This window comes from Ruditapes philippinarum, unplaced genomic scaffold, assembly GCF_026571515.1.
Source record: "Ruditapes philippinarum isolate M1 unplaced genomic scaffold, ASM2657151v2 ctg635_1_1_1_1, whole genome shotgun sequence".
In the NCBI taxonomy this organism is placed as follows: Eukaryota; Metazoa; Mollusca; class Bivalvia; order Venerida; family Veneridae; genus Ruditapes; species Ruditapes philippinarum.
The window spans coordinates 623191-685105 of NW_026852468.1; the positions used below are offsets into that span (position 1 = coordinate 623191).

The following is a 61915-nucleotide window of genomic DNA, read 5'->3' on the forward strand; positions in this document are numbered from 1 at the left end:
ACATTTATAGTTGACATTAAACATGTGGTACATCATACTTGTCATTTTTGCTTGCTATTGTCATTATTATAACGTATCTTAGCAACGCATTGAAAATTTCTTGTACGAACATACGCAATCGTTTGGTGAATTGCGTAATTTTGTGAATATTTATTTAAACTGCATGTTTACACATAGATGGAATTAATTTTCTTCTTTGCAATTACTATTTTCAAACTTCAAACGCAGAGTTGTAACCTGTAATTTACGGCTAAAGCTATATTTACATACTAAAATTATAACCCCCCATTCAAACCAAAACTTTGACATACTTTACAACAGATGATTATGTAAACCTATGCTGGAGTATCAAAATATATTTATTGGTGATGGTTTGAAAAGAATTGTTTATTTTGACAAGATATATGCATTGAATGAGATATATATATTCATACATTTTTCCCTTCCGTGAGAACTGTTGTATCACAATATATTTGGCTATTTTAGTATTTATTCTTTAAAATTTACTATATCTCTAACAAAATTAACTAGATTAAATTAATTTCGGTATAGATATGCCTATATTTGAATCTTATTTCTCTATATTTTTGTTTTAATTCTACTGCTTTATGAACGGTAGATGAGTTACCATTTTCATTATTGTTACGGATGCCTTTTTCAATTCTTCTTTAATTCCGTAGTTGGCAAAGAAGTTCTTAAAAGACTTAATTTGTAAATAGTATCTATTATAATGTCTTTCATTATTTCGTGTAGTTTTCAAGAAACAACCAATGATAAAAATTTGCACAGCATGCAAACTAGGAGATATAAATTTAAGAAGCATTTTTTATGTTAACATGAACGAACGCTAGGGTCAAATGGGAATGATCAAGTACCATATTACAAATCAATATTGTCTTTTTTCTTAAAGTTTAGAAATCGAAAGATTTATAGTTACTGTTATAATTGTATTATATCAAAATCTTTATAAAAAAACGTTATAAATTAATAATTGTTTATATGTAATTTATAACAAGGAAACACCAACAATTGTCAAAAAAAGAGATTAATTGTGGGTTCGCTGCTTACGAGGGATTACCCTTTTTCTATTTTTTGTATTACCTAAATGGACGTTACAAGTTATTTAATCCATTTATTGTGGGGGGAAATACCTGCTGTTTTTATTATTATTTATCTTGCAACTTCTTGATATAAAACGGATTGTTATCATTTTACTAACAATTGAAAGAGAAGGTGAAATATTTAGTTATGTAATACGAATAAGAGGCTATTTGTGAATGTGTAATATTCTTTTTAAATGCAACTTTTCCTGTACTTTTCGTTTGTACACCAAAGACAGTAACTGTACATGTACCCGTTTTATTTGTCGTCCTTCCATACGTACATCATAGACAGTAACAGTATTCGTAATTGTTATAATTATGCTTTTCTCATGATCAAATTATGTATTGTTTGTCTTGCGTCACCATAATACTATATACATGTTTTGGCGATAGACATTGTATATATAATAAAGCCAAATAAACATTGAATTTGTTAGTGTAATTTCATAAATGATATATTGAAATATATATCCACAAGGTTAATTGGTACTCTGATGGTACCCTGAGCTATATTCTCACCAAGTTCAAAGGAGAGACGCCTAATTATTATGCATGCATATGTATAAATGGATGTAGCGCATTCATATGTCCGTTCTAATGTAAGGCAGGGTGCGATTTTGTAGTTATCCCTCCGGATAATGGCAGAAAGCCACTTTAAATTTACCAGAGCACAGTTTAGCCACTGCATCATTGCAAGTTTTCAAGTAGTTTACCAGTTCTAGATGCTTTTTCGCAAAAATCTGCTAGTGACTTCTGTCAAGCCTGTTGGCGATGATTGTATTATATACTACATACACACGTCCAGCAAATAGCAAATAGCATTCAGGAGGACTTGTGGGAAACTGTGACGTGAGAAGAGAGGTGGAAATGGTGTCCTTTAATGCATAACTCTAAATCAAGATATACAATTAAATCTAACTACACTTTGCACAATCATCATTTACTTATTTTTCCTTGAATTTTTTGTCTTTTTGTCAATTTAGACATACTTCTATTGGACCATAGTCCTCAGTTTGGGATTCTATTCATATAAATGACATTAAAGGATTACCTCTGATCAGTTGCCAGTGTTAGCCGGTCTCCCTCTGTGCATTTTTTTGCTGCTCTTCCTGTTTCTGGCATATATTATGACTTGCCAGAAATGTCAAAGTAAAAAGCCAGACTACAAAAAACGTCCTAATATTGAAATTATTAAGATACTGTATTCCTCAATTATATGGCATCGATCCTTGTCAGAAACATCTTACCAACGTATACAAAGCGGAAAATATACACAGATCTGCAGTTAGATATGTTTCGCTTTGAGGTAATTATGACTTTTAAAGTAATGTGGCACGAAAAACTCCAAATTGAATCTAGTCCCAGTCTAAATATTTTCAAGCTTAATGTTTATGCATTGAGGCTTGATGGTAAAAGGTATAGTTTCAGATGTGTAAAAAAATGTTTGAAAAACAGCTTTATCGTTGTAGCAGATATCCAATTCGTGTTTAAATATTAAAATATTTTTGATAATAGTGTCTACGATTTACCGGGGCTTATCACGTTGGGGACAGGATCTGACCCAGCAGCTAAGCATTTGTGCACACGGACACGGCCTACTGAATTTTCGACCCATATATCCTATAGTAAATCCATCACATTTAAGGCTAAATTCTGGACAAAACAAATCCGGTACCGAAACTTCATGACCATTATATTATAATTGAGGAATACCATATCTTAATAATTTACTTAATTAGATCTACTTTCAATGTGTTAAATATTTATTTATTAAACCGACACGCACGTGAAAAAGATGTGCAGAAAAAAGTAGAAAGAAGCGATTGGTCCAAATTACTTTCGTTGGGTTTCTTTAATTATAAACAAAAAGGGAGGTAACTATCGAATATGGCGGTTTTAATTTCCCCGTGAATATCAATCGTCTTCATTAGTTATTACCAGCAATTCATGAATATTAATTTTCCATTGTATTTTTATTTTGTTTAGCTTTTCAATATGTAAATCATAAATGTTATTTCCATTGGTGTGCAGTATCACTCCAGTGCCATTAGATTTCGCGACAAAGTTGAGAGATTCTCAATCTCATTTTGGTCACAGGTGTTTGGCGCGTATCCTCGTCCCCCTTTATAACCCAGAATCTTTTAACATTATCTAAACATCGCAAGTATTGACAGAGATCAATTATAAAAAGACTAAAAGACTAAAATAAGATATATATTTGGAATATTTCTGTTTCTCGTATGACATACACCTAGTCCAACTAATTGTACTGCGCGACGAGATATTGTGCTATTTTCGTGTCTGGGCAATATCTCGCCTCTACCTCTAAAGCTAGTCCAATAGATTAGACGTTACAGGCTTGTTATAGTTTTATGTTGGTCAAGCCTGACGTCTAATAGTTATTGGTCAAAAACGCGTAGCATTTTGAAAAATTAAAAAAATGTCTGTTGACTTGCCTTTCAAGCTTTATTCAAAAGCTTATCTTCTGTTCTTTCAATTGCATGGTCTATCAGTAACAAAAAGTTTCAAACAATGTACTTATTAATTAAAAATAAAATATAAATATCAATCTATTTCGCTCATCGGCCATACTGGTTAAGTAAAGCGTTTGACAGATTGATTCAATTTTTTGAAAACGGAAAAATATTTTCGAGCACACTGACGGTGCATGGGCAATTATTTCGTTGAAAAAATATTTCGTTAGAAAACTTCTGGAGTCATTTAAACGCTTGCATTTGAATTAGCCAATCAGATTTCGCGCACTGTATGGCGGCCATTTGTATATCTGCTGTACATGGAATTTAATTAAATGAGAGGATTTAATCATGACTTTTCGGGTGTGACAGTTCAATTATTTTGTTGAAAGGTATTTAATTTTTAGTTTTGTTCATAAATAGTTCAAAATTTATGTAAATACACGCTGTTTTAATTGTTAAAATGCATTAGATCTAAATCGATGTCTAATGTCAATTTTTTTGCTACACGATTTTGCAAAGATCTGTTAAGACCTAACATAACATGGAAAATGAAAAATGTAAAATATCAGATTAATGAATGATAAATATGAAATAGGTTACGTATAGGTCTTATAGTTAGGACTACCTCTAAAGCGAGATTCTGCCCCAGAACGAAAATATCTCAGAATCAAGCTTTGGCATGTCAATATATTTTGACTAGACATACACCTATTGACAGTTTGCAAACTAGCAGACAACAGGCTATTCAACTTGTATATAATACACTAAAGAAAACTGAATGAACCTTATATATACTCCTGGTTTAGACCCCAGGGTCTAATCCAGGATATAGCCGGCTATTCTTATAGAATTTTTACCACAGGCACGAGTATTGGACCTGGGATGAAAATATGACCACATTGATAAAAAAACCTCTGTGTTCATCTTAAATGTGTCCAAAAGAAAACGAAATATGAGCCCCCTTAAAAATATACTATATGTTTAGAGAAGGCCAGAAACTCCGATTTATTCGAGTCTATGAGCAAGAGGTTCATTTCCCGGGACGTTGTGAAAACAATTGTCCAGATAATTAAAAAAACAACTTTTATCACTATTTCACTTTTGTATTAAGCTTCCAAATGAGACTGAACCCAAGTCTAGCCCTTCTCGTACATGAAATATCTCATTCTGTCAGCAAACAAGCGCAAAAACTCCCAGGTAGACAAAAAAGTGGCACAACAATTCTGTACATAAACATTATACTTATTCATGTTTGTCAGCTGAGTACAGGTCAAAATCACTTGAATTTACTAAATAATATTACTAAATACATTAAATGGGACCACTCACAATCGTCAGTAGCATCTGAATCTGAGACACGCGAAATTCGAGTTTCAAACCAATTCAAGGTCTTTCAATTGCTTTCTACGCCATTGCGGTTTTGTTGCTATTGGCCAATCAGACGACTCCTTACAAAATATCGAACAGCTGATTTACAATGGCGTAGAAAGGAATTGGAAGACCGTAAAAAGGTTTGAAACTCGAATTTTGCGTGTATCAGATGCTACTGATGGTTGTTATATCTCGGATCAATTGCTACTGACGGTTGTTATATGAAGCAAAATTTCCCAATCTGGGCTAGGAAAAGGTGACTGATTGTATGCTACACCATTTGATGTATTTTATATGCATTTCACCCATTTAAAAAAATTTATTGCCCTCCCCAGCTAATTACCCTTTTTTGTTAAAAAAAAATAATCCACTTACAAAAAAATATTTAAAAAAAAAATTGTTTTCTAGTTTTTTTTATTTTACATATCTTAATCAGAAGACATCTAAAAATAGTATCATCTATAAATAGTGCAGGTGCTGGACTTCACACCTATCTAAAATCTTCAATATATTGCATGGTAGATTCACCAATACACAAATGGTGTATAAAACACCACTCAGGATATATATTACACCTAGAGAGATCTGTGGATGAACTAAATTGAGTTTGGTGTATTTAGTAAAAAAAGTTTTAAACACAAAGTGTCAGCAAAAAGAAATATAAAATTAAATGTGTTCTACCTAGTGAGTAATCATTATTAACTGATTAAATATTAATTGATTAATATCTTACAAACCTTGGGAATACTTATTCTATTCCATGCACAGAGTTCAGATAAGTATTGAAAAATGCCATGAAATAAGATGGTTAAGATTGAAAAGTTTACTGTTCATAATAAAATTTGTATTGTGAAGTTGTATTTCATAAATGCTTGTAGGTACACAGTTAATCTGTAAGTTGAAAATATAGAATGGAGAAGCATCCCCTGTATGGTAAGAAGAAGAAGAAGAAAGTTTCATGTCCGAATCCATTGTTTGTACAATGGCTAACAGAATGGAGAGATGATGCTGCTGAGAAAGGGATCAAGAGTCAGTATACCTATGGAAAGGTAAAATGTAATCAAAGTTTTTGTACCTATCTATTACTCTTCCTCCACCGGTAAATGCTAAAAAGTCGCCAAATTACTTTTTACATTATAATTGATACATAAAATACTAGAACATCAAAAACAAAAATTGTGCTGAAATGTTAATATTTCTACGAATCCTAGTACATGACTGTATAAATACATGTATACAAAAATGGGGCAGGTATTTTTAGTGAACATTTTGGTTATCAAAATGACCAGCATACATATCTGTTTTATACTTCTAAAGAGATTTTTTCGTCCAAGGACCTTTGTTACATGTACCTATAATCATTCTTTGAACATGTACCATATTTTCTATTATAAATAATTAAACATGTAGCTGACAAATAATATTTGAACTGTTACAGTCATTTATCATTCACATTGTAAGTGATTCGTATACTAAAGTTACTATAACTTCACCAGAATCTCTTGTTTTGTAATTGATTGATGACACTAACTGAAATTATGTGAAAAGGCTGATATCAATGTTAAATTTGTTTCATTATATCATTATTATGTCTGATTATATTTTATTTAATCAAAAAAGATGTTGTTCTATAAATATTTCATATTTTGATATATTCATGCATTATTCTTTCTCATTTCAGGCATTAAAGACCTTACAGAAGTTCCCTTTGAGATTGGAAACTGGAAAAGAATGTAAAATCTTAGAAAATTTTGGTAATTATGTATTCCTTAAGTTTTTATTCACTGCTCTTCATTTATTTTTTAGTTTGAAAAAAATCATAAATGGTATCTTTTTTGATGTTCTAGATTTTTTTGAAATACAATATAGTACCACAATGAATAAAGAACAACTTCATTCATGATCATTGGGAAGAACCCTAGATTATATTGGTATAACTTTTAACTTTTGTATGTACTTTTAAAATTTTGTTTAAGATAAAATTATGTTACCACATATATAAATGTGTTAACATTGACTTTTTTGTAGAATGGTTATTAAATATTTTCAGGTGACAAGATTTGTAAAATGTTGGATGATAAATTGTCAGAACATGTGTCTGTGTACGGCACCACAGCTCCTGTCAACATAACAGACACAGCGTCACATGTTCACCAGCAAACTAAATGTAAGGTTACAATATCATCAGGCTCTGGGTGTCAGGCAAAAAAGGAAAAGAGTAAGCTAACTTTGTTCTGTCATGACTCACAAATATTTAAAATAACTTAATTTTCAGCATATTGACATGAACTTTTTAAGGTTATTATAACTCCAAAACAGTTAGCTAAGTGTTTGATTGTCAGATTTTTCCTCTGTATTTATGCTTTACTAAGCTTGAATTTAAAGGCACATCATGCCTTAGAATCAAATACTGTTGTCCTCCTTTAGAAAGGATAAACATGAGTTTAATAACATTTATATAATGGTTTTTAGAGTATTTTCCATAATAATCACCTAAGAAAAGTAGCTCTGAATGTAAAATTATTTATCATAAAGTAGCAAAATTTATAAAAGTAGTATTTTGACTTCCACACAGAATAATAAATTATTATATCTGTACCAATTGCTTAAAAGCAACAGAAGCAAGAGATGGTTCAGGTTATTGGCCAATGAGTAACTATTGATTACGAAACTACAGAACACCAAAAATGAAAATAAAATATTCAAGGGAAAAAATAAGTGTTTCTGGGGCAACATGGGCCTTTAATGCAAAGCTCCAGATAAGCTTTCAGAGGTAAAAAGGGGAATCCCTATTATCAATACAACATTTGCTTTAATATATCTGTGAAGTTTCTGCATCAAATTTCTGCATCAGTCCGTGCTAGGGGTCTTAGAGAGTAGCCTGCAATTACCACTTCTGTAGTCAGGGATTGTCATGTAGGGCATGTACTTCTTATCTTGAGGTTTGGAATTTGAATCCCACCAGAGTTCACTTTTATTGATTTGTTACAGGTAAATCAGCAAACAATGGAACAGTATCTGCAGTGCGTGTACATGATATATCTGATAGCAGTGATGAAGAAGTTTGTGAACAACCAGCTAGAGTAAGATAAAATTTGCCCTTGTTATTTTTACATTGATAAGTTGTCTTTACTTGTCCTACTTGAATTGTTAGATTTTGCTGAGGCATTGTTTATTTAACCCTTTACATCATATATATGCGAAACAACGCACTTTTCACCACCACCCCCCCCTTTTTTTAGGCCTGAAATAGTGAAAAAATGTCCTATTTGGGCCCCAAACACATGTTTTCATTTGAGAAATGTTGCTAAAAAAAGTGAGCTTTTTTTTGGCGCCGACCCCCATCCAAAAGATACATCAGGGGGTTGCCAGAAGGGGGATGTGCCCCCTTCTGCTTGGGGGGTTTGAAGGGGGTCATCGCCAAGAAAATTTTGGACTTGTGAGGGGCTAAAAATGACCCCAGGTCGATCATAAGGTAATGTGTAACCAATGCTAAAAAGCCTTTGACTCTATCTCAATCCTTTGAGAAGTTGCAGCACTTTGAAATAAATTTTGATGGAAAAAATCGAGGCAAAATAGTGATTTTTGGCAATTTTGAGATGTCCCCTCTTTGCCATGGTAACAGGAAATTTAAGACTGAGCATGTCTTTACAAAGGCAATAGTCCAGTCAACATTTGTGCCAAGTTTGATTAGTATTGAAGCATTGTTCATAGTTTCATAGCAGTTTGAACTTGTAACAGGAGACTTTTCAGTGAAAACGACCATTTTTCACAATTTGCTCATAAGGGAAAGGGTTAAGAAATTTCAATTTCAAAATTTTGAATTATGCATTAGCTGAACTATAAAGTCTGTCCACGCTGCAGGGAAGTGCAATACGAGTATTATGGTGATATAGGCAATTTTAGTTCTCCAAGTTATATAATAAAAATGGAGTGTAATTGTGTATATTTGTAGAAAAGACAAAGATCAGGACGTAAAAGTGGTGACAGGGCATATATACCTGTTTACAGATCAGGACCATATGCACTACTGTTGACTTTATATAAAGATACACAGGTAATCAATTTGTCTCTTTTTATCCATTATTCCTACTTGTATATCTTTACCAAAAGCTTTTGTGACAGGCTTATTTTGTGACAATTACATTTGTGCTGGATTATAAAATTCTTTTATCTTCTTATGCTAAAGTTTGATTGAAATTTGTTATTGTACAGCATCTTTGTAAATATATGAAAAAAAATAAGTGTCTATGTAAACTTAACAAGATGATGTGTAGAACCAATATAACACAGAGCTCTTGAGGTTTCATATTTTTAGATAACACATGTTGCAGACCAATTTCATATTTTTAAAAAAAAGGCCTGCTCCAAGAAATGTTGAAATGTTATTTTTACTGGCAGCAACTAAATCTGCCCATGCAACCTGATCATGATCAGCACTATTGACTGTTCAGTGGGTACTTATTTTAAAGTCTTTTTAAAATGATGAATGATTATGACCACATTAAAACATGGACAAGTCAATTTAAGATAGGGTAAGAATGGTAAGGGTTAAAGATGCTCTTGGTTAACAAGATATGTTGTTGTCATCAGATATTTATAATATAATAATGTATTTATATATTAACAGTCACCAGAATCACAAGGATTTATGAGTAAAGCAGATTTGATCAGGAAAGCTCAACCATTAGCTGACAAATCTTTCACTATGGTAGGTAGCAGTTTTGCAGGCAAAGGTTGTTTTTTATTTTCATTTTCTTTGACCATTTTTGGATTCAGCATTAGTCATACTAGTAATGACAGTGAGTATAGATTGCATCATTTGAGTACTCAGTTATCTTCCTGATCAAAAACCTGGTTACTTGCAAGATTTATCAGGACTTTTTAAAGTATGTAACCATATTAATTTATCTTCAATTTCTTTAATAAGAGAGAATACATAATGTATAATAATGACACTGTTTACAATTCACTTTCATTTTAAATGTTGATCCACAGCATTGACTAGTATTATAAATACAAAGAATGTACCGTGAAAAATAAAAAAGGCATAGATGATTTGGGTCTAACTTCTTAGATTTGATATTATTTAAAGCAATTAACATGAGGGCAAATTTCAGGAAAAAAAACACTGGCAGTTTATGTTATATTGATGGCAAGCAATGGGCTTGTTTAATGCACCTTTTATACTGTTGATTTCTGTAGTCAGTGTGCAATAACATTTTCACACCACTGCACAATTATTTTGATTACATTTAACAAGTTTTAATGTTTCTATAGTGGGCATATATCTTCTACTTTATAACATTTTTATATTATTGTTTCTTCTAGTTAATTAGATATATATTTTTATAAAAATGCACCCTTATTATACAATCACTGTATACAAACCAGCCAGCAGTGTCTTGTTGTTTTTAGCAGCCATGTTTACCCCTCCTGTACTCTAGTATTTATCTCACTTGTATGTTATGATTTACCTGTGTTGTAGGCAGACCCAGGATGTCGCTATACTGCCTGGTCTTCTATGGGTACATTGATAAAGAAAGGTCTAGTTATAAAAGATAGTAGCCCAGCCAGGTAACAGGAATGATGATTTTTGGTCTTTTCATACTCTTTTTATTTGTTTATAGTAGATTATTATTGCTCCTTTGTCATTTATTCTTTCCTTCACATTGATTCTCATATAGCATTTTCATATTTTTAGCTCCACTTTTCGAAGAAGAAAAAAACAAGCTATTTTCATGATCCTCTTGTTGATGTCAGCATTGATTAACCTGTTCGTTAATGTTCATTTTCTCAGAAACTATAAAAGCTATCCACTTTAAATTTTGTTTACATGTTTCTTATCATAAAAAGTAGCAATTTCATTTAAAATTATTTTATGCAATGTAATGCCCCCTTTTAACTTTTTTTGCCCAGGTTAACGTTTTAATTTAAGTCCATTAAGGTCCATTTTCTTAAAAACTATGAAATTTATTCACTTCAATTTTCAAACTTGATATTATGATCACTATCAAAATATGACACCATATCAGTTGGGCAAATAATCCTTGAATTCATTTTTGCAAGTAATGCCCCCTTGTTGACTTAATTTTATAATTAATAATCACTTCAAACTTGAATTACTTTTTAAATTATATATGCATTTCTGAAGAGCAGGTTATTTTATAACTTATTTTTGACTTGAAATTTTGAAATGTAACCTATTTATAATGAATTCAGTACAAAAAACAATAAATTTAACTTGATACACTACTGCCATCTAACCAGAGATGATTCTTTTGACCTGAAGGTATTTATATTGAGTAATATCACATAATCAAGTACAGAGTTATGTTTAGCATAACATGCATACTCAAAGCTGTCCAGTTGCACTACTCTTTGGATAACATCTTGTAAATTCTTTACACACATGTAATTCTGTACTTGATTTATTTTAATAACTCAGTATAAATTAACCCTGAGAGAGGAAAATCCATCTTAGAATACTGTGAAAAAAATAATTACAGTAAACAGATAATACCTTTAACATTTAATAAACAAAATGTGATAAATTCAATACACAAATAAAACAAACTTCATGGAGTTGAGCCTTACTAATCCAAAAATCTGAATCAGAATTTATCTGAACTAAAACATAAATTTCAAGGTTCTGTGTACATGTCTTTCATTTCTAATTCAACAAATGCTTATGTAATGTTAACCATGAATTTGTTGTTTGTTATGTTCAGGTACAGTATAACTGATGCAGGTTGTGAGCTGGCCAATAGAATGGAGGCTTTTAAGGAAGAAACCAGTGTGTCAGGTGATGCTGATATTCCATTCAGGATACATGAACCTGATACAGCTCCTGAATTACCCAGCATGCCACATGATTCCTTACAAAATAGGTTACCCAGAATGCCACAGGAGTATGATAATAGCAGTGTGGAGGAGTATAGCTGGCCAGGACATGATGTTGTGCAACGGAACTCTTGGTATTTTTATGCCCCCGCCATGTAATGGCCGGGGCATATAGTGTTACCCTGTTCCGTCATTCCGTCCTTCCATCCTTCCGTCATTCTGTCATTCCGTCATCATCAGTTTCCGTTTATTATCTTAAGAAAGGTTGCACACATTCAACTCAAATTTGACATATGGATATGTCATGAGAAAATACAGGTCAAGTTCGAATTTAGTCATGGTTTGATGATTTTTGGCAGAGTTATGCCCCTTTTACTTTGAAAATAATATGAAATTATCAGTTTCCGTTCAATATCTCCCCAACGATACAACACATTCAACTCAAACTTGACATATGGATATGTCATAAAAAAATACAGGTCAAGTTCGAATTTGGTCATGGTTTGATGATTTTTGGCAGAGTTATGCCCCTTTAACTTTGAAAGTAATATGAAATTATCAGTTTCCGTTTATTATCTCCCCAATGGTACAACACATTCAACTCAAATTTGACATATGGATATGTGATGAGAAAATACAGGTCAAGTTTAAATTTGGTCATGGTTTGATGATTTTTGGCAGAGTTATGCCCCTTTAACTTTGAAAGTAATATGAAATTTTCAGTTTCCATTTATTATCTCCCCAATGGTACAACACATTCAACTCAAATTTGACATATGGATATGTTTTTTGAATGCCCAGGCAAGTTGGAATTTAGTCATGGTTCAATGATTTTTGGCAGAGTAATACCCCTTTCACTTTGAAAATAATATGAAATTTACAGTTTCTGTTCATTATCTACCCAACAGTGTTACATATTCAACTTAAATTTGACATATGGATATGTCAAAGGAATGGGCAGGTCAAGTTGGAATTTGGTCATGGTTTGATGATTTTTTGGCAAAGTTATGTCCCTTTCACTTTGAAAATAATATAGATACATCTTAGGAAGAAGCAGTTTAAGTTTGAATTTGGTCGTGGTTTAATGATTTTAGACAAACTTATCTTTCCTGAATGTTGGAAAAATTTTGAACTTTCAGTTTTAGCACTCATACTTTTAGCCATTATTTTGGCTACAAATATGCAATATGCTATTTTTAAAAGGTTAAGACTGAATAATTTCAGTGCCTTGAACATTGTATGAAAATGGTTTGCGTTAACATTGAAAAGTTTTAAGGGCTTTGAACTTAAAATGAAAAAAATTATTAATGCACCATCTGAAATTTTGGCTGCATGCGGGGGGCATCCGTGGCATGATGACACATTTCTAGTTTACTTTTCATTCGTTATGATCTTATGCCTGAATAAGGAATTTAAGATCATATGTGTGTCATGACATTACCCTTGGCATTACTTTAGATTTAACATAATTTTTAACTTTTCATATGTTATGATCTTATGTCGGAATAAGCAATTTAAGATTATATGTGTGTCATGACATTACCCTTGGCATTACTTTAGATTTAACATAATTTTTAACTTTTCATTTGTTATGATCTTATGTCGAAATAAGCAATTTAAGATTATATGTGTGTCATGACATTACCCTTGGCATTACTTTAGATTTAACATAATTATTTTTAGCTTAATTGTGATGGAAGCTTGTTGCTTTAATATTTGAACCACAGTTAAGTCTGCTCCGTAGAACTAACTATGACCTCAACTGGGCTCAAACCCATGACCCCTGGGTTTGGAGACAGACACTTTAACCAGTAGGCCACTGCTCCCCTAATAAGGCTTTGAAGTAAGGAAAGTTGGAATAAATACATACCAGCCAGTAAGTGGCTACTAATTTTAAGTATGTGATTGTAGTTTTGAAACCATCATGAATATTTTACTAACCCTAAGTTATAACAGTAGAATTATATTAGCATTTCTTAAAATATGATACATATTTACTTATATCATGGCTATCTATTAAATAAAAGATTTTACTAATATCATGGCTATCTATTAAATAAAAAAAAAGAGTCAAAAGAGCTCTGAGCGTTTAACTGACTTTGAAGCACTTGCCATTTTACTGTTATGAATGCAAGGCCAACAAAAGGCTTTTGACTTCATTCATGTGAGGGGACAACATCAAGGGAAGCATCCAGCTTGCTTACAGTAAGTTAGTGGTACTTTTATGGTGCTTGGTCTGCCCAAAGCTAAAAAGTCCTCATATGACATTTACTGTGTTGGTGTAAACAAGAATCAAAATAAAGCAAAAAGACTAAAAATATTTAGTTAGAAATTTGTACCAGGCCGGGAAGGTAATTTATGTATTAGAAAGAATATTTTCTTGACTTGATGAAAGTATATGATTGTACATGGTATTTTATTTCAGTTTGAAGTATTGGTATATAAATGAAGAGGGGGCTGAGACTCTAGTCAAAGATAAAGCTGTTGTTTCTATAGATGGTCAGTATTAAATAGTCTTTGGCAAACATTTCAGTGTAAAAGTTGTTATGTATAAACTTAATATAAATTTTAAGAAAGGCTTTGTGCTAAAAAAAAAACAATTTAAAAGTTTGTTTGTTGGGTGCTGTTTTGTAATGATGTAGCAAAAACCTGATTTATGTTTTGATTATGAAACTAATGTGGCAGTCAGAGCATGGCGTTCTAAGTCACACTTGTTCACATGATTTTATGTTACATAATGTATAAATACTAAAAAACCAGCAGATAAATTTCTGTAATACTTGTTCATCAAGTGTGTTTAATTTAATCACAGCTGATAATGATACATAAAATAGAGTTAGTTTTTGTATTTTCTTTATCTCCTCAGAATGTAGCATTGACCATTATTTGGGTCAACATAGCTCTATAGTCAGGAAAGGAACTTAACTATTGTGAAATAGTGACTTATATTTGTAAGTGATCGTTAGCAAAGTTTCACTGTAAATTATGTTATATTCATCAATAAAATTGTCTGCCTATATTTGCATATACCAATATCATGATCACCGTCACACTGTAAAGTGTATACAAACTTTTATGACCACTGCAGGAATGAGAGTGCCCAAAACACAATTTTTTCACCATAAGAATACATTTATTAAATTACATGTATAGCTTATATTTTCCAGATGAGATTGGTGTAGGATTTCTAGTCAAATGTAATTATACTGAGTTATTGAAGTCAGGGGTGAAATACAAGCTGAATACAACAAAGTAAGTCTGCTTCCTGTTTATAGAATGATTAAAGAAGCTAACCATGAATGTCTTGCTTTCTTTCCAATTGGTCAAGTAAATGTCGATGATTTTATGTGAGAAAGTTTCAAGTTGTGGCCAGCTGCAGAAGGCTGCAGGTTCTACCAACATATATCAATTATCTAGAATAAATTCTTCATTTACCAGCACAAGTCAAGAACTGCTGTATTGGTGTCACCTAACCATAAAACACAATCAGTGTAAAGCAAAACTAACTATTCATTTGTATGAAGAATGGCTTTATTTGCATTTAAATGATTGTTTTTTTTTTTTCTGATATGAAAAAACTGAGGACAAAGGAGTTGTCTTGCAAAGGAATGTTTTTTAAGCTCACCTGACAAAAAGTGCTCAAGGTGAGCTTTTATGATCACAAATTGTCCTGTGTCCATCGTCTGAAAGTTTACAGTATTACTTGTTCCTTGTCCTTATATGGTCAGTGTACACTTTGTTCATGATTCGTTCTATTTTAAGCACTCATTCTGTTACTGAATGTTTTCATCCTTATCTAAATAGCCATTTAAAAATATACCTTTTGTAAGGTAAGCAATTTGTATCACTTGAGATTGATACTCCCCAAACAATGAAGGACTGATTATTGATTTATTGTATTTTTAGAAGTTTGGTTTAAACAATTTTACTTTTTAGCTCGACTATACGAAGTATATGGAGAGCTGTCCTACTCGCCCCGGCGTCCGCGTCCAGATTTTAGATTAAAGTTTTGGTGCAGTAAAATATTTTTCATTATAACTTTGTCATTTCTTAAGGTATCAACTTCAAACTTCAAATATATGTTCCTTATCATCAGCCACATCTTATGTGACAAGGTTCATAACTCTAGCACCATTATTTTCAGATTTATCTCCCCTTGAACTTAGAATTTTCCTTAAAAAATACTATTTTTACTGTAACTTCTTTATTTCTTAAGGGATCAACCTCATACTTCAAATATATGTACTTTATCATCATCCCCATCTTATGTGACAAGGTTCATAACTCTAGCACCAATATTTTCAGATTTATCTCCCCTTGAACATAGAATTTTCCTCAAAAAATGCTATTTCTTACTGTTTCTTCTTAATTTCTTAAGGGATCAACCTCATACTTCAAATATATTTACGTTATCATCATACCCATCTTATGTGACAAGGTTCATAACTCTAGCACCAATATTTTCAGATTTATCTCCCTTTGAACTTAGAATTTTCCATAAAAAATATTATTTTTTACTGTCACTTATTTATTTCTAAAGGGATCAACTTCATACTTCATATATATTTACGTTATCATCATCCACATCTTATGTGACAAGGTTCATAACTCTAGCACCAATATTGCAAGAATTATCTCCCCATAAACTTAGATTTTTTTACTAGAAAAATGTTATTTTTTTTAATAATTTTTTTATTTTTAAAGGTATCTACCGCAAACTTCAAATACTTATTCATTATCATCAATTATATTTAATGTGACAATGTTCATAACTCTTGAAGCAATATTTACAGATTTATCTCTCTTTGAACTTAGGATTTTCTTTAAGAAATATAATAACTTCTTTACTTTTTAAGGTATCTACTTCAAACTTCAAATATATATTTCTTATCATTACACAAATGTTGTGTGACAAGGTCCATAACTCTAGCATGACTATTTCTAGAATTATTCCCCTTGATCTTGGAATTAATGTTAACAAATGTTATTTCTTTACTATAATTTAATACATAATTATACAAAATTGATTTAATCTTTCATAGTTTTGTCCTCCTTACTGCGTCCAGTATTTTATTAGTCGAGCTTCGCTGTCTCCTGTGACAGCTCTTGTTAGTTTGTGTTGGAAGCTATAAGCTTATTGAATCACTCTCAAATCCGTTCCTGGAACCAACCAGTACAAAGCAATAAATGTAAAGTTTCTTGCTCAAGGAAATAATGGCTTGCCCCTGACAGGGTTTGAACCCACATTGTCAGCAATCCTTAGATTACTAGTCTGGTGGGTTAACCACTCTGCCACGCTGCCACTATAACTTATATTACTAGTCCAACCATGATTTTTGGAAGTTGTTTGTTAGTTAGTGATATATTGATTTCATGGTAGAGTTATATAATTCATTTAAACAAATGGTATTTAGTTATTTTTTTTAAAAAATGCACACATCCAGGTAACAAATAAAGTTTGGAAAAAAATCAAATTGGAGAAAATTATATTAAGAGTTTAAGAAATTTATATAACTTCTACCCATATAACATTGTACATATTGCCTGCAAAACTAAAATTTAATTAATTTTATTTTTCCATCACAAATTACATGTATCTAGAGGTTACTTTTTAATCTTTTAACAAATTTAAAATAATTTATGTGTTATACTAACTGTATCTACTTGATTTCTTCGCTTGATGATATTTTAATTGTTTAAAACACTTCATGCCTATATGTTTTCATAACAATCTGTAGGCATGCTGCTTTAATTAGTTATCTGCAGGCAAGCTGCTTTAATTAGTTAAATATTTTCAGGCCAATAGGAGATGACTTTGTGTATGTGTACCTGGGCAATGACAGCACTGATGACACTGCTATCCCACCTTACAGAAAACAAAACACAGATACTAGTAATCTGTCAGGTAAATCATTTTGTACAAGATTATTCTGGTGCTGATACAGGGAATGTAAGAATGCTAGCCACTGTATTTAGCCAGTTTCCGAAAGATTAGTTGTTCAATAAAGCCTGTAGAGGTGTGGAATATATTGCAATATGTTGGATATTATTGCAATATTATATCTGGCAATATTTTATTGCAATATGTTTTTAGATATTGTAATATATCAAAGCTATGACTTAAAACTTGTAAAACTAAAATTTCTCAATTTTTAGCTCGACTATTCGATAAGAATAAGTAGAGCTATTGCAGTCACCCGAGCGTCAGTGTCGGCGTCTGCGTCGGCGTAACCACTTATGTTAAAGTTTTTGTAATAGTTCAAATATTTTCAAAGTCCATTGACATATGGCTTTGAAACTTTGCACACTTGTTCACCATCATGACCCCAACCTGTAGACAGGAGGAGGTAACTCTATCAAGCATTTTGACAGAATTATGCCCCCTTTTTCGACTTAGAATTTATGTTAAAGTTTTTGTAATAGTTCAAATATTTTCAAAGTCCATTGACATATGGCTTTGAAACTTTGCACACTTGTTCACCATCTTTACCCCAACCTGTAAACAGGAGGAGGTAACTGTATCAAGCATTTTTTTTTACTATCAAGCACTAAGAATAGTCGAGCGTTGCTGTCCTACCGACAGCTCTTGTTTAAATTTCTTTTTCACAGTTCTTAACATGTATAGCTTGATTTCAAATGACAGTTGCCTCAAGTTGTTTAAAATCCTTCATTTACAATGCTATTTTAGCACATTGTAAAATCTTTTATAAAAGAGGGTGTCATGTACAATTAATTGGGACATGATATTAGAAATAAACTCTTAAGTCAAGGTTCTGTAGATCTTACCTTTGATTTTGAAGTATTTTAGATAGTTCACAATATATTGAAATATGTCTGTAAATATTCCAATATATCACAATATAATTTTTCTTTGCAACCCCCACTCCTATATATAGTTGCCTTACCCTGCCTTTTTAGCTCGACTATTCGATAAGAATAAGTAGAGCTATTGTAGTCACCCGAGCGTCAGCGTCGGCGTAACCACTTATGTTAAAGTTTTTGTAATAGTTCAAATATTTTCAAAGTCCATTGCCATATGGCTTTGAAACTTTGCACACTTGTTCACCATCATTACCCCAACCTGTAAACAGGAGGCGGTAACTGTATCAAGCATTTTGACAGAATAATGCCCCTTTTTCGACTTTGAATTTACATTTAAGTTTTTGTAATAGTTCAAATATTTTCAAAATCCATTGACATATGGCTTTGAAACTTTGCCCACTTGTTCACCATCTTTACCCAAACCTGTAAACAGGAGGAGGTAACTGTATCAAGCATTTTGACAGAATTATGCCCCTTTTTCGACTTAGAATTTACGTTAAAGTTTTTGTAATAGTTCAAATATTTTCAAAGTCCATTGACATATGGCTTTGAAACTTTGCACACTTGTTCACCATTATTACTCCAACCTGTAAACAGGAGGAGGTAATTGTATCAAGCATTTTTTTTTTTACTATCAAGCACTAAGAATAGTCAAGCGTTGCTGTCCTACCGACAGCTCTTGTTATATGACTTGGAGCAGAATTAAGGGTTTTCCTCTACCAGTAAAATGGTAGGAATAACATTTATATGTTCTTAAAAGTATTAGTTTGACTAAAAAAATACAAAAAGAAATAACTATCATTTTTTTACACTTTCTTTGATGCAAATGTTAATTTATACCTTCAATACAACATTTCATACTGAACATTCTGTATGTTTTATCTAGTTATTTAATCAAGAAAATTGTTGTTTTACTAAGCATTTAATTACACTAGACATTATATGTATGAAAAGTAGTTTTCATTGAATTTTTATTTTGTGTTTCATAGTGAATCAAAAATTGAATACAGGAAAACGAAAAATTGAAAAACCAAGGGAGACAACAGTTATGGTGAAGAAGAAAGACACTCCTGAGTTACTTCCCTTTATTCAGCCATCTTTGGAAAATGAGACAGACGGCAATGAAAACAGCAACACTGGTAGTGAAAATGTTGTACTTATTGACTCAGAGGATAGTTCTAGAGATTCATTACCATCAATACCTGTGTCAGAGAAATGTTTTAATTTTAAGAGAGCCGTGTCTCAAGATACTAACTCTAACTCTTACATACCATCCACTAGGTCCCTTTCTGAAACTAACGAAAACCAAAGCTTGTTTGATAGGTTAAAAACTAAGGGAAACATACCTAAGTCATTAATATCAGAATCTCAAGACGCTGTTTCACAAAGTACAGTGTCCAGTTTGAGTAGTTCTCAAGGGTCCATTAAGAGTGTAAGTTCCGTTTGTTCAGGATCATCGATCCAGATATTACCAGTACCTGACTTTGTATTACATCCCGGGCAATTTGATATAGTGCTGTGTATTGACAACGCTGAATTCTATGGAGCGTAAGTATTTAGAAAAATATAGAAATAAAAAAGAAGTTTAGTAAATGTCTGTTTCAACAAATGAATAATGAAATAATTTTACAATTTCTTGTATCTGTAATATTTTTTAATTTTCTTATTTTTTATGAATCTACGTTTACTTAAATCTTCAATACTGTGAATTCACATAATATCAGTCATTTTGGTCATGAAATTGTGTAGTTTTGTCATGAAGAACCATTTTATAGGTTATTAAATTCTAGGACTGACTATTTTTTCAAAAGATAAAATGTAGAAAATGTGAAGCAAAATAATTTTACTGTAAAGGAAGTGAAATTTGGTTTGATCTTAAATGGGTGAATTGACCTATCCATGAAAACAATGCTAGTGCCCCACAAATAATACTGATTTTGCCGTAATGTGATGCTATTTAAAGCATTATATTTGATATGTCTGTTATAGGCCACCACTTATTGTTCTCACTTTTTGTGCCCCCACGTTAGTGGCGGGCATTTAGATTTACCCTTGTCCGTCCTTCCGTCCGTCCGTTCACTTTTGTGTCGCACGTAACTCAAAAAGTATTTGACCTAGAGTCATGAAACTTTACAGGAATGTTGATCAGCATGTGTAGTTGTGCACCTGGGTATTTTCATCTGGATATTTTTAGTATTTTCAGAGTTATTGCCCTTGACTTAGTAAAATTTTGCAATTTTCAACTTGTGTCACATGTAACTCAAAAAGGATTTTATCTAGAGTCATGAAACTTTACAGGAATGTTGATCAGCATGTGTTGTTGTGCACCTGGGTATTTTCATCTGGATATTTTTAGTATTTTCAGAGTTATTGCCCTTGACTTAGTAAAATTTTGCAATTTTCAACTTGTGTCGCACGTAACTCAAAAAGTATTTGACCTAGAGTAATGAAACTTAATAGGAATGTTGATCAGCATGTGTAGTTGTGCACCTGGGTATTTTCGTCTGGATTTATTTAGTATTTTCAGAGTTATTGCCCTTGACTTAGTAAAATTTTGCAATTTTCAACATGTGTCGCACGTAACTCAAAAAGGATTTGACCTAGAGTCATGAAACTTTACAGGAATGTTGATCATCATGTGTAGTTGTGCACCTGGGTATTTTCGTCTGGATTTATTCATTTTTTTCAGAGTTATTGCCCTTGACTTAGTAAAAATTTGCAATTTTCAACATGTGTCGCACGTAACTCAAAAAGTATTTGACCTAGAGTCATGTAACTTTACAGGAATATTGATCAGCATGTGCAGTTGTGCACCAGGTATTTTCGTCTGGATTTATTTAGTATTTTCAGAGTTATTGCCCTTGACTTAGTAAATTTTTGCAATTTTCAACTTGTGTCGCAAGTTACTTAAAAAGGATATGACATAGTCATTAAACCTTATGGGCAGTTTGCTTAGCATATTTAGATTTGCACCTGGGGTTTTGCTTGTGGATTTATCCAGTATTTGTAGAGTTATTTCCCTTGACTTTGTAAAAAGATTAACAGAACAGTGGCCTGGTGGGGGCACCCGTGTCCTATGGACACATTTCTAGTTTCAATCTTGTTAGAACTGATTCATTTAAAGGAAAACTGAAAAGTAAGAACGAATATATAAACTTTATATATAAACATTACGTTTGAAGTGAATGCTGTTAATGTGAGTGAGATTTTAACAACTTGTTTAGAAACACTACACAGTAAGTTTTATCATAGATTGAGAGACAACAGGGATAAAGAATTTTATAAGATAAGTAATCTTAAGTATATGGCTGCTATGGTTAACAATATTATATAAATCTAAACAGTCCATCTTTAGACCAACAGTACTAATTTATTAGTTTCAGACTTTTTGACAGGTTTTATAGTTATATATAAATGGTTATATGATTTTATGTAGAAGCTACTAGATGAGGGTTTATATAGCAAACAAGCAGATTTCGTAAATAGACTATAGGGGCTTCAATGTGAACCAAATAAAACTCAATATGTTGTAACTTTACTGATATGTTAGTAACTGCTGCTAAAATTTTCAAATGACAATTTCTATGAACTCTTGTAATGGGGAATAAATATATTGTTTTATTTGCATTTTAGGAGTAAAGGTGGCAGTAAAACATTACTTCCTGATCTTATCAAGAATGGAATAGACTGTGATCTTAGAAAATTACATGTTGGTGATTTACTGTGGATTGCTAAAGAGAAATGTAAAGCAGTCCAAGGTATTGCAATTTTACTTTGAAGTTTTTCCAATGACAAACTGTTACATTCTTTTATTGTGTTGTTCTGTATAATGATAGAAGTTTAATGTGATGATACAAACTACATTGTATGTACCAAATGGGGATATATAATTGGACGACTGTAGCCATGTAGAAATCTCTGTATGTATGTGATTGAATTGACAACATTGAATCTGAAAGTCAGAGGACAATAGTAATGATTTGATAGGAACTAAAAAGAAACACTTAATACCTTTGATATATTCATTTAATTTGTTAATAATTCAGTGTTTGGAAATTTTGTTAAACATTTAATAAGGTTCCAACAGTTTTGATTTGATATACTTTATCATAATTGCCACTATAAACACATTCAATCAACCCTAAAGGTTTGAGAAGTAAAACTCTTTCCTTTCTTTTTTCACTTTCTTTCACATATTTTTGTTGCATTATTGGTATATTGAACATTTTTAGGTCAGTTAAGTCGGCCACCTGGAAGGGAACTTGTATTAGATTATATAATAGAGAGGAAGAGAATGGATGACTTGGTTAGTAGCTGTATTGATGGAAGATTTAGGGAACAAAAGGTTAGTTTGTGCCTTGTTTCAGTGTAGTTATCTATACATATTTACTTTATGATAACTCTTTGTTTTAAAAGGAGATTACTCAAGATCTGACATACCTGAATTTATTTTATTGTCATTTGAGCTGTATGGGTGAAATGTTGAATATGATTTATATCAGTCTAATTAAAATCAGCTCCTAAATTACACTACTCATTAGTATCTAACATTTATTCTTAGGCAGTCACCTTCATGTGGTCTTTCAAACAACCAATCATTGGCAAGCTTTCATTATTTTGAAAGCAATGCAGTTTCTAATTATAACCCTTTGAAAACCAATACTGAGTAGGTAAATTTCACTATTTTGAGAACAAACATGACATTGTCCATATAGCCGACAGGTAAACTGGGAAAACAATCTTACCCATTAAAAATTGATGATAACGGTATTTTGATACTTCTTCTAATGCCTATCTGTAAAAATTCAGTTAAATTGCATGGCTTAAAATAGCTTTCTTGGGAAAATCCAGATTGTAACAAAGGTGAAACATATATGGTCGTCATCGGATCTACATGGAAGAAATAAGTAGATCTTAACTGTCAGATTGTGATTGATATCAAATGGTCTTATAACTCGGATGTAACACATAAGTAATGAAATGATAAAGAAAAGCAATATAGACTTGTTGGTTTTTAAAACTGTGCTATTAACATAAACACAGGAGATCAGGGTTTAATTTAGAGGGTTGTCCATGACCAATATCAGTTCACAAGTTAAATTAGAATTTCTCTATTAAAGTATAAGTTGTGTGCGCTAGACTGAAAAACAAGACTATGAAATTATTATACGATATTTCTAATTTGTTTACATTGCAGTTTCGTTTAAAGCAGTGTGGTTTAAATCATAAAATGTACCTGATAGAAGACTATGGATCAATGCAACATTTTAGCTTACCTGAATCTACACTAAAACAAACAATAGTCAATACACAGGTAAGAATTGTGGTTCTACCTTACTTCTTGTAAGGTTTATTAATAAACATTTTTAGATAAACATTTTGAACAAGACAGTCACAAACATGTGATGAGTTAAACATGGAATTGAGAAGTGGGGGGGGGGGGTGGGGGGCACCCAATATGGGGTAACCCTATTTATTTTCCCTGTCATTGGCATGATAGGGGTTGAGGAGCATCCTCCTATCAGCCTTACGATGATACATGTTTACATGAGTATTTGATTCTGACAAAATAATATTAATGAAATAAAGTTATTTTTTCATGTTTTCAAAGAATTCATAAGTTTAAACTGCATTATTACAAAATATTAATACATGTTTTAATTTAGCAAAGCCTCAACAAAATAGACATTGTTATAAATGAAATACTGTATATTAATGTTATATTTCCCAATAAAAATAATTTTAGTATGAATTAAAAGGAATAATTAGAAACAGTACATATAATGTGATAAATATAAGATTTTTGCAAGGTATCATTTGCTTGTCAGAAAAACGAAAAGTGACAAGGGTGTAAAGCCAATTAAGGTAGACCATGGGTAATGAATTACCTCAACTTTGAAGAGTATTCAAATAGGCTAGAACCACCTGTCAACTACATTGAAATTGAGGGGTGTAGGTTCAAACCCCAGAAGGGGCACCTTTTTTTCTTTCTTTTTTCTTTTTAACATTATTTATGTATCTCTCTGATCCCTTATGGAAGAAAAAAGGGTTTGATTTAAATTAACTAATTATTGTAGGTATTTATTTGTTAAATAATGCCAAAATTTATAGCAAATATGATACCAGATATTTTCAAAGTTTAATAAAATAAAAACTACATGGTAAAAGTATTTTATATTTCGCATGATCAACCAATATACCTTTAAGAAAATTTAGGCAAACTTTGAAAACTGACCCTCATTATGGTTAATTTTAGGGATATTTTGAATAAGGCATTTTAGATACGGAAATGGAAAAATAAGGGTTTTAAGTTGGTGGGGTAGGGTAATATTTTTATACATATTAAGAACATTTTGTTTAGAAACAAACATTTTGCTTTGTGTAATTTGTTACCTGAATGTTATTATTTGTTTCTCAACAATGATCAATAGAAAAATATGTTTTTATATTGATGATATTACAGATTATTTAGAGTTTCCTCATTTCTGAAAATAAGCCCTTCTAATGGCAAAGTCTTAGTTCAGAAATATAGCCATAACTCATAAACCACACAGTAAATTTTATTTAAATTTTGCATACAGGTGACCTTAAAGACATATAACTGACCACGGATTTACATTACATAAATCTGTGAACTGACCTATGTTGTCAATTTTACAGTTCCTTATGGTGCCCATTACCCATGGTCTACCTTAAGTCTTTGTAAATTAATGCTAGAATTTTATAAATTAATGCTAGAAATTTATTTGAGTTGTGTCCCTTACATTAAAGATAATATTCATACAAAGTATGACTAAGGCCATCCTTAAAAAAATGTATGTTTGCAGTAACGCGACTGACTCACAAAATTTGCCCCTACTCAAATTTTTTTTCATGGTCTGAGTAAAAAAAATGTTTGTATGAAAGTATGACTAATTGTAAGGTAAATCTTTGTAAGTTGCCTGTCAATTGTATTTGCAAGATAGTACAGTATTGTATAGAGGCTCCATTGTATGCCTATGTATCACTCACCTTATCAATGTGCTGTGTTTTGTCCTTTGAACTTGTGCACAACTAGAATCTCGGCCATAGCATTTTCATTCCATACACATCATGTGTTGCTCTCATTCTTTGACAAAACATAAATTTGTATGTGAGCTTTATTTTGACCTCTTTATCTCTAAAAAAAGATTTTTTTATTGCAGGTTATAGATGGTTTTCAAGTAAAAAGAACAAAAGGAACTAAAGAGTCAGTTGCATTTCTTACAGTTTTTACTCGCTACCTTCAGAGTTTCTTTAAAGTAAGTCTACTAGTATTTCTTCTGTACTATGTCATAATTGTCTTGATTATATAGGTTTATACCACTTGTCGGACATGCCAATTTGTCTTCTGGATGACGATGGTTAATGAATAAACTATTGTTTTAATGAATAAACTATGTAAAAAGTCGTGACAGCTACATGAAAAATATTAATAGAAAATTTGCCACTTTAGTGCAGTTACAGGTTAAAACATATTCAGAATTTTATAGGAGTTAACCTGTTATTACACTAAGGTGACAATGTTCTCTTTACTGCTTGATATAAGTACATTTGTAATTTGATATCAAAGTCTCTTTCTGAATTATTGGACTGTTTCAAATTTGAAGCATGACTAGTCCATTATACAACTAGGTTAAATTAAGAAGATATAATTGTATAGAGATATTCTGTTTCAGGATAAGACACTGTATGCTTGTGGTCTAGATGACATCAAGGAATCAAAGGTGGTAACTCATGTCACTGATAAATGTCAGAAACTTGCTACATTTGAAGAATTCAATCAGGGATCAGTAAAGTCAAAGGTGAGTTTAATCAGCATTATTATACCCCCAAAAACGAAGTTTGGGGGGGTATATAGGAGTCACCCGGTGGTCGGTCGGTCGGTCCAGACGTCCGTTGCATTTTCCTTGTCCGGAGCATAACTTGAAGACTAATGGTTGGAATTCTATATATAACTACATACAATGGTCAAGCACATTGAGAGGAAGTGCAGTGCACAAGAACCATAACTCTATCTTGACTAATTACAGAGTTATTGCCCTTTGTTGCTTTTCCTTGTCCGGGGCATAACTTGAAAACTACTGGTTGGAATTCAAAACAACTTCATACAATTGTCAAACACAATAAGGGGAAGTGCAGTGCACAAGAACCATAACTCTATCTAAAGTAATTACAGAGTTATTGCCCTTTGTTGCTTTTCCATTGCTTTTTTTTGTCCGGACCATAACTTGAAGACTAATAGTTTGAATTCAATATAACTACATACAATGGTCAAACACATTAAGGGGAAGTGCAGTGTGTAAGAACAATAACTCTATCTTGACTAATTACAGAGTTATTGCCCTTTGTTACTTTTCCTTGTCTGGGGCATAACTTGAAAACTACTGGTTGGAATTCAAAACAACTTCATACAATTGTCAAACACAATAAGGGGAAGTGCAGTGCACAAGAACCATAACTCTATCTAAAGTAATTACAGAATTATTGCCCTTTGTTGCTTTTCCATTGCCTTGTTTGTCCGGACCATAACTTGAAGACTAATGGTTGGAATTCAATATAACTTCATACAATGGTCAAGCACATTGAGAGAAAGTGCAGTGCACAAGAACCATAACTCCATCTTGACTAATTACAGAGTTATTGCCCTTTGATACTTTTCCTATTCAGGAGCATAACTTAAAACGTACTGGTTGGAATTCAAAACAACTTCATACAATGGTCAAACACAATAAGAGGAAGTGCAGTGCACAAGAACTATAACTCTTCTTCAGTATTCATGTATTTATAGAGTTATTGCCCTTTGTTCCTTTTCTTTGTCTTTCTGGACTTATTACAGAGTAATTCAATTAAACTTCATCAATTGCCAACCACATTGAAAGGAAATGCAACATACAAGAACCAGAACTATTTTTAATTGCCCACAACCATAACTCTATATTTCAATTCTTTCACAAGGTATTCCGAAGCAGTCTTGTGGGGGTATTAATCACATTTAGTGATAGTTCAAGTTTCAAATAGAAATTGATTGTGCTCTGTTCACTTATACTTTATGTTGGTTAATAAATGATTTGAATGGGATAAAAAAAACTTTTATTTGTAATTTTATCTCAACTTTTAATTAACATAATTCATAAAGACACATTATGTCTCAGAAACAAATAAAGTATGATTCTTATAGGGATGTTTGTCAATGCTTCATCCCCTTATAAACTAGAATGTTTTGTTTCTTTACCACCCAACTGTTTCACTGAAAGCTAATATGTTTTTTTTCTGTATAACATGTAAAATTTATCTGTGATGAACACACCAACTTCTTGGCTGAGTAGTAGCCTATTAAATGTTGGTTGTTCTTCTGGAGCTGACATGAACAGGCTTAATCAAACCGAGCCTGCAACATTTTCAATTTTGCCATGTTGGGCTTTCTTTAGGGATTCTGTTTCTCTGTATTTAATTGCCATATCAGTGTTATTTGTGTCATGTGGAGGCCGTAAAAAGTCGCCCCGTACTTATAATCAAAGATGTTATATTTTTCATCCTTGAAAAATGTTCAGCATGACATTATTTTTGTGTATACATGTTATGTGGTACTTCTGGTTTCTTATAATTGGCCTTTTTCAACTTGGGTGGTTCCTTGCTGTATAATCACCCTAAGGATATGTCGCCTGTTTTTATGCCCCCCTTCGAAGAAGAGGGGGTATATTGTTTTGCTATTGTCGGTCTGTCTGTCTGTCGGTCCGTTGGTCTGTCGGTCTGTCCGTCGGTAGACCACATGGTTTCCGCTGATTATCTTGAAAAGTGTGTATCACAAAGTCTTCATATTTCACATAGTGATTGGTCATAACTAGTAGATGACCCCTATTGATTTTGGGGTCACTAGGTCAAAGGTCAAGGTCACAGGGGCCTTAAATGTCAAAAGGGTTTCCGCTGATTATCTTGAAAAGTATGTATCACAAAGTCTTCATATTTCACATAGTGATTGGTCATCACTAGTAGATGACCCCTATTGATTTTGGGGTCAAAGGTCAAGGTCACAGGGACATTAAAATGTCAAAATGTTTTCCGCTGATTATCTTGAAAAGTATTTATCACAAAGTCTTCATATTTCACATATAGTGATTGGTCATAACTAGTAGATGACACCTATTTATTTTGGGGTCACTAGGTCAAAGGTCAAGGTCACAGGGGCCTTAAATGTCAAAAGGGTTTCCGCTGATTATCTTGAAAAGTATTCATCACAAAGTCTTCAAATTTCACCTAGTTATTGGTCAAAAGTAGTAGATGACCTCTAACGATTTAGGGGTCATTAGGTCAAAGGTCAATGTCACATGGGCCTTAAATGTCAAAATGGTTTCTGTTGATTTTTCCATAATTGAACACTTCCATGTAGCCATTTTTGGCAAGTTTCTGTAATAAAATTACCAATTATGTGAGTCAATTGCTAGAAAGGGGGGGTATATGTGTCGTTCGACATTCTTGTTTAAATTTGTCTTTTGACATCTTATCTATGATATGCAGGCTTCATAACCTCAGATCCCATCTCAAAATTCCATTTTGTTTAGTTCCGCCCATTGTTTTCTGGTTAGGGCACACTCATTCTTTTACTTTGGGACCATAGGCCGCTTTTCATGGAATGGCACTACCGTGTCACATTGAAGGTTCCATGACGACTGCCGTTTGAACACATCTGCGAATGTTTTCTAAATTCAAAATTTCACCATATTCATGTTTAAATGTTGAATTCTGCTTGAGCCGGTGCTAGGGGGCGTTGATGGTTTACTTGCACTTTCCAGTACCGTCCATGAACAGGCTAAATCAAACCGAGTCTGCAACATTTTCAATTTTGTCGTGTTAGGCTTTCTTTAGGGATTCTGTTTCTCTCTATTTCATTTTGCACCTGAGGTCTTCCTCCACCAGTACAGATGGAAAATCTCCAAGTTGCCATATGACATCGAATAAGTGCCACTTAAAAAAAAACACCCTCCCCACCCCCTGTACTACTGGTTTAAAAATACCAGTCCACATTCAAATGTCAGTACACTGAAAGTATTCAATTACACTGTTGTGCTGACAACTGTGAACATTAGAGAATCCATAAAGAACTGTCTTTTTATATTTTACTGGGTTATGATTTAATCTGCTGCTATTTGTACTATATAATCAGAGATTGTAAATGAAGAACAATGTATTTTTACAAAATAGAGATTGTAAATGTAGACTAATGTATTTTTACAAAGCTTTTTTATGTACAATAAAGTATCAGTCATTTTGAGGTTATGTATATTTCATGCATCATTTACTCAGTATATGTACATTATAACAGGCATTGACTGTACATGAGATGTTTGGGAAGCAGTTGATACAGCTACATGGTATGTCTGCTGTCAAAACTGAGCATATAACAAATATCCCAAATCCTTTTACAGTAAAATTTCCATATGGGATCAATTTTTGTTTTCTCAAGTAATTTTTAAAAAGCACGATAAAAAGGGGAAAAGTACATTTTACAATTAGACAAAATATAGTTATACTTTAATTTTCTAAAAATTGACATTGTATGTTTCATAGGTTAGTTATATTTACCAATTAAAGTTTGTTACCCAAAATTTGACTCAGAAAAAATTAGATATTTGCAACTGAGCATTGACCTACAAATAACAGAGTGATAGTTTATAAACTGCATAAAATGGTTTTCAATAAAAGCTAAAAACTAGGGTCTGTCTACAAATTCAATGCAAATAGCATTATGACTTATTTGAGATTTAGCAAAAAAAATATGAAAAGTGTGTTGAGTTCTCATTACATGCCTTGGACGAAAATAATGTTTATATGTTTATTTACTGCACAGTATTTTTAAACATGTTACTTTTGTTCTGTTTTTTTTATGCTCCCCGAAAAATTTCGGGGGAGCATATAGTCGGCGCCTTGTCCGTCTGTCCGTCCGTTGTCTTGTCCGGAGCATAACTTGAAAACCCTTGGAGATAATTTGTTGAAACTTCATACAGTGGTAGAGGGCATCGAGGGGGAGTGCAGTGTCAAAGAACCATAACTCTATTTTGCCTGGTTTTTGAATTATCTCCCCTTGTAGAAAAATCTTGTCCGGGCATAACTCTAAAACTATAAGAGATATCAACATGAAACTTTGTAGGTAGATAAATCTCAATGGGTAGATGTGCAGTGCACAAGAATCATAACTCTACCTTGCCTAATTCTGGAGTTATTGCCCTTTGTTTATTTTTACTTTTTGAATTGTCCGGGACATAACTCGGAAATCATAAGAGATATCATCAAGAAACTTTGTAAGTTGATAGATCACATTGATTAGAAGTGCAGTGCAAAAAACTGTAACAGCCTTGCCTAATTTTGGAATTATTGCACTTTGAACTTTTTCCACAGACATAACTCTGAAACTACAAGAGGTGTACTTTCCTGTGTCCACAACCTATTCGGGGAGCATCACCCGGCTCAAACCGGGCTCTTGTTTTTCCTAGGACTCATATTCTCTATGAATATAGTGAAATATTTGTTATTATACCCCCAAAAACGAAGTTTGGGGGGGTATATAGGAGTCACCCGGTGGTCGGTCGGTCGGGCGGTCGGTCGGTCGGTCCAGACGTCCGTTGCATTTTCCTTGTCCGGAGCATAACTTGAAAACTAATGGTTGGAATTCAATATAACTACATACAATGGTCAAGCACATTGAGAGGAAGTGCAGTGCACAAGAACCATAACTCGATCATGACTAATTACAGAGTTATTGCCCTTTGTTACTTTTCCTTGTCCGGGGCATAACTTGAAAACTACTGGTTGGAATTCAAAACAACTTCATAAAATTGTCAAACACAATAAGGGGAAGTGCAGTGCACAAGAACCGTAACTCTATCTAAAGTAATTACAGAGTTATTGCCCTTTGTTGCTTTTCCATTACTTTTTTTTTTGTCCGTTGCATTTTCCTTGTCCGGAGCATAACTTGAAGACTAATGGTTGGAATTCAATATAACTACATACAATGGTCAAGCACATTGAGAGGAAGTGCAGTGGGTAAGAAACATAACTCTATCTTGACTAATTACAGAGTTATTGCCCTTTGTTACTTTTCCTTTTCCGTGGCATGACTTGAAAACTACTGGTTGGAATTCAAAACAACTTCATACAATTGTCAAACACAATAAGGGGAAGTGCAGTGCACAAGAAACATAACTCTATCTAAAATAATTACAGAGTTATTGCCCTTTGTTGCTTTTCCATTGCCTTCTTTTTTTTGTCTGGACCATAACTTGAAAACTAATGGTTGGAATTCAATATAACTACATACAATGGTCAAGCACATTGAGAGGAAGTGCAGTGCATAAGAACCATAACTCTATCTAAAGTAATTACAGAGTTATTGCCCTTTATTACTTTTCCATTGCTTTCTTTTGTCCGGACCATAACTTGAAGACTAATTGTTGGAATTCATTATAACTTCATACAATGGTCCAGCACATTGAGAGGAAGTGCAGTGCACAAGAACCATAACTCCATTTTGACTTATTACAGAGTTACTGCCCTTTGTTTCTTTTCCTTGTCCAGAGCATGACTTTAAAACTACTGGTTGGAATTCAAAACAACTTCATACAATGGTCAAGAACAATAAGGGGAAGTGCAGTGCACAAGAACCATAACTCCATCTTGACTAATTACAGAGTTATTGCCCTTTGTTACTTTTCCATTGCTTTCTTTTGTCCGGACCATAACTGGAAAACTTATTGTTGGAATTCATTATAACTTCATACAATGGTCAAGCACATTGAGAGGAAGTGCAGTGCATAAGAACCATAACTCCATCTTGACTAATTACAGAGTTACTGCCCTTTGTTACTTTTCCTTGTCCAGAGCATGACTTGAAAACTACTGGTTGGAATTTAAAACAACTTCATTCAATGGTCAAGCACAATAAGGGGAAGTGCAGTGCACAAGAACCATAACTTCATCTTGACTAATTACAGAGTTATTGTCCTGTGTTACTTTTCCTTGTCCAGAGCATAACTTGAAAACTACTGTTTGGAATTCAGTACAACTTCATACAGTTGTCAAGGACATTCAAAGGAAGTGCAGTGCACAAGAGCCATAACTCCATTTTGACAAAATACAGAGTTACTGCCCTTTGATACTTTTCCTTGTCCGCAGCATAACTTAAAACGTACTGGTTGGAATCGAAAACAACTTCATACAATGGTCAAGCACAATAAGAGGAAGTGCAGTGCATAAGAACTATAACTCTATCTTCAGTATTTATAGAGTTATTGCCCTTTGTTCTTTTTCTTTGTCTTTCTGGACTTATTACAGAGTAATTCAATTAAACTTCATCAATGGCCAACCACATTGAAAGGAAATGCAACATACATGAACCACAGTTATCTTTAATTGCCCACAACCATAACTCTATGTTTCAATTCTTTTACAAGGTATTCTGTTACTAGTAACATCCTCATTTCGGATGCAGACTTGTGGGGGTATTAATCACATTTAGTGATAGTTCTAGTTTGTTTCAGTTTATTTCAAGCGTATGAGAACTGTTCAAGTGAGAAAGAGAAGGAAAATCTCCTGTCATCTATAAAGTGTGGGAAGACGTCTCGAAGTCTTGGTCAGGCGCAGAGTAAACAACTGTATCATTTATACAACACTTGTACACCTTTATCTTAACTAACTAAATGCTTGATTCACAAATAGGACCACAGAAGAGATTATTCAAGAAAGATAACCTAATCACCTTGAATGTATATACAAACAGATATTGAGCACTGATAGTCTCCCATTGGAAGCAGCATGTTTTTGATATGATATTGTTTTGTATTGTTGTTAACCCTTGTGAATTATCAATGATATAAGATGTATGAACATTTAAATGTGCCAAAACCTTAAATTGAAAGTCACTCAGACAAATGTTTCACTGCAAATGCAACTACCTTATGAGATTGTTAAAATCATTTTTTGTAACATTTATAATATTGGTCATAAAAGTTTAATACTTCACATTTATACTTTACATTAAAATATTTTTCTATAGCTTTGTTTTGATATAACATTACAAACTTGGCATAAGTGAACCCTTTTCATGAACCCTTTTATATTGTCATGACATGCAATCATGATTTTGAATACAGAGCTCATATCATAACCATTTAAAGATTTTTGCTGTTTTATTCACACATATTAATGTTTAACTTTACGTACACTCTGTTTATATAATGTTAAGTTAATAGCACCATTAGATATTATTTCATTAGAATGTATGTTACTGTTATTTGTTCTTTTTAAGTTTAAAAAATGTCTAAATACATTGGTATCAAATGATATTTGTTTTATTTTAATATTTCCTTTTACATATATATCAAATGAAATATGTCTGAAAAAATATCAGTGCAAGGAGACAAGAAACTAAAACAACACCAACACAGATGAATACAAACAACAAAAATCCTGAAAACATTTTAAGTACTTTGTCTGTATTTTACATAAAATAATCATCTGTATAATTTTTTAGCTCACCTGTCACAAAGTAACATGGTGAGCTTTTGTCATCAATTTTCGTCCGGCGTCCGTCTGTAGTCCGTATACTTTTACTTTAAACGATATCTCCTCATAAATTGCTAAGCCAATTTCATCCAAACTTCACAGGAATGGTCCTTTGGTGGTCACTTTTAAAAACAGTTCAAAGAATTTAATTCCATTCAGAACTCTGGTTGCCATGGCAACCGAAAGAAAAAACTTAAAATATATTCTTTTAAAAAACGCAAAGACCTAGAGCTTTAATATTTGGCATGAAACGTTTTCTAGTCAGTGTCTATCAAGTTTGTTCAAATAAAAGCCCTTGGGTCAAAATTGGCCCCGCTCCAGGGGGTCATTGCTTTTCCTTATATGTCTTTAGTAAAAACTTAATAAAATCTGTTTATAAAAAACCGAAAGAGCTAGAGCTTAAATATTTTGCATGAAACATTGTTTGATGAGTTTCTACCAAGTTTGTTCAAATAAGAGCCCTGGGGTCATAATTGCCCCCCCCCCCCCCCGGGTTCATTGATTTTCCTTATATGTATATAGTAAAAACTTAATAAAATCTTCTTTTAAAAAAACGAAAGAGCTAGGGTTAAAATATTTGGCATGAAACATTTTCTAGTGAGTGTCTATCAAGTGTGTTCAAAGAAAAGCCCTGGGGTCAAAATTAGCCCAACCCCCGGGGGTCATTCATTTTACTTATATGTCTATAGTAAAAACTTAAAAAATCTTCTTTTAAAAAACCCAAAAAGTTAGAGATTAGATATTAGGCATGAAACATCTTCTGGTGAGTCAGTGTCTACCAAGTTTGTTTAAAAAAACCTGCGGAACAAATTAACCCACCCCAGGGGTACTGATTTTCCCTATATATCTAGAGTAAAAACTTAAAAAACTTCTTTTAAATAACCCATAGAGCTAGAGCTTAGATATTAAGCATGAAACATTTCCTAGTGAGTGTCTGCCAAATTTGTTCAAATGAACACCCCAGGGTTAAATTGGCTCCACCCCTTTGTCTGATTTTCCTTATATGTCTATAGTAAATATTTAAAAAAATATTCTTTGAAAAAAGCCCAAAGAGCTAGAGCTTAGATATTTATCATGAAACATCTTCTAATGGGTGTCTACCAAGTTGGTTAAAAAAGCTCCTGGATTAATATTAGCCCCGCCCATCATGGCCCTCCTGTTTAGCCTTTTTTAGAGTTTGGTATTGTTGCGAACAAATAACTCAAAAAGAGGCCATAGTTGTATTTCATCTCTTTTTTCACCATTTTCGTTCTTAATATTTTAAATGGACTTGCCCATCTTTAAACTGGATAAGACAGTTCATCACATTTTGGGGAAATTTTCAAAATATAAACTGACTGAAAAGGGAACAGTGCAGACCATGATCAAATGACAAGAATGTACTGGCTGGTCTAGGTCTACACTAGTTGCATGCGTAGATTGAGTCGCCACAAGCAAGCTAAAGGTAAAAAAAATAAGTGTTTGTCTCTTGTCCTTGGTACTATGTCTGAAATGTTTAACATAGCAAGTTCACCCCAATTCTAAGCAAAAACGAGTTTGATATAAAATGATATATTTAATAAGTAATGTAACATACATCCTGCAGGGTAAACATTTTCGATTTACAATGTATTTCACACCTTTGGATATTTCCGGTTTTTGGAGGTAAAATTGCATTGATTTGACTCTAATTTTACGAAAATATCGTCCAGAATTTAGAAGTTCCGGAATTCAGAAGTATTATATTAATAGAAAATAGAAGGGAAAAAATCGGGACCGAAAAAATTGTTCGGTTTTTAGAAGTTTCCGGATTTCAGAAGTTCCGGAATTCGGAAGTTACACTGTAATATAATTTTTGATTTTATTGGGTTTTTTTCCGTTTGTCGGTTAAAATATTAATTTCTAAGTCAAAAAGTCCGAAATATTATAAAGCTTGGTGGTGGTGTTGTTTGTGCTCTTTATCTGTTGACGATGGCGTCTTACAAGGACACAAGTTTATCCCAGTATTCACAAGCAGATATTTCGCCCAGTGAAAAAGCTCCAATATACATTTCCCCAACACGAACTGACTTACAAGGACAGAAAATGCCTGAAGCTAAACCAAAACTGTTGGAGGAATAGATAGTGAAGATTATAGCTATAAGTCCAACCTCCATGTCAAAGTGATCTGTGATGGTATAGTTGGTAGTATTAATACGCTTCAGTTTCTTATTATTAACATCTGTGACAAGAAGAGAACCATCCTCAAGAAGGCATGAATGATATAGCCAACATGAATCATCTGACTTCACCTGTGCGCTAAAACTGCTGTGTTGTTTCACAGTATAAGCTGTTGTCCTTGGTACTTCTATCGAACTTGGTTCTTCTATGGAAATATGCCCTAATACTTCAGCTTGTTTCAAAAATTGTTTAATGTTTGCGTCCATAGTACATGCTATTTCAGTAACAGCTGACTTATTCAGCAATTTTTTAGATTCACAGGCCGTGCGAATAATTCTCTGAGCAGTTTTTATTTTCACGAATTCTTGAGCTTTATTTCCTTGAGACCTTTGTATCTTGTCTGCTGATTGTTCAAATTCATCAATACATTTATCTGATTCTTTGATGGCATTCTGTAAATCTTGTTCAATACTTCCATATTCTTTTTCAACTAACTTGACTGATTCACGCTCAAGTCTGTTCAGTTCATCCTCAAGTTCTTTCTTATAGTCTAATATAGAATCAATAGCGATTTTCTTTTGTTTCTTTATCTCAGTAATTAGATGCTGTTTCCTTTGTTTGATATCTGCAAATTGCTGCTTTTCTTCATTAAGTCCCGATATAATTTTATTTGAAAGTGGCTGCTTGTACAGCGTATCAACTTCTTCAGGAATTGAATGTATAGCCTGACATGATCTAAAAACAAGATGATTTTCCATCAAAATAAAGGTACATGTAACAGTTACAGAACCGGGATATTGTACTTTATTGTATTTCATTTATTGTTTTGATTCTTTTTATAGGTTTGTTTTCTCTGAACGAAAAGCGCTAAACATGACAGTACGATGGTGACAGTGCGAAAGTACGATGGTGACACTACGACAGTGGTGACAATACGACAGTACGATGGCGACACACAACAGGAAGATGGTAACGTCACGGTCCATAGTACTGTCGTATTGTTACTATCGTACTGTCACTGTCGTACTGTCACCATCGTAATGTCACCATCGTACTGTCGCACTGTCACCATAGTACTGTCACCATGGTACTGTCATCGTACTGTCGCCTTCCTGTTAGGCATGCGCATTATTAAATATAAACATGGAGGAAAGTTTAGCTTTTATAAGAACATCCGATACACTAGCTCTAACCTAAAACCAAAACAATTCAATTGATATTCAAACTGCTCATAAACGTGTAACGTAGGTAAACTTTATGCATATAGTATTTAACTTTAAATTTTACTATAATTACAAAACGTAGACGGCAATACGGATTCTAAGTAAAGATTTCAATCTGATGGTGGCAGTACGACAGTACGACGGCGTCAGTACGATAGTACGATGTTGACAGCACAACAGTACGATGATGACAATACGACATTACGATCGATTGTCACCATCGTACTGTCGTTTTTCGCCATCGTACTGTCGTATTGTCACCATCGTACTGTCATGCTTCGCACTTTTCGTTCTTAGACTTAACAAACGGAACACCGTATATTAATGTTTATCAAATGGCTTAGTAACCAAAAAAGGAAGAGTAATATTGTCATACAGTAATTATGACTCGGGTATTTATCAATATAAGGTGCCTTATAAGTCCATTTGGCCGGTTATAATTGCAGTTACTCTTAATTTACATACAACATATCATTGATTGTACGTATGTAACTATAGTAAATGAACTTGTTATCTTATCTTATATGAGCGATCTACACATAATGTCCTGTATATTTACCTAATAACCTGATAGTATCTTATTATTACGCGATTGTGTCTCCTTATTAGGCTATAGATGAAAAGATCTGGAAAAAAGTAGGAAAGAACAGACTATGACATAGGAACGTATCCGTAGATAATTGAAAATAAAACGTGCACATGTCTGAGAAATAATTCAAATCAATATAGTTCTTTCTAGATCATTTGATTAGCATTAATATGGTATTAAATTCGCGTTAACATGCCTTTTGTTTTCAGTTTTTATGCCGTTTGGTTAGCGTTATCACGCGTTTTGGTTCGCGTTATAACGCCTTTTGATTCGTGTTAATACGCCTTTTGATTTACGTTATTACGCCTTTTTCGGGTTATTTAACCTTTCCAATATTTTATTATCCCCCGTCGAAAAGGCGGCGGGAGATATAGAAATAGTCTCCGTCCGTCCGTCCGTCCAACCTTCCGTCCGTCCGTCCTTCCGTCCGACATTTTTGTCCGGAGCATATCTCTAAAAGTATTTGAGTAATCAACTTGAAACTTCATAGGTGGATAGACCTCATTGAGGAGGAGTGCACTACACAAGAATGATAACTCTACCCTGCATAATTTTTGAGTTATTGCCCTTTGTTATTTTTCAAAATTAATTTTTGTCCAGAGCATAACTCCAAAAGCCTATGAGATATCAACATGAAACTTCATAGGTGCATAGATCTCACTCAGGAGGTGTGCAGTGCACAAGAATGATAACTCTACCTTTCGTAATTTTAGAGTTATTGCCCTTTGTTATTTTTTAACCCTACTTTTTAACCTGAGTGGAGCATAACTCAAAAGTGTTTGAGATGTCAACATGAAATGTCATAGGTGGATAGATTTTATTGAGGAGGAATGCTGTGCACAAGAATGATAACTCTTCCCTGTACAATTTTTGAGTTATTGCCCTTTGTTCTTTTTCATACTATTTTGTCCGGAGCTTATCTCAAAAAGTATTTGAGGTATCAACTTGAAACTTCATAGGTGGATGGATCTCATTGAGGAAGAGTGCAGTGCACAAGAATGATAACTCAACCCTGCATAATTGTTTAGTTATTGCCCGTTTTTAGCTCACCTGTCACAAAGTGACAGGGTGAGCTTTTGTGATCGCTTTTCGTCCGGCGTCCGTCCGTCCGTCCGTTGTCCGTCCGTAAACTTTTACTTTAAATGACATCTCCTCATGAACCACTAAGCCTTTTTCATCCAAACTTCACAGGAATGTTCTTTTGGTGGTCACCTTTAAAAATTGTTCAAAAAATTTAATTCCATGCAGAACTCTGGTTGCCATGGCAACCGAAAGAAAAAACTTTAAATGTCTTCTTTTAAAAAAACCATAAGAGCTAGAGCTTAGATATTTGGCATGAAACATCTTCTAGTGTGTGTCTACCAAGTTTGTTCAAATAAAAGCCCTGGGGTCAAAATTGGCCCCACCCCAGGGGGTCATTGATTTTCCCTATATGCATATAGTAAAAACTTAAAAAATCTCCTTTTAAAGAAACCAAAGAGCTAGAGCTAAGATATTTAGCATGAAACATGTTCTAATGGGTGTCTTCCAAGTTTGTTCAAATAAAAGCCCTGGGGTCAAAATTGGCCCCGCCCCGGGGGTTATTGATTATCCCTATATGCATATAGTAAAAACTTAATAAAATCTTCTTTTAAAGAACTCAAAGAGCTATGGCTAAGATATTGAGCATCAAACATGTTCTAATAGGTGTCTACCAAGTTTGTTCAAATAAAAGCCCTGGGGTCAAAATTGGCCCCGCTCCGGGGGGTCATTGATTTTCCCTATATGCATATAGTAAAAACTTATAAAATCTTCTTTTAAAGAACCCAAATAGCTAGAGCTAAGATATTTAGCATGAAACATTCTCTAATGGGTTTCTACCAAGTTTGTTCAAATAAGTGCCCTGGGGTCAAAATTGGCCCCGCCCCAGGGGGTCATTGGTTTCCCTATATGCATATAGTAAAAACTTATATAATCTTCTTTTAAAGAACCCAAAGAGCTAGAGCTAAGATATTTAGCATGAAACATCCTCTAATGGGTGTCTACCAAGTTTGTTCAAATAAAAGCCCTGGGGTAAAAATTGGCCCCGCCCCAGGGGGTCATTGATTTTCCCTATATGCATATAGTAAAAAATTAAAAAATCTTCTTTTAAAGAACCCAAAGAGCTAGAGCTAAGATATTTAGCATGAAACATGTTCTAATGGATGTCTACCAAGTTTGTTCAAATAAGAGCCCTGGGGTCAAAATTGGCCCCGCCCCAGGGGGTCATTGATTTTCCTTATATGTGTAAAGCAAAAACTTAAAAAATCTTCTTTGAAAAAAAACCAAATAGCTAGAGTTTAGATACTAAGCATGAAACATCTTCTAGTGAGTGTCTACTAAGTTTGTTCTTATAAAAGCCCTGGGGTCAAAATTGGCCCCGCCTAGGGGGTCATTTATTTTCCTTATATGTGTATATAGCAAAAACTTAAAAATCTTCTTTGAAAAAACTCAAATAGCTAGAGTTTAGATATTAAGCATGAAGCATCTTCTAGTGAGTGTCTACAAAGTTTGTTCAAATGAAAGCCCTGGGGTCAAAATTGGCCCCGCCCCGGGGGACATTGATTTTCCATATATGTGTATAGCAAAAACTTTAAAATCTTCTTTGAAAAAACCCGAATAGCTAGAGTTTAGATATTAAGCATGAAACATTTTCTAGTAAGTGTCTACAAAGATTGTTCAAATAAAAGCCCTTGGGTCAAAACTGGCCCTGCCCCAGGTGTGTCATTGTTTTTAACTATATGTGTAAAGAAAAAACTTGACCAGCTAGACCTTAGATGTTTAGCATGAAACATCTTCTAATGGGTGTCTACCAAGTTTGTTCAAATAAAAGCCCTGGGATTTAAACTGGCCCCGCTCCGGGGGCCTATATACAGGTGAGCGACTTCAGGGCCATCATGGCCCTCTTGTTTTAAAAATGATTTTTACAAATAGTGGCAAACAAAAATGATAAGCAAACGTTTTGAATCAACCACTGCATAATAAGTCAGTAGTGCATTTTGCTCATAACAATAAGAAATAATCATTAAAGTTTGTATTACGAGTATTCACTGTCCATATTTAGTAATGTTTGCTGCCGTGGACATAGATTGTGCGTCGATTTTATTGCAATATGTACACGTTCATGAATGTTAGATGAAGTCAAGAAACAAAATAAAATATGAATAGAGAATAAGATACATTACTTCAGATCAAAAACTTCGATTGAATCACCACCGTCATATGTAACATACAGTCTATTCTGATTTGGGTCAAAACAAATCGAGAGATGCTCGGGTTTTGATTTTAGAATGCCCAATTTTCTTTCTGAATCTTCTCTGATCTGAGTAATACACGGTGATTTAAATCCACATGCAAACATGGTTCCTTTGCCATCTGTACAAACCGCTCTCGCATCAATCAAATCAGGATCATTGAAACTAGACACATACGACCCTTGCTTGTCGAGAGTTATTAGACCTTTGTCCATATCAGCCACATACATGAAGTCTTTGTTTGTGCTCAAACACATATGCCTTGTTTTACTGAAAACTGATTTTCCTGACTTTCCAGTTAACCTCTTTTGTATATAGGTATTTTCCCTGTCAAGTGTACAAATGGTACTTGATCCGTTAGTCATGAATAGTTCTCCATCATTATATGCCAGTCCACTACAATAGTGATCCATTTCAAGCGATCTCGTTGCTGTCATCTCGTTTGCCAGCGATATAAACTGAATGTTATTGTTTGAAAGACTTACTGCTGCTTCATCTTTACTTGTTTGACAAACTGCATTTGGCGCTGCTTCCAAACATAAATGATCTTTTACTTTTTCTGTAGTAACGTCTATTCGTTTTATATTTTTATTATTACAATCTGCAAGAAGCAAACAGCCATCGACGGTTAGGCAAGTACCAAATATTCGACAGGTCTTTTTATCTGTCGATATCTTGATATCAACATCTCTTTGCTTATTTACCGTATAGAACTCTTTAACTTCCTCATCAACACATGTGTCCCAATGATTTGGTTTGTTGAATGTAATTCTTAAGTTTGAACTCAACATGGAAAGTCTGTACCTTTACATCTGAAAGCTCCTGTAATAATTCTTTGGAGTTTTTGGCTTTAGCAATAGCCTTCTGAGCCATTTTGATAGCCAGAAAACTTTGAACTTTGTTTTCATTTAAAAATTCAAGCTTGTCCCGAAATTGTACTAGCTCATTAATATTTCCCTCTGCCTCTTTAATGGCGTTTTGTAAATTTCTTTCAGTATTTCCGTATTCTTCATCAATTTGGCGAATTGATTCTTTTTCAAGCTTGCTGAGCTCAGTCACTAATTCTGCTTTGTGGTATAACAGAATTAACTGCCAATTCCTTTTGTTCCATGAACTCGCTCAATACATCCATTGTAGCATTTCTTTGTAGCCTCTAAATCCAGTTTATCATTCGAAAGTTGTTCAATGATTTGATCAGAAGTTGAATGTTTGAATAATGAACCAATTTTTTCATCTGATATGGAGCGCAATGCCTCGCATGATCTGAAAATGCATAAGTGTATTGGTAATTACAAGTCCTTAAGCAGTTTACATCTAACCATTTCCTCCTTAATATTATATTAAAATGCTGGCATTCTTATGATTCAAGTTAAACATATGAAAGCGTTGGAATAATATAGTTTAAATGCTAACTGTATAACATTATGTTTTGCAGATGTTATGTCCTCCACAGGCGAATTTCGATTTGTTTAAGTTGTGTTTATAAGTTTGCCTTGCTTTTGTGAACTCATTTATTTCCTCTAGGGACTTGAAGATGATTCCTCATTGTCTGCCATGTTTGTTTTCGCTAAGCGGGTCCAAAATGAAAGTAGGCCAAAATTCATGTAACAACAACGCTCACAATGTAAAATGAAAAACAATTTTCAAATCACTTAAATATGGCTGGTGCGTTTTAAATGTTATGTTGTGTATATAAAAGTTCTTATATAATTACATTACATTCTACACGCATATCTTTATTTTTACTATTCGTTTAAAATTTCATATGTCATACATATTTACCTGTGGTTTGAAACATGAAATATTTCTATGACCAAATCTTCCAGTGAGTATTACAAAATTATGCTTTCTATCTCTAAGATATATAATTTATTTTTTTGACTTTAAAACAATTTTTACAACTACTGTACATGTCTTAAACAGTTACAAAATAAGTGATTAAAGTCAATCTGGAGTATTTTCATTTTATTCACCAGTCAAGAGTAACCGATACAACCCACACCAGGGGTGGTTCCATGATAACAGGTTAGGGGGCGAAAAAATAAAATAAGTACGTAAACAGTGGTAAAGCAGCACAGGGACATAATTAAAAGGAAAACATTTCCTCAGTTGCTCCATTTCAAACTCTACCTGATGTTTTGTTTATAGTGTATGTAACCAAGTGTTTATTTTAGTTCATACTTAAAAACAAACAGCAATGTATACCTGTGATTGATTGCTACGCATGTTGCACAGAGAACTTCATCATGGTTCTCACAGAATATGTCCAACAGTTTGGCCTTGTGAATTGGACATCTCTCTGTCGGATAAATCGGTAAAGATGTCAGCGTCCGTTTCGTGCGAAATTCCGATTTGTCCAACAATTTGTGTCCCCTCATTGCAGGAAATGCTTTGTGCATGTCTGTACAATGTATACAGTAATAGTCCTGGCATTCTACACAATATTTTTCCGCTTCTCGGGTTATATTTTCCCAGCACAGACACTACATTTAGTTTCTATCAACTCGTCGGATGCATTTTTACTTCCTTTAGTCGCCATTATGACCTTCAGATTAGTTAAAGTTGTCTATTCGTGTTAACAGGCTTTTAAATAAATGTTTATGAACATTTAAACGTTAAAATTTCTGTACGAGTAACACTTAATTCCGTCAATCAGATATGCAAAGAAGAATTGCGTAACAAAAAAAAAGAACCAAAATCAATTTATCGTCAATATCTCTTTATTTAAAGGAAGTAATGTTTGTGTTTACACTTATGCACCTCACTAGATAGTCAATAATATATACACGTAGTCAGGTTTTATCATTTCAAACCTTTGTTCTTGCTTTCGGGTAGGGAAAAATTTGAGAAGTTTGGTTAACGCACGTTTTTCCGTGTTATAACGTCTGCAGAGTCCCGTGGAACGGTTGGTACCGGGCTCGGGCTCCAACAGTTCCGAGGGACTCTGCAGACTTTATAACACGAAATAAACGTGCGTTGACGCTATTATAGCTTAAAATTTTCAAACAGATTCGTGATGTATAGTTTATACAAAACACAATTTGCTTGGACGGTATTTATCCAATTCTATGTTTTACGTATGCGTTTCATTTTTCCCGGGCCAACAACTTGGAAAATTCTCGGAACCGAACGAAATTTTGAATGTTAATTGATTCAACAAAGCTTGGCCTTTGGAGCTTTAATATCTCAAGAAAAAAAAACGTTACATTACTCTACCCTCTACCCAAGACAAAACATGACCCTCAGAAATTCTTAAAATGATTTCAGATTGACGGTAGAAAAAGATCAGTGACATCAGAATCGGTTGTTTTTTTTTTCAAGCAAACAAGTTTACAAAAAAATCAGGCACTAAGCATTATTCTCTCAAAGTATAAAGAGTATTTGTCAACATAAACATAAATAAAAAACATTTTCTCATATTAATTTTGTGTTATCTAGTTTTGTAAGTTAATCGGAGTGTTAAACTGAATGACAGGTAGATTCTACTGTATTTGTTTACATTGACAACTGTCCGTTTCTTAGAAAGGGTGACAACCAAGATAAGCACCGATGTCTATACGCCGTTTTTCCGGCATAGTTACTTGAATATGCGACTGAGGCCCTCGAATCAATAAATTTCAATATAACAAGAGCGCATGACTCTTTGGCAAACAGGCCAACTCGTCATTTTTTGTTTGTTTGTTTACTGGGCCCTGTATGTATTGCGCATAGGTGAAACCGGGCTATAACAAGAGCGCGTGACTATGTTAACACATGGTTTTGGTCCCGTTATAACATGGGCAAGAGGGAAAAATAGCCGATTTTATGCTATAATATTCATTATATCGTGTACAAGTCTACTTAAATGAAGTAAATTTAAAGATATACAACTAAAACAACTCTATTAAGATAAAGTACAACCAATATGACAACCTCCTGGATTAGACTCTTCTGAGTACATAATATATATATTATGAGTAAAACTTGTATAAAATAAACTAAAGAAAACGGAATGAACCTAAAACTCGTAAATATATTCCTAATTTTGACTTTCGGGATATAGCTATGTAGCATGTACGTTATTTCGTAATAGGCTTTAACTGGTTCACAATAGGAATTGTTTAAAGGCACATAATGCCCCAGAAACATTTTTTTTACTTCTTTACAAGGAAGACACGAGTTTCATAATATTTAAATAGTGGTTTTAGAGAATGTTAAATGCTAGGTAGTGATTAACGTGAAATAATTTGTCATAAAAGTAACAAAATGTAAACAAATTAGTACATGTATTTTGACTTCCACACAAATTCCCTTTAACTGTACTTATTGGTTTAATGCACGAATCTTAATTACTTGACAGTAGTTTACTTTTTAAACACTTAATTCTATGAATTTTTGTAACGCATTTACCTAGTTTTGAAGTTGGAACAGTTCGTTTGTTTCTTATCAGAATTAAATATCGTAATACAAAAGCAATATACAGTCTAGTCAACGCGGCAGTGTCTGTGTCTATACTGATGACAAAGCTAGGCTTATCACTTAAAAATTTACAATTATATAACAGCTATACGGTCTATGTTTAAGTTCATGCACCAGCTAAATGTACTCCGGCCATAGCAATAATGATAATGTTTGATTTTTTAATCAATTTATGAAAAAGAATGAAATCAGTGTATATTGAACAAGGTTTATTAACTTATGTTACGCAAGTCTCATATTATGTGATAATAACAAATACATACTCATATATATTTTCATTTAAAGAATTGTAAAAACATCACTGTTTATTTGTCTTATTCTTGTTCCTGGGTGTTCTATTTTATCATCATATATTTACCCTGTTATTAATAGTATACACTATAATACAATGAAATTTATATCAAATCATAAAAAGGTGATCTCCCGTTAACAAAACAATCAAAGGCAATAAGTGGAATCTCAGACATAGATCATTTGAGTCTCTATTTATTGATCAAGACAATTCACAAGAAAGAAAGGCATGCGTTTTTGTATCAATTCTGTATTTACCAAAAGGGTGAATGCCAAAAATGTTTCAAACTGATAAACACAATACACAAGAACGAAATTGTCTACCTAATTTACAGATTGATATGAAAGTGACAATGACAATTATGTTTCTTCTCTTTGTTATAAACTACAAAATATATACTAAAACGAAATTCCGTGCATGCTGTCAAACAATGGTCTTTTTTTAAAATGATTTTTACAAATAGTGGACAACAAAAATGATAAGCAAACGTTTTAAATCAAACACTGCATAATAAGTCAGTAGTGCATTTTGCTCATAACAATAAGAAATAATCATTACAGTTTGTATTACGAGTATTCACTGTCCATATTTAGTAATGTTTGCTGCCGAGGACATAGATTGTGCGTCCATTTTATTGCAATATGTACACGTTCATGAATGTTAGATGAAGTCAATAAACAAAATGAAATATGAATAGAGAATTAGATACATTACTTCAGATCAAAAACTTCGATTGAATCACAACCGTCATATGTAACATACAGTCTATTCTGATTTGGGTCAAAACAAATCGAGAGATGCTCGGGTTTTGATTTTAGGATGCCCAATTTTCTTTTTGAATCTTCTCTGATCTGAATAATACACGGTGATTTAAATCCACATGCAAACATGGTTCCTTTGCCATCTGTACAAACCGCTCTCGCATCAATCAAATCAGGATCATTGAAACTAGACACATACGACCCTTGCTTGTCGAGAGTTATTAGACCTTTGTCCATATCAGCCACATACATGAAGTCTTTGTTTGTGCTCAAACACATATGCCTTGTTTTACTGAAAACTGGTTCTCCTGACTTTTCAGTTAACTTCTTTTGTATATAGGTATTTTCCCTGTCAAGCATACAAATTGTACTTGATCCGTTAGTCATGAATAGTTCTCCATCATTATATGCCAGTCCACTACAATAGTGATCCATTTCAAGTGATCTCGTTGCTGTCATCTCGTTTGCCAGCGATATAAACTGAATGTTATTGTTTGAAAGACTTACTGCTGCTTCATCTCTACTTGTTTGACAAACTGCATTTGGTGCTGCTTCCAAACATAAATGGTCTTTTACTTTTTCTGTAGTAACGTCAATTCGTTTTATATTTTTATTATTACAGTCTGCAAGAAGCAAACAGCCATTGTCGGTTAGGCAAGTACCAAATATTCGACAGGTCTTTTTATCTGTCGATATCTTGATATCAACATCTCTTTGCTCATTAAGCGTATAGAAGGTGGTTAAAGGCTCTTTTGCTTCCTCTTCAACACATAAGTGTCCCAATGATTTGGTTTGTTGAATGTAGTTCTTAAGTTTAAATTCAATATGGAAAGTCTGTACCTTTACATCAGAAAGCTCTTTTAATAATTCTTTGGAGTTTTTGGCTTTAGCAATAGCCTTCTGAGCCATTTTGATAGCCAGAAAACTTTGAACTTTGTTTTCATTTAAAATTCCAAGCTTGTCCCGACATTGTACTAGCTCATTAATGTTTCCCTCTGTCTCTTTAATGGCGTTTTGTAAATTTCTTTCAGTATTTCCGTATTCTTCATCAATTTGGCGAATTGATTCTTTTTCAAGCTTGCTGAGCTCAGTCACTAATTCTGCTATATGGTCTCTAACAGAATTAACTGCCAATTCCTTTTGTTCCATGAACTCGCTCAATACATCAATTGTAGCATTCTTTGTAGCCTCTAAATCTAGTTTATCATTCGAAAGTTGTTCAATGATTTGATCAGAAGTTGAATGTTTGAATAATGAACCAATTTTTTCATCTGATATGGAGTGCAATTTGCATGATCTGAAATTGCATAAGTGTATAAATAATTACAAGTCATTAAGCAGTTTACATCTAACCATTTCTTCCTTAATATTATATTAAAATGCTGACATTTTTATGATTCAAGTTGAATATGTAAAAGCGTTGGAATAGTATAAAATGATAACAGTATAACAGTGTGCTTTATACGAGGGTTGTCCAAACAATTCGTGCACTGCAGTTATTGTCGCAAGAGTTATTGATAGAAAAACATGAATTATATATCACTTGAAGGAGAAATGTGTCTCAAATAAGAAAACAAAAGAAATAGGCGTGCAACCGGCGTGTCCTGAAAACAAATCGTCAAACTGTTACCTTGGTAACGTAATACCGGCACACGACGAAAAATTGGGTTAGTTCATTACTTTGATGCATCACTGTATTCTTTAAACACTAAATATAAACGTCAAAATTAAGGGATAAGTGTGTGTACGTATACCTGACGTCACTTGAAAATATGACGTCATTTGCCTTATTGTAAAGGTCGTAAACAAACATTTCTGTGTGGTCGTCAATACTATAATTACGTGAAAATGTCAGTCGCTAAACGTCTGGAAATACGGAAGATCATTAAATTTTGCGCAAGTATTGGTAAAACACCGACAGATATCTACAAAGAACTTAAAAAGCAAACGGGACCAATTCAGTGTCACGAAGGCTGGTTTTGTAATGGCATAAACGCTCTGTAGATGGTAGGTAGACGATGACAACCGGTCAGGCAGACCTCCGTCCGTAATGCCGGGGCATGTGACGAGGGTTGTTAAATATATACGTTCACTGGTGAATTTGTTACATGTACGTTGCATATGAACAATAAAAACTACAAAATACTGTGCATCAATCATTCCTCTAATGACAGTAAAACAAATTATGACATAAAAAGCAAATGCCACTTTACAAGCACCAGGAAATAAATACAATAACAGTAATGAACTAAACCCAATTTTTTGTCGTGTGCCGGTATTACGTTACTAAGGTAACTTAATGACAATTATTTTTCACGACACGCCGGTTACACGGCTTTTTCTTTTGTTTTCTTATTTGAGACAGATTTGCCCGTAATGTGATATATAATTAATGCAGTGCACGAATTTTTTGGACAACCCTCGAAGATGTCATGCCGGCTACAGGCGGATTTATCGATATGTTGAAGTTGCGTGTGCACAGTTTGCCTTGCTGACATAAACACGAAATTTGCTTTTGTGAACTAACTTCTTTCATCAAGGGACTTTAAATAGGTTTTATTGTTGATCTATTCAAATAAAATTCGTACAGATGATATATTTGATATTGATTATTATCTGCCTCTAATTTAATGTGTTTTTTTCATATTCAGTATAAAAATTACTTAAATATGGCTGGTGCATTTATAATGTTATTTAGTGTATATACAATTTCAAATATATTTACGTTACATTCTACACGCATATCTTTATTTTTACTATTCGTTTAAAATATCATATACACATGTCATACATATTTACCTGTGGTTGATAGCTACACATAATAAACAAACAACTTCATCATGGTCCTCACAATATAGTTCCAACTGTTGTGCTTTATGACTTGGACATCTCTCTGTTGAATCACTTGTTGAATTTTCCAATAGAGAATGATCATTACATTTATATTGATCAAGTAACGTATGTCCTTGTAAAGCAGGGAAGAACCTGTGCATACCAGAACATTGTAAACAATAATGGTCGGAACATTCCAAACAAAATGTCGTCGATTCCTTTATTATACCTTTACTTTTACAAATAGTGCACTTTTTGTCATCAAAATAATCTGATCCATTGTCACTAGCTGCCATTTTACCTATTAGAGAATGTATCTTTTTTCTCTCAAGTCATACAGTTAGGCAATAATTTGTAAAATGCAAAACTCTTCTTTTCTTCGTTATAGCAATTTACCTCCCTAACGCATTTAAAACTTAACCTTCAACGTAAATTTGTAGTAGTTGTTTATATTAGTGTAAAGTAACAATTGTCGGCGCGTTCTGGGTATGTCATGCCCCAAATCATTCGAATCCGTGTGTGATCAATGCACACAATATTATATGACAAGCGACAACAATGGTAGGATACTACGTCATCGCGCACCTGCAAACTTTTTTGTAAACCTCCCGTCGATAAAGTTATATAAATGCTCCCACTCAAACAAAATTTACCGCGTTTTCATGCTTAAAGTTAAACCAGACAGTAAAACTTTAAAGGTTTTTAAAAATTATATCATGTATTAAAGCGAGATCATTTTCATTACATGAGGTCTTCATTATTTGAACTATCTTCGGAAATTCGAATCCATATCCACTTAAACTTATTCTTCTTTGTTGCAAAAAAGGATAATTGAATAATTTGCTAAACTACTGTAATTATATCATAATCATAATGGTACGCCGTTATCGTGTTCGACTTATAAATACGTACTTTGGTTTACTTATTGCATGGTTTGGAATTTTTATAGTACAATACAATAAATAGTATAGAGCAATGCTGTATAAAATATACAGTGCAGTGCAGTAGTGCAGTGTAGTACAGTGCCATGCAGTGCAGTGAAGTGCGGTGCAGTACAGTTCAGTACAGTACAGTACAATATATAGCATAAAAGTGTGCCGTACAGAACATGAAGAATTTTCCAAGAAAACACAAATTTAGAGAAAAAAACTAATAATTAAAATAAGTATGTGACAACTTTTAACTCAAGGAGCATGTGTTTAAGTCTAACTGGCAGCACTACCATGTTTCGTCACGCGACACCAGATAGTGCTGCAAATAGACTCAAATAACTCGCTTATTTAGGGGAGTAACTGGTCCCCGATCATAAACAGGGGGTTTCATATACCAAAATGTTCGGTTGGGTCCCTAGATTACGAAATAGGATTTCATTTTTGCCATAAGTGCTGGCGGACTAAGAAATCCAAGATGGCGTCCAAGATGGCCGCCAAAAATATGAAAATAATCATTTATTATTTATTACTTAAATTTGCAAGCATTAACTTTTTAAAAAAGTTGTTTTTTTAAACATTTTGATATTAAATATATTTATTAAATTTAGTTTGAGTATCTATTAATAATGTTAGTAGAATTTTTATGATAAAAAACGATAATTTAGGCTAAATATTTCTAAAAATTGCTGTTTTTTTAAATATGTGCTTTACATTTTCTATTTTTTTCTTGCAATTCAATAATGATTTGTTTCCTTATGACTGATTTACAGGAAACAACTTTTTTTACAAACAAAATGTGCCAATGAAAGTTATCATTTTAGTATAACTTTTAAGATAATTTTGTTTTTAAGTGGGTGGGGTAAAATGGTAATTTTATTAAAATTTAAAAATACTTCAGATTACTTTATATTGACTGTCTAAAAGACTATATCTACTCCTTATTACATATTTCAGAGTCATTGCTCAATAGACAATGCCCTAGTTGTGAAATATGAGGAAAATACATGTTGTTTTTTTCAATTTAAAACCTGTGACTTAATGTTTTAACAGTCAATTTTTGCACTTTCTTTCTTTTCCCTCAAAATATTTTATACATATAAATTCTTTCTGGCATATTTTATCAGTAAATTAAACATCGAGAATTTGTTTTTCTTTCCAAAACGTGTTCTACTTTAATTGTCATTTAAGTATGTAAGTGAGTGGATGGGGGTGACATAGCAAATGTATTTAATACTATTAGGAATTTGCAATATTTAAAGATAAACAAAATTTAAAGAAATTAATGTTTGAAATTTTATTGCATCATTTTATCAAATATGTTTCAAAATGCAGTTATATTGTCACTTGTATGAAATAAGTATTTTCCATGTAAAAATAGGAAAACAAGAGGGCCTGATGGTCCTGGCTCCCTCACCTGATATATTCTGTCAGAAAAGGTCCAAAATTTTAAATTTTCAGTGTTGATTTAAAGTCAGTAATGAGGTTACATTGGGTTTGTCATTTTTTACCCTAGCTGATTTAAAAACGAATATTTGTAGAATGCCCAATGATGAATATCTATCTAAGCATGTAGCAATGTAGTTTCATAATTTCATAACTAAGACTTAAATGTATTTTCCTATATCCAAGTCAATATAAAAACTAAAGTGGACCAGGGTAGGGTTAATTTTGGACCCCACAGCCATGGTTTATATATTTTTGTAGAGTCCTTTTCAAAGAAACATCAGGCATGCACTGGAGTCAAAAAGTCCACACTTAATAAAGGTTATTTAAGTTTAGCAGAGTTACATGTACATGTTAAAACATATTTTAAGCTTTTTATGTAAAATTACAATGCCAAGGCTTTTGATATTTGGCATGGTATTATTGCTTAGTGGTGCATAATACAAATGTTTGACCTCTTAAAAATGACAACCTATAATGTGGCCTTATTACTGACTTTTGAATCGCAGAATTGTGACCTTTTCCAGTAAATCTTTTCTCAAGTAAACATGGACCGCAATAATGGCCTCTTTTTAATACTTATTAGCAGCTTGAACGTTGTAGATGGCGGACATGAATATATAGCAAACAGATTGCCTGCAACAACCCTTGTCCCTAAGCGGCAGGGGAGTAAAATAGATAAATTATTAGGCCTGCATGTTGAACAAAACTGATATGAAGACATTTTAGAAACGTAGATGTAAAATAATTTCACATAAAGCAAACTTTAGGAAAATAGATTGACAAAAAAATAAAGCATCACTAGAAAACTTTTTTCAATAAAAGTCGAACTGGTAAATACAGTAACCAATAGTTTTCCTTCATTACTCATTAAACTCATTAAAGGCGCTCAGAAACAAATATCGTTTAGAAAAGCAAAATATCTTTTACTTCTAACATAAATTATTTTATAATGTTGGAATAATGGTTTTAGAGAAGATGTTTGGTACTTGTTATCTTACGAAAGTAGCACTAAATGTAAAATAATTTGTCCATAAAAGTAGCAAAATGTAAACAAAGTAGTATTTTGGACTTCTATACAAATACTATAACTGTACTTATGCCAAAAAAAAAAAAAAAAGGAACAGAATGAAAAAGATAGTTCTTTGGTAATTAGCCAATGAGTAATTATTTGGATACTATTAAAAGAATACCAACATGAAAAAACTTTTTGAGAAATAAAAATGAAATCATTTCTGAGGCATAATGGGCCTTTAAGATTTTAACTCTATGGATATTAATTTAATTTAATCCACAAAATTGGCATCCCTTTATGCATGTCTGCTATAAGTAATCATTGTTGCCTCAAAGAGTGAAATCTATTTTTAAAATTAATTAGTATAGTTTTTCATATATTCGAGCAAGTGACCCAACAATTGTTATTTAAAAGTAAGCACAGCTAAGTGCATTTCAGAAATGATAATATCTGTAACATGCAAGCAGTTTTCGGACTGTAATATCCATCCTAAGTTTACCTAACAATAGTCGGCAACAGAGTTGCTGGGTAGCTCATGGGCCGGTTTCAGAGAGACAGATTGTTCCGATCTGACAGTCAAACAGGTTCCTTTTCTTCCATAATATATTCTATCATATTTTAAATATGGTTAACCTCAATATTAACGTTTTCAGTGGAAATTAATGTCAATTCCATCCTTTACTAATTATTATTACAAGTTATTAATCATTTCAACATATTAAAATTTTGATTATATTGCATTTTCGAAACTTATAAATTTTGCAACATCGTAAAATATAGTATTTTCTATCGCCGCACTCATTCAGTAACGAAATATTTGATAGTGACAATTTTGTTGTATAGACATATGAAAAGAATAAGCTAAAATCTTGAATATTCGGGTGGGGCGTCCGTGGCCGAAGTGGTCGTGGCCTTCAAAATTTGTTGTTCCTCACCCACTGTGGGTTCAAATCATCCGTAGCAAGGACTATTGGATTCTTTCAATGTGAGGAAGCTATCTCAGGCTAGCTTAACGCAACATGGGTGGTTCTATCAGGATGTCCCGTTTGTGGCCCTGAAATAATGCACGGAAGGGACCTGAGGTCTTCATCTTACAGTAAAGTTGGAGCATCGCCATATAAGCTGTGACGTAAAACCGCAATCAAACAACAAAGCATAAATAATTGGTCTAAAATTTCTAACTTCATATGTTAGAAAGATATGTTGTAAAAGTTCATGAAGAAGTGGAAAGAAATAAGGAACGTGTAAATAGATTTGCTGTTTAAATTTTAAGCATTTTAAAATTGAAATTATACTTATATTCTCATAATTTCACAATTGTGCATTGTCTTATACAGCAATGACTCTGAAATTTAAGATAAATTTAGATGTAAGTCTTTTAGGTTGGTCAAAAAAAGGTTATATTAGGATACTTAGCAGTATTTTGAAATTTAAATAAATTCATCATTCCCATAACCCCCACTTAAAAATACACACTATCGCCAAAAATGTAATTAAATGAAAATTTTATGTTAGATTTTGAATTTTAACAAGAGCCACCACCCAAATTTAGTACTTTGACATGATGGTCAAGATCATTTAAGGTTAAAGTAGATCAAAAAACTTTTAGAAGTCTGTCAAAAAGGTTTGTTTTGTCCAAGTAATGAAATAATCCATTGATTAATTACCAAATTACAGGCCAATTATTTGATAATCTGTTAATATTTCAATTAAGATTTTCTTCAAAGGTCAAGGTCATTCATGAGTTAAAAGTAAATTTTAAATTTAATATTACATAAAGGTCCTGACCTAAAACGGTCTTGGAAATAAAAAGTTATCAAATTTATAACAAGTTTAAGCCAGTTACAGAAATACCAAAAATGAAACAAGAGAATTTCATTTAATTTGGACATTAACAGTCCAATGTTCAAGCTTAAGGTCAAGGCAAAAATCTTAATTATTAAATACAAATATTGGTAACAAGTTGTGTATAAATGAAATCCGTTACATAAATAACAAAAATTATGAACAATTTAAAAATTTTACTTTCACAGTCCCAAGATTATTTAAAGTTCAAGTTCAAAGTCAGTTCCACCTTTTTATTGTCATTTTAATTAGCATTTTTTGGGATAGTGTGTCCCTTGTCCAAAGTGTTGTTTTGTCAATGTATGAAGATAAATCCATAAATTAATTACCATGATATCAGAACAGCCAATTGTAGCAAATATCAGTAGAAATTCAAATTATTTTACCTTCAAGGTCAATGTCATAAAAAGCCAAGGTCAATTTAAATTTATACATGAAAGTCATATCCTATAAAGAATGTTGTGTTATAATATTGAAGTGAATCCATTTATCATTAACAAAGTTATAGCCAGTTTACAGCCCCCCCCCCACACACACACACACATAAAATAAATAAATTTTCTATAATTTGACCTTCAAGGTCAATGTTATTTATGAGTGAAGATCAAGGTCTGTCTGGTTAACTCGAAGGTCAATCCTAAAAATATTATTATGTTCAAGTTTGAAGACAATCCATTAGAAAATAACAAAGTTATTTAAAAGCAAAAATCAGAAAAAATATAGCAAAATTTAGACATTTGACCTTGGAGGTCAAGGTCATTTATGAATGAAGGTAAATTTAGTCTTGTCTACTTAAAGATCTTGCCCCAAGGTTGTTGTGGCCAAGTATGAAGACAAAACATAAAGAAGATTAAAAGTAATGATCACAGTTAAAGTTTGCTGACGGAAACGTCAACACCGACATGACTGTAACAATACCTCTATTCTTTTAATTATTTTTTTTTTATTTTATCTATTTTTATATATTTTTTTTTAAGTCGAGCTTAACATGTTGTTTTCTTTAAAATCAGTCATTATAATTAATCTTTTATTAAAAAGAGAGAATAAAATAAGAAATTGTATCAAGTATTTTTAAAATCACATTTTTTCCGTATATTTTCCGTAATTATTTTTTTTTTCATCAAAAAATATAATTACCTTAAAATACATATTAAAAACTGCATTTAAGGAACACAATTAATACAAGAATGAAAAGAAAGAACTTATTACTAATTTTTAACTGCCAAAATTCAAGTAATATAAAGTAAATTATAATTTTCATATTTTTGGCGGCCATCTTGGACGCCATCTTGAATTTCTTAGTCCGCCAGCACTTTCGGGGAAAATGAAATTCAATTTCGTAATCTAGGGACTCAACCGAACATTTTGGTATATGAAACCCTCTGTTTATGATCGGGGACCAGTTAGGTGTTCCTAAGCTTAACAAATTTGCAGCCTGTTCCAGATGCCGGACTAGTGAGAATGGTTTGAATTGATTTCAAACAATTCTCCATATTCGAGCTTTCATGGAAACTAGTTTCACTTTAATCAGCAAAGAATTTAGAGTAGACTGAAAAAGGACATGATTTTTTCCGTATTCTAATGTATATCTCCCTAAGTAATGATTTAATCACAGTCATTAGCTGTTCCCATATGCACTGCATTGAAATTAAAGATTACCTTGTTTATTTATTTTTCATTAAAATATCGTGCACAGTACAATATTGAAGACTTCTGATTGTTATCATTCACAACTCAATTAATTTTAACATTTCGCAATAGCCCCGAGACATTATATGACGTATTCGTTTGTTTTGTTTTTTTGTTTTTTTTCTTTTGTTTTTGTTTGTTTTTTTGTTTTGTTTTTTTATTAATTATTATGCTAAAAATATTAAAGAGTATTTTAAACGAAACTTGAAATAAAATATAACGGATAATGACAACAAAAGTGTTTGCACATAAATTAAATACATGCCGATATTATTTTTTCATCATAACATTAGTGCTGATACTGACTACATTTGGAATAAATAACTTAGGTTTGTCGACTTTAGTTTGATTTGTTTTTAAATATAATAATTTGATATTTTGCATGATATATTTATGTGTCTTTATAAGATATTTGTGTCTTTAATGCAATCAAGGGGCGACACCCAATAACTATTTCAATTATATGTGTTGTTTTGGTCTATGCCAGATTTCATATCTTGGATTCCAAGAATCGTGCAAGATGTGTGTTCATTTAGTAAGAAATCTTTTCAAGTATCTGAAAATTTCACTCTGATATTACATATATCCTGTCTCTACGAATTTCAATTAAATTACCCTTTTTACGCATAATGCATCTGAACAATATTTTGTGACCTAGATTTTGACATGTTTTTTTTCCAATCGAAACATGCGAGTTAATCCAATGTTTTAATTAAATTATGATATAGAATGGATTTAGTTGCAGTGATCGTGCGTGAGCAAGTCTCGATGATAAACTCACTTTACACTTATTATTATTTTCTTTTATATCATTTTTTCCAATCATTTTCAGTAGATTGATTATTTAAGTTATTGTGTCTTCTACTCTAATCTGTTGTTTGCATGTATATTTTTTTTTCGCAGATGTCATACATGTATTTCATAATAAAAAAGATCTGTTAAACTGTACAATCTAGTTTTAGGAACCTTCAGTTTCAGACTATAGTATACAAAAAGGTCACATAAACGAAAACCAGGTCGTATTTCAGTAAACGTTTATATTTAATCATAACCATTTACATATTTATTATTTAGAGACTAAACATGGTAAAATGCAAGCACCTAGTTACTATAGCAGCGGTGGAATATTCGAAAATCTCCGACATGTTGGACTTTTGAATGATTCATACATGAAGCAAACACAGGTACTTTTTATCTGTTTTTCTTTTACATTAGATTCTCATATACCTTTTTAGATTAAATGGTAGAATATGAAGATTTTGTTTGTACATCTATAATTTCTGCCAAGAAATAAACATTATTAAAAATATTTTTTTTATAACAAAACCCTCCTTTCAAACATATTGGGATAAATTTTTCAGGTTTTCATTTCGGTGAAATTGCTTCTTATTTGCAATGTAGGTAGCTAGGATTACATCGAATTTGCACATATAATTTAGCCAACTTGTAAACGTAGGCCCTGATGGTTGTTGAAATATTTATTAGATCAACCACGTATCATGGCGTCCGCGCATCTGACAGTTAGTTAGTTAGTTAAACAAAGTTTTGTTCAAAAGCCTAATTTATGAAGAACCGTAATAATATCTTAACAGTTATATATCATGAAAGAAATGGGGAATATTGCGTGAATATGTTATTTTGGCGGGTTGTATGGCTCGAGTTGTATTGCTACTAGCCCGCATGTCAAGTTTGAGCAATCAACATTAGTGATATGATCCTCACTGTCTTATAATATATTCAACAATTTATAAAATATATATAATATAAAATAAATAAAAAGCGTCAGAACCGAAGGGATTACCGGTATCTTTCTGATGAATAGGCTTTAGAATGAGCACATTCATCATGTATAAACTGTTCAAGCAGTATCGATTGCACGAGTATGTAAATGTATTTAGTTATTTGTTAGATATGAGATAAACTATTTGGCAATAATTTAAAAAAAAAAAAATTTAATTTAATATCAATTATTTTCATGGCAATCATCATACAAGTGCGCACACGTGTAAACTTCTTATTTGTTTTTTATTTCAGGACAAAGATACACTTATGTTGGCCAGGAAAGACTTAATGAAAAGAGTTTGTTCCGCACTGCACGAAAAACGATTGGTTGATCCAGCGCTTATACGGCTTTATCGCAACGAATATCTTCAAAATTTACTTGTCAATTTACAGCGGAAACTCTTATATTGTTATCTGCCCAAAGACTCAAAAATTCAAATCTGGTTGAACGATGCGGAACAAGCTGATGAAAATAACAAAGATATGGTTGATGAGAACGACGATTTGGAAAACAATAACAACAAATTCTTCTATCTGAAATACGTGAAGGACAAGTTTGTTGAAGAAATAGTGTGGAATTATAAAAAGATTATAATAGTGAGACATCCACTTGTTAGACTACTTTCTACCTATCTTACTAAATTTTATAATCGATCTCTTGAATCAGAACGGCAATTTTTTTACAGCAAAATTCTGGAAACAAAGTGATCCCTCGGAAGCATTAATCACAACAAAATAACATAAGAATTGCAGACTCAGTTTGATTGAGTCTGTACATGAGGGATAATGAATGTGTGCAACATCTCTCACGCCCCCTAGCACCGGCTTGAGCGTTACTCAATTCTAAACACTCTATAGTGTTGGCATCAATGATCCCGAAGGACCAGAAAATATAACAACACTGAAGTGAAGTACGGGGCAACTTTTTACGGCTGCCACACGGCACTTGACACCTGCTGTTGTGAAGTACAAAATTCTGGAAACAATGTGATCCCTCGGAAGCATTAATCACAACAAAATAACATAAGAATTGCAGACTCGGTTTGATTGAGTCTGTACAGTCTTAAAATTTTATTCTGATAATCCACAAATCAAAAGAGAATTTTCAGAATCTTTAGACTATGCATCCAAGTCCCTTTCATTTGAGAACTTCCTGACATACTGGACAGACACCTTTGATATAAAGTCGTATGTCACTGAGCATTTAGTGCCGTATTTCTATTTGTGCAATCCGTGTGGTGTGCCGTATGACTTTATTGCAAAGCTCGAAACATTACAAAGTGATGTTGAATTCATATTTGAGAAGAATAAATTACAAGTCCCGTCATTTTCAACGGACAACTTTAATATGAGTTTAACTACAGATGGCATACTTGAGGAATATTTCGAAACAATTCCTGAACCATTAATTAAAAAGATTTGGCATATATTGAAATATGACTTTTTAATGTTTGGATACAATTTACCGCACTGGTTTAAACTGAAACTGAATTCCAGATGACAGTGTGTTCAGCTGAATTTTGTCATACCAGGATTTCTGTTAAACTACGGCTTTAATAACAGCCATGGTTCAACCGTACATTTATTAACATCCATCTATCTTATAGAGTAAAAAAAAAAAGAAATCAAGATATTTGTTGTTGTTGTTGTTGTTGTTGTCCGGAAGAAGTTTAGTATGCGCATGGTAGATATAATAATGGATAAGTGCCTGAATTCTATATGCACCGACAAAAATTAAAATATCAAAATCAATACAAATGTATGAAATTATCTATTTGATCTTTTTGTCCTTGTAATTTGCATTCATTATTGAAAGATTTTTGTGCACATTTGCATTATTTTGGTAAAGTTGTTTTTGTGCAAAATCGACAAAGTTCACGCGCTCGAAATTATTATTATCCCAATTATATGACTTGCAAAAAAATAGTAAATAAAATCAGTATCAGTTTGTTCCGATCATGAATTTCATGTTCTCTTTACACGCGGTAACATTTCAAAACAATAAATATAGAACAACTCAGGTTTTATATAGGTGTATTGGCTTGCTCGCGTACAATAATGGAATAAGTAGAGAATGTCGAGGGTTTTTGTTTGCAAATATTATGTGCAAAATTATTCTTAACAAAAACGACTGCATTTGTTCTGTTCAATCTTTATTCAGTAATTTCTGTAAATATGTGGATATATTATGGTAAAAATTTATAAAAACTTCTGCAAAATAAGAAAACATCATCTCGTATATTTTGATATTTTGGTCTTAAAATTTCCATACCAAGGTTTTTAATTCTATGTTTTTCCCTGATCAGAGGTTTCTGGATTCACACGATTTATTTTTCATTTATTTATCTTTATTATTATTTTCTCCATTTTTTTTTTGGTCATTTTCAAGTTAAATTGTAATAGTTTCTCTTTAAATAGCTAAATTGGCTTAAAATTACATAACAATAAAAAATCTATAAGTCCTGTCTTTATGCTTTCTAAAACAATGACAAAATATCAAGTTCCATTTAACTTGTCTCTTAACCATTTCGGTAAAAGAAAACCAAATAGTAAAGAATCAAATTTGATAATATCCCATGTTTTGTGTAGTAACCATTCAGGGATGGGTTTATAATACTCCTCTACCAATGAACTTGTTGAAATAGAAGAATAGTTGTCATTCCTTCCCGGAAAGTCAATATCTATGTTTAAATGGTCAAAAATACATTTAACATCGGTCCCTAAAGACTCGTATTTCCCAACATAGTCATCACGTATGTTGCACGGGTTACAAAGCTGGTTTGATGGCACAAAATGCTCGTTTAGATATTCATTGACTTCATACACATCAGTCATGTATAAAAGAAATTCTCTGAAAGAAAGTTCACAAGAGCGGATGAGATGCGGATGATTTCTGTAATATGCGGTAACTCTGTCATGATACTCTGCCTATGTCCTTTATTGGGATGAAAGAATTTATTTCTGTATCCATATAGAAGTTTATATTAATTATATCGTGCACAAGTCTACTTAAATTAAGTAAATTTAAAGATATACAACTAAAACAACTCTATTATTATACTTTAGAAAGCGAAAGTACAATCAATATGACAACCTCCTGGATTAGACCCTTCTGTGTACATAATATATATATTATGAGTAAAACTTGTATAAAATAAACTAAAGAAAACGGAATGAACCTAAAACTCGTACATATATTCCTAATTTTGACTTTCGGGATATAGCTATGTAGTATGTACGTTATTTCGTAATAGGCTTTAACTGGTTCACAATAGGCATTGTTTAAATGCACATAATGCCTCAGAAACATTTTTTTACTTCTTTACAAGGAAGGACACGAGTTTCATAATATTTAAATAGTGGTTTTAGAGAATGTAAAATGCTAGGTAGTGATTAACGTGAAATAATTTGTCATATAAGTAGCAAAATGTAAACAATGCAGTACATGTAT

The 61915-nt window shown here is 32.7% G+C and overlaps 3 protein-coding genes and 1 pseudogene across 3 annotated transcripts; 2 read left to right on the top strand and 2 right to left on the bottom strand.

The window, feature by feature from the left end:
- The first annotated feature begins 5675 nt into the window (after positions 1–5675).
- LOC132713704 (crossover junction endonuclease MUS81-like) lies at positions 5676–30101 on the top strand. Its single transcript, XM_060696383.1, has 18 exons — positions 5676–6000; positions 6633–6705; positions 7002–7169; positions 7943–8034; positions 8907–9008; positions 9582–9662; positions 10440–10528; positions 11683–11928; positions 14220–14293; positions 14962–15046; positions 17593–17699; positions 19627–20164; positions 22250–22374; positions 22849–22961; positions 23814–23930; positions 25801–25896; positions 26314–26439; positions 29958–30101. Exons 1-18 carry the CDS (start codon positions 5863–5865, stop codon positions 30099–30101), a joined length of 2514 nt encoding a protein of 837 aa, XP_060552366.1. The 5' UTR covers positions 5676–5862.
- Positions 30102–36076: 5975 nt separating this feature from the next.
- Positions 36077–44150, bottom strand: LOC132713942 (uncharacterized). The gene is made up of 2 exons (XM_060696648.1): positions 43621–44150; positions 36077–37066 (listed from the first exon to the last, which is right to left on the bottom strand). The coding sequence occupies exons 1-2, from the start codon at positions 43812–43814 to the stop codon at positions 36151–36153; spliced, it is 1110 nt and encodes a 369-aa protein (XP_060552631.1). The 5' UTR covers positions 43815–44150; the 3' UTR covers positions 36077–36150.
- Positions 44151–45499: 1349 nt separating this feature from the next.
- Positions 45500–50306, bottom strand: LOC132713931 (uncharacterized). Its single transcript, XM_060696638.1, has 2 exons — positions 49726–50306; positions 45500–48223 (listed from the first exon to the last, which is right to left on the bottom strand). Exons 1-2 carry the CDS (start codon positions 50052–50054, stop codon positions 46876–46878), a joined length of 1677 nt encoding a protein of 558 aa, XP_060552621.1. The 5' UTR covers positions 50055–50306; the 3' UTR covers positions 45500–46875.
- Positions 50307–57773: 7467 nt separating this feature from the next.
- LOC132713715 (carbohydrate sulfotransferase 11-like) lies at positions 57774–59965 on the top strand (annotated as a pseudogene).
- The last annotated feature ends 1950 nt before the right edge of the window (positions 59966–61915 follow it).

Bases quoted from the DNA above. Each gene is read 5' to 3' on its own strand.
- LOC132713704 (XM_060696383.1), top strand. From the start codon at position 5,863: ATGGAGAAGCATCCCCTGTATGGTAAGAAGAAGAAGAAGAAAGTTTCA. The intron at 6,001-6,632 runs GTAAAATGTAAT...TTCTCATTTCAG, and splicing joins GTCAGTATACCTATGGAAAG to GCATTAAAGACCTTACAGAA. The intron at 20,165-22,249 runs GTAAGTATTTAG...TTTGCATTTTAG, and splicing joins AACGCTGAATTCTATGGAGC to GAGTAAAGGTGGCAGTAAAA.
- LOC132713942 (XM_060696648.1), bottom strand. From the start codon at position 43,814: ATGCACAAAGCATTTCCTGCAATGAGGGGACACAAATTGTTGGACAAA. The intron at 37,067-43,620 runs GTATACATTGCT...TCTTGTTTTTAG, and splicing joins TGCGTAGCAATCAATCACAG to ATCATGTCAGGCTATACATT.
- LOC132713931 (XM_060696638.1), bottom strand. From the start codon at position 50,054: ATGGCAGCTAGTGACAATGGATCAGATTATTTTGATGACAAAAAGTGC. The intron at 48,224-49,725 runs GTAAATATGTAT...ATGCAATTTCAG, and splicing joins TGTGTAGCTATCAACCACAG to ATCATGCAAATTGCACTCCA.